Source organism: Tenrec ecaudatus, chromosome 4 (genome assembly GCF_050624435.1).
Source record: "Tenrec ecaudatus isolate mTenEca1 chromosome 4, mTenEca1.hap1, whole genome shotgun sequence".
Taxonomy (NCBI): domain Eukaryota; kingdom Metazoa; phylum Chordata; class Mammalia; order Afrosoricida; family Tenrecidae; genus Tenrec; species Tenrec ecaudatus.
The window spans coordinates 5,153,154-5,222,026 of record NC_134533.1 but is presented as its reverse complement, the minus strand read 5'-3'; the positions used below and the strand labels follow the sequence as shown (position 1 = coordinate 5,222,026).

The 68,873-nt window shown below is 57.4% G+C and overlaps 2 protein-coding genes across 2 annotated transcripts; one reads left to right on the top strand and one right to left on the bottom strand.

Annotated features, from left to right (window-relative positions):
• Window positions 1-10,394: 10,394 nt before the first annotated feature.
• Window positions 10,395-20,017, bottom strand: MRPL21 (mitochondrial ribosomal protein L21). Its single transcript, XM_075545245.1, has 7 exons — window positions 19,901-20,017; window positions 17,014-17,071; window positions 15,892-15,977; window positions 14,991-15,154; window positions 12,697-12,749; window positions 12,204-12,307; window positions 10,395-10,761 (listed from the first exon to the last, which is right to left on the bottom strand). Exons 1-7 carry the CDS (start codon window positions 20,001-20,003, stop codon window positions 10,697-10,699), a joined length of 633 nt encoding a protein of 210 aa, XP_075401360.1. The 5' UTR covers window positions 20,004-20,017; the 3' UTR covers window positions 10,395-10,696.
• Window positions 20,018-20,056: 39 nt separating this feature from the next.
• On the top strand, window positions 20,057-38,787 carry IGHMBP2 (immunoglobulin mu DNA binding protein 2). The gene is made up of 15 exons (XM_075545244.1): window positions 20,057-20,211; window positions 21,747-21,916; window positions 26,448-26,646; window positions 26,895-26,992; window positions 28,442-28,605; window positions 29,440-29,640; window positions 31,211-31,358; window positions 33,407-33,581; window positions 34,313-34,492; window positions 34,734-34,852; window positions 35,031-35,125; window positions 35,952-36,075; window positions 36,765-37,673; window positions 37,806-37,978; window positions 38,233-38,787. The coding sequence occupies exons 1-15, from the start codon at window positions 20,129-20,131 to the stop codon at window positions 38,428-38,430; spliced, it is 3,036 nt and encodes a 1,011-aa protein (XP_075401359.1). The 5' UTR covers window positions 20,057-20,128; the 3' UTR covers window positions 38,431-38,787.
• Window positions 38,788-68,873: the final 30,086 nt, after the last annotated feature.

Here is a 68,873-nt window from a genome sequence, read left to right as displayed (position 1 = left end):
TCGATCCTTCCTGCTAGCAGCTGGATGCATGAGTCCTTTGCCCAACCACGAGTGTCCACGTCTGTGTGGATGCACATGCCTCCTCCTGACAGGTCCGTGTGGAGGGGACTGTGCAGGCTGCCATCTTTATGCCGGTGGCATTTATTTTGCCCCCAGCACCTTCCTACTTTTGCTGAGCCAGCTTCCCATTCATGGATGCCGCCCTTGAGCTTCTCCATGCGTTGGCTGGTGGGCACTTGGGTTGCTTCCACTTCAGGGTGATTTGTAGCTCAGGCTGCGCACACAGACACACACTCTCTCCGTGTGGTCCACGCTCTCCGTGTGGCAGTTGGATGATTCTGTTGACTAGACTCCCTCCACCTGCAGGCAGACTCCAACCTGTCAATCGGGTGGTAGCTTGGTGACACCTCCTTGGGGGCGTGGCCTTTTTTAGGAGAGAGGGGGACTCTGGGAACTGGCTCCCCCTCTGCCCCTCTGCCTTCCTGCCTGCTGGGATTCTGCTGCCCCATGTGGGCCACCTGACCCTGAGGGCTGTCAGCCCCCTGCCATGTTTCCACCGGCCTTGGATCCAGGAGACTGCACCCACAGGCCTGTGGTCTTCCTGCTTCACTTTTCTGAGTGGCCAGCCTGCGGCTGTGAGAGTCTGAAGAGGCCTTTGAGGACTTGGGTCCGTCTGTCTATGGACTTGAGTTGGACTGGGCTGGGCTGCCTGCTTGACATATAATTACCTCTTGATATCCAGCTCTGTCATCTGCAAAGATGCGTGTCCCCGGGTGTGGCTCTCTAGACCACCGGCCTAACACACTGAGACCAGCACGCTGCTGCGTCGTCTGCCAACTCTGCGTCCTCTAAGAATGTGAGGAGCTGCCAGGCAGTGATTTCCTACCCTGCCTACGGGGTACAGGGGCCACTATCTTTATTGTCTTCCTGCTCAGACTCCCGCCCCCCTCCCCCAAACCCATGCCCATTGAGTCAGTTTCAACCCACAGCAACGCCCCCATAGACTTTCTGTGATGGTACAGCTTGGCGGGAGCAGACAGCCTCGGCTTTCTCCTGAGGATCAGCCGGTGGGTTGGAAACGCCGACCTTGAGGTTAGCAGTCCAACACTTACCGAACACACGACCAGGGCTTCTGTGGCCACCCTTGAGTGTGGGAAAGGAGCCTGGGGGTGTGCTGGTGACCTTAAGGCGCTCCCCACGATGCTACAGGTATTCTCCATTCTCCGAGTGTCCTGCGAGTACCTCTGGGTTCCCCGGGCCGATCCCTGTGGGCACGTGCCAAGCCCTGAAAGGAGAGATGCATTTGGTTTCTCCCAGAAGACAATGTGGTGCTCAGCGACCCCTGAGGAGGAGAGGTTCTGAAATAAGAGCTCATGGCGGCTTAGTGTAAGGGGGGTGGGGCTGCTCATCCACAGTCACTGCCCTTGAGTGTGTTCTTGTTCACAGCCACCCTCTAGGACAGAGTGGAGCTGCCTCTGAGGGTTCCAGACAGTGTGGGAGGCTGGGCTCTCTGCCGAGGCAGGACCAGGGCCTCTTGTATGAGTTGTGTATCCAAAGGGATTTCAAGAAATGGCTTACACAATTGCAGAAATGGGGAAGTCCTGTCTGGTTCCAGGCAGGCATCTCCTGACAGACAGTGGGCAGGATGAAGCAGTGGGGACAGCAGGGGGCACAGGCTGGTGAGTGGGCTGAATGAATCCACCCTTGGTAATCGGCTGACGGGCTCCTGGGGATAGGCAGGCAACGCAGTAGGAGATTGGGAGACCAGATGCAAGATCCAGCTCCAGCAGAAGGCAAAGGCCAAAGAGGAGTCAATTCTGCTTGGCTCTCTCCCTTATACAAAAGGGCTTACGGCACCACACTAGGCTGCAATCCAACTGACCCTCCCTGACCGTGTTCGTCTGGGTGGACTAGAGAAACAAATCCATACACACTCATATGAGTATAAGAAAGAGCTTTCTAGAAAGAGTAATTAATTGTATGTTGAGGAAACATCCCAGCCCAGTTCAGATCAAGTCCATAAGTCCAATATTAGCCCATATGTCCAATACCAGTCTATAAATTCATCTTCAGACTCACGGAACACATGCAATGACGTTGAATGCAGGAAGATCACAGGCCAGTGGGTGGGAAGTCTGGTGGATCCAGTGGTGGTGGAAGCATCTCAGCGCTGGCGTGGGTCTCCACGTGGCTCCTCCAGCTCCAGGGCTCTGGCCACCATCAGCGCAGCTCCATGTGGCTTGTCAGCAGGAACGTCTCCCAGAGAAATAGTGGAGGAAGACAGGAGGTCCCAGAATCCTCAGGAGAAAGCCATGCCCACAAAGAGGCCTCATTGGCCTGATTGACAGGTTAGGCTCTGCCCCAACTTTCACCCAAGGTGACAGGAATTATGTAACTGCCACACTTACCTAGGAGTGTCCAACTGACATAACCCCTCGCCCTTAACCATCACAGATACTGTCCTCATTCTGGGAGCAGAGCATCATCTTCCACCCACAGAGCAGCTCATGAGGTTGAACCACTGACTTTTGGGGTGGTTTCCCAGTACTTAACCCACTGCGTCACCAGGACTCCCGAGGAGGGACACCGTGTCGGCTGACTTTTGTGGTTCCCAGTTGCTTGGGCAGGTTTGGTCCGGTTGCATCCACTCCAGAGTATGGTCCAGGCTCTTGGGAGCCAAATACTGTCTGTTTGAGTGGAACCGCTGAGATCTACAGCATGGGGGTGGGGGGTGGGGGGTGTTCCATCACTTGTTTTTGGAAGTAAGGTCACTGGGCCTTTCTTTCTAGTCCATCTTAGTCTGGAAGTCTGCTGACATCTGTTCAGTCCCGTAGCAATGTGCAAGTCTCCACTGACAGCCTGAGTGGTGGCCGGGTGTGTTAGGTGAGACTCTCTGGAGAAGCAAAACTAAGCAATGTTTCCAGGAAGAGTTTTACATCAATGAAGTGGCTCCCAGTCTGGATCAAGCTAGTGGGTCAGAGTGTCAAACTGGGAACTTTTCCAGGCTGAGTCGCTGCTGGGGCCCAGGAAGCAGGAAGGCAGGTGGAGGCACACAGACTGAGGAGGCAGAGGCAGATGGATCCCAGGCCAGCAAGTCAGGCTGGTGGCTACAAAGTTGAATGAATCCAAGGTTGATGGGCAATATGGTAAGTCGATGCGCGTGAAACGAGCTCCAGACCAACAAGGAGGAGGAGGTGCAAGCCTTCCGCAGTGTCAGCTTAAGAAGGCGACTTCCTTCCCATTGCTTCGAGACTGTGACCATACCAAGGTGGCAGCACCCACCCGAGTCTTCCTACAACCGCCAGACTGGTGTCAACTTGAGACTAGTAAAGAGTGAAGGGGTGGAGTTTAGCCTGTCAATCAGGTCTCAACTTGATGACTTCATTTGGAGGCACGGTGGAGATAAGTAGCTCACTGGAGGCCAGACCCAGACTCTCTGTTTGGTCTTCCTGCTGAAAAGCCACATGGAGTTACACTGATGGAGCCAGAGCCCTGGAGCTGGAGGAGACCCACGTGGAGACCCACGCCGGTGCTGAGATGCTTCCACCGCCACTGGATCCACAAGACTTCCCATCCACTGGCCTGTGATCTTCCTGCATTTGACGTCATTCCATGTGTTGTGTGAGTTCGAAGAGGAATTTATAGATTGGTATCGGACATATGGGCTAATATTGGACATATGGACTTGATCTGGACTGGGCTGGGACGTTTTCTCAGTATACAATTATGAATTTGTTTCTCTAGTCAACCCGGACTAACACACTGCTCACGGAAGATCCCATCATGGAGTTGATCGTGCTGTTAGCTCACTTCATGGGAGAATGCCGGACCAGCAAGTTGACACAAAACCTAACTGTCACACTGAGCACGAGATGCATTGGCCCAGAACGGAGCCCAGGTCTTCTGCTAAGAAAGCAAGAATCTTCCTACAACTGTACTCCATGCCCCCCCACCCCACGCTTGTTGCAGAAATCCCTAGAATTCCATAGGGTAGAGTGTCACTGAAGGGGAGCTGTTGGTGTCATGCTGCCCACCCTGGGCTTTCAGAGTCAAGGCCAGGGGCAGCATGCTTTCCTCCCTGGGCACACAGGCACCTCCCAGATGCAGCTGAGCCCAGGGAGCTGCCGTTTGGCCATTTTTGTGTGTGTTAACAAGACTCCGCTCGTTGGAAAGAAAACCAAAGAGCGATTGGCTTTTGTTGTCATTTCCACCCACCACATGCTGTGTTCTTAAGACACAGGGGGCTTGATAACGCCTGTGGGGAGATTCCTGGAATCTTTTAGCTTCATTCTTTCCATGACCCTGGCGAAGCCTCGGGGCCCTTCTGCTTGTGGATCACAGCAGTGAGCGCTGCAGCTGGTGCGGGCGCAGGCCCGTGGTTCCTCAGCCCTGCATCCCTGGGCCTTCTTTGAGTCCCGGTCATGATTTTGACGGCACGCCCTCACGTCACCAGGCTTTGCTCCAGGTGGTGCCTTCCAGGTGGAGAGAAGCCTGCACAGCATCCTGGGAGCGACCAGGGACAGGTGATGGGCACATGTGGGCTAGGGAGGGCATCTGTGTCCCGTGGGCACTGCAAGTGGGCTGTCTGGCCTCAAGCCCCAGCCCTTCCACATCACACCAGCCGTGTGCCCCTGGGCCGCCCAACTCCTTTCTTTCCCGACGTCCTCTCGTATGGTACTATCCTCCCTTCCACCCAGGTGAGCACACCTGTCTGCACCCAGGTGAGCACACCTGCCTGCTCTCTGCCTAGTTTCTTTCCCTTGCCCCTCCCCCTTTGGCTCTGAAAACCATCCGAGTCTTTGGTCATGACGACCTTTCTCTTGATTTTATGATTTTTTTTTAAATTTCCACAGTGCCATAGCTGTCCTTTTGTGATTGACGTAGCTGTACCTGGCCTACTGACCTCCAGGTCAGGTGTTTCAGAGTGTCCTCAGGTTGGGTTCGAGTGGACGGAGGCACCAAGTGCCTTGATCTGTTCCTCCCGGGCGGGCACTCAGGCTGCCGTGTGAACAGTGCTGCGTGGGTGTGCCTGTGCCTGTGTCTCTGGGTCTGCTTGTGCCTGTCCCTTGTTTCTGCACAGCGGTGGGTGGGGCTTTCAATCTCCCTGCAGGTGCTCCCTACCACCACCCCCACATTTCTTGTTCTGTTGTTTAGGGCTGTGTTGTCAATGCCCTTGAGAGGTGGTGTCTCATTGTTGTCTTGATTTGTATCTCTGGTTGTGAGCACTTGTGTTTGTTGGCCACCTCTGTTCCTGTCCTCTACTGATGCAAATTACCATTCAAGTCTTTTTTTTTTAAATGCAAACACTTTATTCAAAGGAAAGTGCAATGTGACTTGTTGAAAGCTTAATGTAACTTGTTGTTACATTAAGTGCAATGAAACTTGTTGGAAATTGTTGAAAAGGAGGCACAAACTTAGACACCTCCTCTCAAGCGCAGGACCAGGTGCGGAGTCAATTCTTTCTGGATGTTGTTGTCAGACAGGGTGCGGCCATCTTCCAGCTACTTCCTGGCAAAGAACCGCCTCTGCTGGTCTGGAGGGATGCCTTCCTTGTCTTGGATCTTTTCCCTGACATTCTGGATGGTGTCCCTGGGCTCCACCTCAAGGGTGATGGTCTTAAGATCTGCATCCGCCTCTGAGAAGAAGGACCAGGTGCACGGTCGATTCTTTCTGGGTGCTGCAGTCCGGATGTAAAGTTTTCACAAAATCTGCACTGTCGAGTTGCGATGGCAGCGCAGTGAACACAAACCAGTAGGCCACGAACTCCAGCTGTGACGGGTCTCATCATTTAAATCTTAAAGAAAAAAAAAAGCAACGTGGGGAGGAGAGGAGCAGTTAGGGTGCAGTGTAGCCCCGATGAAACATACAATGTTCCGCTGGAAACAATGCCTGCCTTGAGCCCTGTGCCTGAAGAACTATGAAGGGCTCACTGGGCATCAACCTGGCAGCAGCCACTCTTTAGACTAGCTAGACCCCTGGGGCGGGCAAGAGCAGGGAGTGCATGTCCCTGGGGTGGGGGCTCACAGCTGGAAGGGCGCCCGGCTGGGGTCAGTGTCACAGAATTGGACCTGAAGAGACGGAAGTGGTGTGTCTACTGCGGTGCGGAGAGGGAAGTGCCACACGCTGCCACATGGCTGCCCTCGGGCACGTGACGCTGAGTGGGGTAAGTCAGACACAGGGGCACCGTCTGCCCGGCCCACCCGCTTCCAGGGGCACCTGGAACAGGTGACCGCTCAGGGATCGAAGCCGGTCTGTGGTGTCCTGGGGTGGGGAGTAGGGGAGGGGCGTGTAAATCAGGGGTGCTCCATATGTCGATTGCAAATGTAGTGTGGGCAGATGGCACGGCATTAAGATAAAGACGTCAGCCCATCTTTAATCCCGTCGCTTAACTGATACACAGCGCAGCCAATCAGAGGCAAGCTTAGGTGTCAGACGCATGCGCAAACAACTGACAAGCTAAGTCATCGCCAATTTTTAGACCTTGGTCTTTTTCTCTTAAATGTAAGAAAGGGCATTAGAATGAGAGGCGGAGCTGGACCAAGTAAGAAGACACAAACGTATCACTTTTGCACGGAACGGGAGATTTTGACACTACAAGCCGACATTCAGCTGAAGGCCAGAGGCACGGACAGACTGACTCGCAGAGGGAAAGCCCCCAAACACGGGAACACGTGCTCCCTCCTTGACCGCATTCTTCGGCTCATAGGTGAGGCAGCCTTTTCCCACATAAAGATCATGAAGTCCAAGTGCCGTTCCCCCGTGACGGATGATCATTTGGAAGTGGGCTTGAGGCTGGCTGTCAGCAGCTCCTGTCCGGTCTATGCAGCCCTGGCTCATTCCATTCAGGGAAAGTCATCAGAGTAAACTCAGGTAATGACAAAAAAATGTACATAGTTAATTATGTTGTGCAGTATGGCATGGACGCATGCGTTTATGCAAGGTACATAAACATGCATTGTACATATGAAGAATTCTCTATGCATTTATGAATAAATGTAATAAAATAAGCATGGTTTGCATTTTTGTTGGCAGGTCGTTTTATAAGCAGCTCACATGCTGGAAAAGGGCAAGCACCCTGGTGTAGATAAGCTATGGTCCGCAGTGAAAGGCCAGTCGCAGAAGAGGTGTGATGCTGGCCCTTTGACCGACAAGGCACAACATAGAAAACCATTGCCGGTGTGTGAACAAATCACACACCGCTCCCCTGAGCATCAGGAGCCCTGGTGGTGTGGTGGTTGTGGGCTGGCTCGTGATCCACGCCCGTCAAGACTGACAGGCTCGGAACCTCCCAAGGGCAGTTCTACCCTACCCTGTGGGGTCGCTGTGTCAGTGGCAGGGAGGCCCAAAGGGGAAGACAGAGAGAACCAGTCTGTCTGTCCATGTTCCTCCGGTGTTTTTTGTTCCTTCAGTGGAGGACTGGGAACCGAGTCAAGGGCAAGAGGTCCCCAGACTTGCCCACCCACCAGGCGGGCCATCCTCACTCAGGCAGGGACCCCTGGTCCTCCTCCGGCCGCCCCTGCCGCCCCCCCCCCCAGGACAGCAGTCCTCCTCCCTGGCAATGGGAACTCCAGGGCTCAAAACCGAGTGGGTGCACATGTGCTGGAGGGGCTGTGACGTGGGTCAGAGCAGCGTCTGTCCATGGAGCACACACTACATGCTAAGCACCGGGCACAGCATGTTCCACATGCGAGCTTGCTTGAGCTAACATCCTGTCACCTAGGGCACTGTGCTTGGCACTCAGAGACTGGGCTGCAGAGGTGAAGGTCCGGGCCCTAGGCTGCACACACCAACCAGTTACCAGGAGCTGCTTCCCGCTGTCTGCGGCGCGGGGCTGTGATGTTCTCGCAGGCCACAGGGCCGGTTCAGTGGCAGGATGGGACCCCACGCAGCCTTCAGGGTCCACTGTAGCTGTACCTTAGAATCATCTGGTCCCAGAACCAATTAGCCCCCAGGTGCCAGGGGGTTTTGTTGCTCATGAAAAGCAATTGGCGCACTCAAGGGCAGCTCTTGGGCCTCTCCCCCACCCCCGTGGAGAACAAAGGAAATTATAGAAAACTCCACACTCACTGAGGGCGAGTCCATGACTTAGAGCCTCCCCGTCGTCCTGGCCCAACCTCCAGCCAACACCAGACAGGTCCATAAGGCGGACAATAAGACCAGGGGGTGTGCGCCCCTTAGAGCCATGCTCCACATTGTGATTAAGGGCCCTTGTCGGTTCCCACCCACAGGGACCTGATGCACCGGCCAGCCTCGCGCCCATTGCTGCAGCCATGGTGTCTGTCCATCTTGAGAACCTGCCTCGCTTCCGCTGCCCCTCCTTTACCAAACATGCTGCCCTTTTCAGGGGACTGGTCTCTTCCGACGATCGATGATCGTCCCGAGACAGGAAAGGCAGTGCCTGCCCAGAGCAGAGCTCACTCAGGGGGCGGGTGGAAGAGCTGGGGTGGGGGGGGGGGCAGGGGTCACGTGGAGTGAGTGGGAAGAGCTGTTACATTGTGCCGTCTGCCCTCAAGGTCACCGGTCACGTGGCTGCTCTGTTGTGGAGGTGGGTGGAATGGGAGTTTGCTCTGTGAACTTTGGCCCAAATCACACACACACACAAAAAAAGTCAAGGAGGACGAGTCAGGGCTAGAACAAGGCCCATGGCAGGCTGGTGAGCAGGGCGAGTACAAGCCTGGAATGTGGGTATTCGGGCTAGAGTGGGGCAACTTCCCTTCTGGAAGGACACACTGGGGACTCCGCTCCACGTGCCAGCCTGGTGCTGCTCTCTGCCTCCCTGTGCCAGCTCACCCACCACCAGCACCCTTTCAGAGTCGGTGGGTGGAGGAGAGCAGCCAGAGGCTCTGGGGTTTGCCTGTGGGGCAGCTGACACCTAGAAGGAGACCTAACAGTGACCCTTTGCCACATTCCCGTTGGATGCCCTGTTCCTGCGGGCTCAGCTGGCAGGTCCTGGTGCCTGGTCCTCTGAATAGCGTGCAGCCAGGTGCTCCCTGATCTATTTGGGTCCCAGCACCCAAGCGTGGGTAGGAGTAGGGGCAGCGGCAGGCCAGGTGGTGGGGAGTGCTGGGCCAGAGGGAGCAGCTGTGTCCTTCCAGGAAGGGACGGAGAGGGTTCCAGGACAGTGAGGAGGCTGTCTGCTTCCCCCAAGGACAGTCTTGGGAAGCCCGCGGGCAGCTCCACCTTGTCCCGCTGAGTCATCAGCAGTCAGATTAAGGCACCTCCTGTGCGGGGAGAGGCAATGGATACAGAACACAGCCGGTGTCTCAACTGTGCCGGCGTTGGATGATGTGGCCGGAGAATGTGGGAAGTAGTACAGCCCCCCTGCCCACCCCCACCCCACCGCCAGAGAAGCACAGGCAGAGGCTCCTTAAACATTTCACCTTCACCTCGTAGATTAGGATGTGTCATTGGAGGCTGGCCCCAGGAGGACATCATCGGGAAGGGGAGAGATCCTCATGGGGAGGGCGGGACACTGGCAGAGGCTCACACGGCAGAGCCTGGAGGGCGGGACGTGGCGTGTTCTGGGGGTGGGGGGGGGTCTCTGAAGGCACCGCCACAGCACAGCCAAGGTCCCCTGTGGACTCAGACACCAGGACACTGGAGCCACGATGGCAGTCGCTCCCACCCTCTGAAATCACGGCTGCTTCCCAAAGCCAGCTCATTTGCTGGGTCGGACGTACACCCATAGTGAGGAGGCTGGAAGCCCTGCTCCCAGCCGTCCCAAATGGCTCTGTGGCTAGTGTGGGGCACCCATGGGTGCCACCTTGGCCCTTGGAGTCCTCTCCACCTGACAGAAGGCCATTGGGGAGGCTCAGCACGAGGAACCGGCTCCCATCCTCCAGGTTCCCAGGCTGGGGAGGCTAGCTCCAGGCAGAGGGTGGCTCAGCTGGCAGGGCTCCTGCCCCCTGCTGTCCACAGAAGTGATGGCAGGGGAGGAGCTGCTCAGGGCCATAAGGCAGAGGGGAGAATTGGACTAGAGGCTAAGGCAGGGGCGGCCACAGTGGTCTCAGCATGGTCCTGGGGGTTGGGTGGTGTGTCTTCTGTGTCTCTGCTCCTGATCATGGGGATCCCTGGGCCCTCCACCCCATGGGGATCTCCAAGGGCACGTGTAGGAACAGTGTCTGTCCTGAGCTGTGACTCAGTCACACACTGCCACTGCAGAGGGTTTGGGCATAGGACTGATGTGAAATAGGCGGGAAATGGGGTTTACCCTCCCAGCTCTGCCTCACACCGTGTTCTCAGCCTCTGGGTTCAGACCTGGATCCCTGCTTCTGAATGCTTCCCTCCCCACCCCCCGCCGAGGGACCTGGCCCACCGAACCCCAGGGCCACCTTGAAGCTCCATTGGAGGCCCTGGGTGTGTGCCCCAGCCCCACCCCCACCGCAACTCCAGAGCCGGGTGGAAGCTCAGCTTTAATAAAGGCGAGTCAGGCCGGGAGCTGGTCACTCCTGGAGGTGGGAGGCCTGTTTGCCTACACCCACCCCACCTGAACGGAGCCGTCTGAACAGCAGTCCCGGCTGCACTCCTAGGGGCCCCTCCCCACCCCACGCAGACAGGCCCTGGAGACACTTCCCAAGGGCCAGCTTCTTGGCCCAGTGCCCGCTGAGGTGGAGTGCCCTCGTGTGCCTGGCGTCTGGCCTCCACTGGGTCCCGCATCTGCGTCTCCAGGAGGGCTTTTATTCTGTCTATGCGTCCATCACCGCAGGCAGGGTGCAATCTCCACGCTGTTGATCCGGAGGACGGTCTGCGGCGTGACGATGACTGCAAGAGGGACATGGGACAGGTTGCTGGCAGGCGGCACCCAGGGCACCTGCACCGGGCATGTGCTCCTACACTACTCTACCCCACACACGTCCCGTGGGGGCTATGTGGCGAGCCCGTCTCCTGAGGTGTGTATGCTCGGAGGTGTACCTGTATTCTGTGTCCTGTGGTGTAGCCACGTGTTCCGTGGTATACCTGTTGTCACGCGTGCTCTATGGTATATCCCTGTTCTATGGTGTGTCCTTGTGTCATGTGTGCTCTATGGTATATCCCTGTTCTATGGTGTATCTGTGTCATGTGCGCTCTATGGTGTATTCACGTGTCATGTGTGTCCTATGGTATATCCATATGTGCCCTGTGGGCTCTATGGTATGTCCCTGTGTTCTATGGTGTGCCCATGCGTCTCATATGGTAGATCCATGTTCTGTGGTATATGTGTGTGTCATATGGTATATCCCTGTGTTCTGTGGTATATCTGTGTGTCATATGGTATATCCCTGGGTGTGCCCGTGTGTCATGTGTGCTCTACGGTATGTGCATATGTCCCATGCTGTGTCCCTGTCCTGAGATACATGTACCCTGTGTAAAGGGGCACTGAGCTCCCCGGCTCTGCTGGACGGGAGAGGCTGGGTCCTCATGGTCTCAGCACATAGCCCTCCCCCACTACTTTGCACCCTGGGTGGCTTCTGGGTTGTGTAGGGTAGGGCCGCCTCATGGCGCTGGACTGGCTTCGGAGAGGACTCTCAGCTGAGAAGTGAGGATGCAGAGAGACTTGGCCCACATATTTGGAGCAGGACAGACACCGTGGCTGCAGCGAGGGGAAGGACAGCGCAGGGCCAACTGAGCCGTGCTTCGCTCTTTCACTAAGAGCCCCACCCGATGCGCCTGCTGCTCGGGGTCTCAGCTCGCCTGCCTGGGGGCAGTGGTAACACTGGCCAGGACTCAGTGGGTCTTCTGGAGTGAGAGGGAGCAGGGCTGGTCCTGAGGCACGAGACATGCTCTAGGCTGGCCCGGGTCTCCTGCTGGGCGTGCGCCCCCAGGCAGCCCCTTCATGGACAACAGGGTGGACCCTCACACTGGTTCCTGACTGAACCCACTGCTGCCACCATGGGCTCAGTCCACTAAGGGAAGGCCTTCCTGTCACATCCCTCTGCTTCACCGAGCACTGTGTCCTTCTTGGGACCGGTCTCTGCTGACACCACGCCCAATGTCTGCGCCTGCCTCTCAGCAAACTCGCCCTGCCCTCAGGGGCCCAGGGTGACTGGAGAGAGGTTCCTGCAGGCCCCTCATGGTGGGGGTTCTCACGGGCGCTCCCCTGACGACAAGGGTCACCTCCATTACTGCCCTGGTGGCGGCAGAGCCTGCAGGGTCTCCAAGACACCCCGTCCACAGCCCAACCCCGAGGACCACGTGGGGGCGCCAGCGCCACCCTCACCACTCACTTCTCTTCCTCCTGTAGTTCTTCCTCTTCTTGAACTTCATGTTGACTTTCGGCCAAGATTCTGTCTTTTCGATGACAGTGGCTTCTACCCGGACGAGCTCCTTTCTAGGACAGAGAGGCAGAGGCAAGCTGAGTGGCCCCCACCCACCTCAGCTGTACTGGGGCCTCATGCGCTCCCGCCTACCCACGGACCACAGGAGGGACATGGTGACAAAGGCAGAGAGCGCTCGAGGATAAGGGGCCTTACTGCGAGGTTGGCAGGTCAAAGCCCCTGGGAGTTGTTTGCTCCCGAAGGACTGACAGTCCTGATAACCCTGGGTCTGGCTCTACTCTGCCCTCGCCGCAGTCGCTGTGAGCAGTGGACCTGGGCTGGATCAGCACTCCCGCCACCCGGTTTGGGGACACCCACTCCCCACCAGTACCCGGTGTTGAGCACCTTGGAGCTGGCATCCACCGAGCCCCCGTGCTCTGGCCTAGGTCTGCCCACTACCTACCCGAGGAGCGGCTTGCCCAGCAGCGTGAAGTCGTCTGACCCGACCAGCAGGACCTGGGGGAACCAGACAGAGGTCAGTGGGTCCGTGGCTTGTGGCCCCACAGGCAGTGGGGACAATGTGTCCTTTAAATGCACCAGGGGGAGAGAAGGGGGGCTGAACACTGGTGCGCTGGGCATGCTAGCCACCCAGGAGGAAGTCCTGCACCTGGACCCGCCCACAGAACCCCGGGGCATGCTTTAGGGGGGCTGTCCTGCAGGGAAGCCTTGAAGCCCAGGAGGGCTCTGTGCATCCCACATGGAGCCTATGGGAGGCGGGCAGGCAGCAGTCAAGGTCACGGCAAGGGAAGCATCAGGGCTTGGGCCGGGTGAGGGCTGAGGGGCAGTGCAGAACAGAGTGCGGCCTAGGAAGCCCTTCCCACCATCCCTGCGTCACCAGGAGGAGCCAACTGCTTCAGGTGCTGTCGGAGTCAGCTCAGAATAAAACCCTCTAAGAATCTTCCCACGCATGCCTGTGGTCTCCAGCCAACTCTGGCATGACGCCCCGCCTGGCCCCGCCCTCAGGAGCAGGGTCCCCAGGCACAGGGAGAACGCCGCAGCCCCAGGGAAAGGACACTCAGATCCGGGTGGTGGCTGTTGTGAGTGACACAAGTTGTGTCTTCCAAAGCATGCCAACAGGCACCTGGTGGTACACATTGGGGCGCCAACTGCCAGGTGTATAGTTCAAGCCCACAGGCAAGAGGAGAGGTTTTCTGCTCTTATGAAGAGGGGCAGCCTGGAAGACCCACGCGGGCAGTTCTGTCCTGCCCTACAGGGTGGTTGAGTGGCGCGGTTCCCAGTGCTGTACAAGCAGCCGCTGTGTGATCTTATGTGGCCATCCTGCAACTCTTCCCTCCAAGAAGTGCGGCCAGGCTGCCCCAGGAGGCAGGGAGGGCGAGACCTTGTCTCCGTACTTTGACTACATCGTCACAAGGGAGCAGTCCCTGAAGGAGGACTTGGTGCTGTGGAGGCTGCATCAATGGGCCCCAGCACAGGAACAACTGCGCAGTGGATGCCCGGGGCTGGTCAGTGGCCTAGGCTGTGCCTGGGGCTGGTCAGTGTCCTAGGCTGTGCCCGGAGCTGGTCAGTGTGTCCTAGGCTGTGCTCGGGGCTAGTCAGTGTCCTAGGCTGTGCCCGGGGCTGGTCAGTGTCCTAGGCTGTGCCCGGGGCTGGTCAGTGTCCTAGGCTGTGCCCGGGGCTGGTCAGTGTGTCCTAGGCTGTGCCCGGGGCTGGTCAGTGTCCTAGGCTGTGCCCGGGGCTGGTCAGTGTGTCCTAGGCTGTGCCCGGGGCTGGTCAGTGGCCTAGGCTGTGCCCGGGGCTGGTCAGTGTGTCCTAGGCTGTGCCCGGGGCTGGTCAGTGTGTCCTAGGCTGTGCCCGGGGCTGGTCAATGTGTCCTAGGCTGTGCCCGGGGCTGGTCAGTGTGTCCTAGGCTGTGCCCGGGGCTGGTCAGTGTGTCCTAGGCTGTGCCCGGGGCTGGTCAGTATGTCCTAGGCTGTGCCCGGGGTTATAGTTGACTCAATGGCACCAAACAATACAATGGTCACAGGCCTGATTCTTAGTTATGCTAATGAGGCAGAACATGAGTACTGGGGTGTCTCCTGAGTTCATCTCTTCTGAGCTGTGAAAGAGATTAAACAGCAAGCAGAGATCAGAGGGACCTTAGTGGGCCCTTTAGACCCAGGGTCCCTATGCTGGGAACCTCCTGGACTCAGAGGGAGACGGATGCCAAGACACACGGCGAACTCCAAGCAGCGCTGGCCCCCGACGCAGAGAGAGGCGTGGCTTTCCCTCAGCGCTGACAGAGAGTGCGCTGTGCCCTGAACTGTGAGAGAAGAGATGGCGGCTGGTCTGGTGCCCCAGCCTCAGACCACTGTGCTGGCACCTCTGTGACCGCAGCAGGGAGGAGGAAGAGACCGGTCCGTGCTGCCCTCAGCTCCAGCCTCGCAGAGGCGGCAGGGGGTCCTGGCAAACTCATAGTCCTAATGAGCTAGGCACCAGGAAGTCTGTCCATAGCAGAGGGCTCGAGGCACAGCACACAGCGGAGGAGGCGGGAGTCACAAGGACCCCAGCCACACGCAGTGCGCATGAGGCGGGCAGATCTAGTGGTGGTGGTCCGTTCCCCCGGCAGGCCAGTGCCCTGCAGGCTGACTGCAGCAGCAGCCCCAGCCACAAGCCGCCTGTGAGGGCGAGGGCATGACACGGGTGACGCAGTCCTCTCTGCGGGGGACTCCTTGTGCCCAGCTCCAAGCTGAGCCTCACCTTCTCCAGGCGGATCCTCTCCCCACAGGCGGCGTCCAGATCATTCTCAACCAGGATCAGGTCCTCACTGGTCACCTTCCACTGGTGGCCGGCCAGGTGCACCACGGCGAAGAGCCGGCCGTACTGGCCTGTGGCGATCAGCTCATTCACCGATGCCACAACCTCTGCGGAGCAGATGAGACACAGGGCTGTTGGCACCCGGGAGGGGTGCAGCCCCGTGGGAGGGGCACTACATAGCCCCTCGGTGGCCCCTTCCCCACAGCAACAGGGAGCCCATGGATGTGTCCCGGAGAGGCCATGGCAGCTGGGGACACAGACAGCAGCCAGAACCAGTCTGCCCATGCACTGGGCTCCCAGACACCCACGCGCCTGGGCTGTCTTTCTGGGGTGTGAAAACATCTGCCTTGCTGGGCGCTGGGTTGTTAACAGCAAGGTGGGCAGTGCTAACCTTTGGGAGAAAGAGGCAGCTGCCAGCCAGGACTGCCTCGGCGGCAGGGGGGTCTCTGGTCTGGCTCAATCATTGTTCACACTGAGGATAGAGTGTGACCCAGCAGATGGAGGGGAGAGGGGCCCCTGCACACGAGGGGCTTCTGCTCTGAACAGATGCTCGCTGGCCTGGTAGGGCTGCCCGCTCCTGGTCCCCTACAGCGTCCGAGGCTTCCTCATGGCACACGGGATTCCTGACCCCTGGCCACTGTGGCCAGGCTGTGTGCTTCTTTGCAACCCACAGGCCCTCCGAGCCCTCCCTCAGCCAGCAGCCTGGAGGGCATGTGCACCTAGCCCTGCAGGGCTCAGGGAGCACTGCGAGCACACTGTCACCTGGCAGCAAGGTGTGGCCACACACTGTAGCAGAGGACTTGCTGTGGGTGCGGGAGGTTGGGGGGCGGGACTTGACTGCTACCTGTGTGGTGCTTGGCCTCCTGGACGGGGTCGGGCAGCACAATCTCTGGCCAAGGTGGGGAGCTGAGGGATGTCTTGGGAACGTATCTGCAAGAGAATTTACAGATGTGTGCCACACACACACACACACACACACACACACACACACACGCAGGGAGGAGCACAGAATGCCTACTAGCGGGCAGTGTGCACACACATAGGCTGGGCACAGGACTAGCCCTGTCATGGGCCCTTTCTTGGGGCCCTACAGACGTCCACTCCAAGTCCTTGCTTTGGACACCCACAGACCCAGGGCTCTCTCCCCTGGGAGACCACCAGGCAGGCCTGAGAGAGCATAGGGGGGCCTGGCCCAGTTATAGTCCCCCCCTCAGGGGAGCCCCTTTCCTGGACCTGTGCCTGCCAGGTGGGCACCTCTTCCCAGTCCCGCCTCTCCATCACTGGGATAGTTTTCTCACAATACCCCCCAGACAGAGATGCTACCCATTTCCAGCCTGCAGCAGCAGGAGGACCGAGTAAGGGGCAGCCACGGCTCAGGTTCCCGGCGAGCCAGCCCTGAGCTGCCATCTCCTGAGAGGACTCCCGGCACACGTCGAAATGCCAGCAATGCTCCTGGGGGAGGTGGGGTGGGGGGCACTGCAATGGACCTGAGCCCAGAAGTGCTGCAGGAGGAAGGCCCGGCAACTCACTCTCTAAACACCTAAACACCAGCCATGTGGCCCGTGTGGGGCTGCCCCAAGACAGAATTGGGGTGTGGCGGCAACTGGTGCTGTTGCTACTTGTCATCCATCCCTCGCCCCCCACCACATCAAAGCTCCCCGCAAGGGCCTGTTCCCCAGGGGCCCATCTTACTGCACAATATGCATTACCACGTGACGCCAGCCACTCACTGAGCTGGACACAGCCTCTGACCTCCACACCACCCAGGTGGGAGTCTCGGGGAAGATGTGCCTGTTTCAGCACCGTTCTCACATGTAGTGGGGGGGGGCCTAAAGCCCTGGCTACCAGACCCCCGGGGAGGGATTAGCACCCCCAACCCCGGGCAATGGCCAGGCTTATGGATCTGGAAAGCCAGCCCGGACACCGGCAGGAGAGCTCACGGAGACCATCAGCACTGCGTCATTACCTTTCTGGAAGCAGCGTCCTCTGAGAACTGGTCCAGCGAGCAGGTGACCAGAAGGGGGCTGCGGGCACGAGAGAGACAAGGGGCGTTACTTACACACAACCACAGGGCTGTCTCGAGTACAGGTGAAACCAGTCTCCTGAGAACCTGGGGGACAGAACCGTGACCTGTCAGTTGCGCGCCCTGTGTGCTCCCTGCGCTGGACCTGTTCACCTGCCAAGTGCAGCTTCCCTGCCCATCCTGGGGAGCCCACCCCAGGCTTCATGTGGTCAATAGCGGGCCATTTGAGAGGTTAGGTTACGACAGTGTCTGTGGTCCCTGTCCTGGGTACCCACTCCCCCTTGTCCTCTGATCTCTGGCCAATTATCTCATGGCCAGTGGGAGGACACTTGGAAGTTGTCCTAGTGGAATCTCATTGGAAGTGAGGCCCAAGCTGGCAGGCTTGGCCTGCAGCCTGGAGATCCTGGGCTGGAACCCCGTCCTCCTGGAGTGAGATAATGCAGGCATGTGGTTGCGGGCGACATTTTGGGCAATCTGCTATAGCCATAGATAACAACTATACCACGGGGCAAAGGCATTCCGAGTCAGCTGGGAGAACCCAAAAAACAACGCGCTGTCAGCTGATTCTGACTCCCGGGAACCCCACCGAACAGAGCGGAACGGTTCCCCTCCGCTTCCGAGACTGTAGCTCTCCTGGAGTTGAAAGCCTGTCTTTCTCCGACTGGAGGAGGGCAGACAAAGACAACGCCTGGGCTCAGACGGTGAGGTGTTCCAGTCATGACTCTTTTTTTTTTTTTTTAAAGAAGTACAAGTGGAAGGCTCCTTGGAAGTGGGAATGGGGAGATTCCATCCGTCTGTCCATTCCTGTGCCTAGGGCATGCCATCCGAGGGGCCAGTTCCTGGAGAGGGACATCATGCTTGTAAAGGAGAGGGTCCACGAAGAAGAGGAAGACCCTCGATGAGATGGATGGACACAGTGGCCACCAGGACGGGCTCAGTCTTAGCAACAGCTGTGAGGGAGGTGCAGGCCGCGGTGCTTTGCTCTGTCGCCCACGAGTTCATGGTGCGCTGGGGCCCACCAGATGGCGGGGAGTTCTGACGGGGGTGGGGATGGGAATGATAGAATCCAGGTGAGCTGACAGGGGTTGATGTAATGCAGAACCGACTGGAAGTCACTCACTCACACACAATTTAACGTTGAAAGCGGTGGATGAACGAGGCGCCATTCTAACACTTGGTGGCGCAGTCATCGCCCCATCCAATTTCAAGAGATTTCCACCACCACCCTGGGACCCAGTACCTGGTACCCGGTAGCAGCAATGGCCTCGTTCCTCCCTCCCCAGACCCCACCCCACAAGCACATCGACTTTTCTGGGCAATTTTACCGCGAGGCCTGTCACAGGGTTAGACAAACCAAAGACACCTTTGAATAACCGGCCCTTTAAGATCAAAAGGGCAGCATTTACCCAGAGTTCAGAAGGCGGAGGAAACGGAAGGTAAGGCTTAACTGAGGGTACATTGAGAGGATTGCAATGGATGAGTTGAAAAAAAAAGTGTGTCCGAACAGTTGAATGGAAAACTGAGGATCCACTCTGCAAAACTCCCCCCAATTCACAGCACAAGCATTTTCAAAACCTAAACCAAGAAACAGAAGAACAACATACCCAGTGCGCGCCTCCCAGCTCTGAATGAAAACTTCATTCTGCCAGCTGCTCCGACTAAACAGTCCAGCCATTTGTTTGGCCTCGCCCCCTCAGGAGCAAATCTCTTTAAGAAATTCAGACTGAGCGCTTACATCGAGCCACTACCACCTCTTGCCTGGATCATCTAATAAAATGCTCCACTTCTACGCTTGACTCGCTTTTCCACAGTAGCCAGAAAGAGCTCGTTAAAACTTTGGTCAGATTGTGTTTGTCTTTTGCTCAAAACCTCCAGAAAAGGCGTGACAGGAGTAAAAAGCCTCAAGGAGTGGACAGTGGTTTCAAACTGATGCATAACCACTGCGCCACCAGGGCTCCTACACACACACACACACACACACACACACACAGGTATTGAACAGGTGTGATGTGGTGTGACTGGGTAAGCTGCTAACAGTCCCACTGCTGACGGCAAGGTGGGTGGTCCAACCCGCCCCCCTCCCCAGCCTGTTCCCAGGGAGAAAGCAGCAGCGGTCTGCTTCTGTAAAGCTACATGGCCTTCGAGTCCTATGGGGGCAGTTCTACTGTGCCTATGGGGTTGCTATGGGTTGGAATGGGCTCGGAGGCGGCGGGTTATGGCTCTGTCTTGGTCGCTAACGTTTCTGCGTCCCACGTGACTGTATGCAGGTGACCAGGCTCCCGGAGACACCTGCCACTTGCACGACAGAAGCTTAACATATCCTCATCCCACGACCCCAATAGTCCTAAAACCAAGGCTCTTGGGTCTTCCGCGAGGGTCTTAGTAAGCTTTCTTATTGTCTTTTAAATTAGGCGCACTCTTAAGAAAACCTGGGCATCCTTAACCCAACCAGTAGAGGCTTCCCGTACGAAGTTGTCGGGGCACTCATGCCCGCGGCCAAAGCCGTGACCTCCAAACGGGAACGCGGTCGAGGGCGCTTGCACGGCAACCGGTGAGTGGTGCGCGGCGGCCCTTACCGGTGTCCAGGGACCAGGCCCGCGCGGCGTCTGAAGCCTCCTCCCCGCCCTCCGCTCCCCGCTGGGCGCTGTGCGACCCTGGCCGGGTTCCGAAGCCGCCGCGCCCTCCCAGCCCGAAACTGCGAGGATCGCATCCCAACCCGCGACCACAGACGGCACCGAGGCCCGCAAGACCCGCGCGCCCTGCGGCGGGCGGCCGGGGTCCCTTCCCCGTCGGGCTCGGCTACACCCCCCAACCGCGGCCCGGGTCTCACCGGCTCCGGGCCCCGAGGCGCTCAGAACGCGGCGGCGGCACGCGGCGGACAGCAGCCGCCCGAAGGTGACCGGCAGCGCCGAGGCGGCCATGGCCGCCGCCATCTTTCCGCAGCCCCGACCGGAAGCGGAAGTGGCGCGGGCTCGTGCGTGACGCACCGGGTCCGGCGGGGCCGCGCGGGCGCCGCGGACGGTGGGGGCCGACCCGGCGCGGAAGCCCCGCGGCGGCGATGGCGACGACGGTGGACAGCTTCGTGACGAAGCAGCTGGACCTGCTGGAGCTCGAGAGGGACGCGGAGGTCGAGGAGCGCAGGTACGCCGGCCCGGCGCCGAGCTGCCGACCCCTCGGGCCGGCGGGGCCTCGGCCGCTGGACACCGCACCCTGGGGACCGCCCGCGGCAGCCTGTGTGCACTTCCGGACCCCCGGGAAGCCCCTTCTTTTCTGCACCTGAAATCCCCTCTCTGAACGTAACAGCCGAAGCATGGTGTAGCGGGTTACGCATTGAGCTGCCACTACAAGGTCAGCGGTTCGAACCCACCAGCAGTTAGTTCCAGCGAAAGACGAGGCTGCCTGCGCTGGTAAATGTTTCCAGCCTGGGAAAGCCCCACGGTGCGGTTCCCTTTCCTGCCCGATAGGGTCTTTATGAGCCAGAAGCCACCCGACCACCCTGCGTTTGAGCCAGTATACGGAGTTCTCCGAAGGCGGAGATAGTTCGCTCCTCAAGTTCTCCCTCTCCTGGTGGGAGACCTGCTTCAACTCCCAGCAGATGGCTCCCTGGAGCATCTACCTGTAGCAGGTTTCAATGGAGCTGCTCAGATGAGCACAAGGAGGAAAGGCCTGGCCTCCGAGTGGCGCAGCTGGTGAGGGAGGTGGCGGTGTGGTCAGTGCCGACTCACAGTGACCTTTGTGTGTACAACCGAATGGAACACGGCCTCGTCCTGCATGGGCCATCCCCACAGTAGTGTGATGGGTTGAGCCCACTGTCAGTCCGCCTTGTCGCTGCACCTTCGCTTTATCAACCGTGATGCCTTTTCCAGAGACTGGTCTCTCCTGACAAGCATGTCCAACGTACTGAGACCCAGTCTGCCCATCCTGGCCTCTAAGCATTCCGGCAGTGCATTTCCCAAGACAGATCTTTTGATACCCTCCCCACCCCTCAGTCTTCTTCCCCTGGCACCGTACTTGAAAAGCACCGGTATTACTTCCATCTTCCTTGTTCAGAAAGGTCATAGATGTGCATTTTTGGAAGACAGCAGGACATGGAGAGGCCAGTTACCAGTGATGGTTTCTATGGGATTGACTGACCTCTCTACGTGTGCCCAGATCAGAGCTGCACCCCATGGGGTCTTCAATAGCTGCCTTTGCAGAAGTGGTTTATCGCCAGGCCTGCCCCCCCAAGGCACCTTTGGGTGTACTTGAACCTTTGACCTTTCCTTTAGCTGCCGAGCCAGACAACTCTGGCAAGGCAATTAGGAGCCTGGTGAGTGATGCTGTGGCTTGAGTGGGCTGTATGTAGCTGTAAGGACCAGCAGCAGAGGTGGATTCAGGATGCATGAGGGGAAGGGGCCATAGGTCTCAGTGACACAGGAAGCTGGAGGTGGGCAGTGGGAATGGAGGTGGGCAGAGGTGACCAGGGGTTCTGTCTCGAGTTACTGGGAGGAGGGTCTGGGCATTCTGGGCCGGGGACTACAGGAGGGGAAGTTGGGGGCTGGGGCAGTGCTGACATTTTGTCAGGGAGCATTGAGTACCTCCCAGTGTGCCTTTCGCCTCCTTTTCCTGCCTACGGCACGTACGGGAATAAAGGCAGGCCCAGCAGAGTGCTCAGTATGCACGTCGATGTCTTCCAGGGCCTGGCAGGAGAACATCTCTCCCAAGGAGTTGCAGAGGCGAGGCGTCTGTCTGCTAAAGCTGTCCGTGTCCAGCCAGCGGACCGGGCTGTATGGCCGGCTCCTGGCCACCTTTGAGCCCAGGAAGTATGGGCCCGAAGCCTTCCTGCCCAGTAACAACTTCACGTCCGGTGAGTGGGAGAGTGCATTCCAGCTGCATCCAGATAGGACGTTGCGGGGTTGAGAAGTTCACTGGAAAGAGTGACGATTCCAGTCGGGAGACCCTGAGCTCTGTCGCTATCTTTCCCCTCCCACGGCTGTGCCCTGAACCCCCTGCCGACAAGCTGATGCCCACTCTTGAGGATCCTGCAGACAGAGCAGAGCTGCCCCAAAGGGTCTCTGAGGCTGTGTATTTTTCAGAGGCAGAATGCCTCTTCCTGCAGAGCAGCTGGTGGGTCCGAACCTCGACCTTCCTGTTAGCAGCCGAGGGCTTAAGCACTCTGCCACCAGAGCCTCCTCCCCTAAGCCCACTCCATCCCAACTCACCGCCATCCGGTCGGGGCCGACTCCTAGTGACCCTGCAGGATGGGGTGTAACTGCCCCTGAGTTCCTGAGGCAGTACCTTCTCATGGGAGTAGAAAGCCCCATCCATCTTTCTTCCGCAGAGCTGCTGGTGGTTTTTGAACCGCTGACCCTGTGGTTAGCAGCCCCACGGGTGACCCCTATGCCACCAGAGCTCACCAGCCCCAAGCCTTAGCTGACCACCGATCTAGTCTCTGTGTCTCTATCCATGCGCCTTCCCTGGACGCTTCCTCTCAGTGGGACCATGCTTGATACCACCTGGGTCGGCGTCTTTCACTCAGCAAAGTTCCAAGGCTCCTGCCTGTTGCCACACAGATCCGAACGTCACTGTTCTTTTTCTTCCCCAACCCTTGAAAAAAATCTTTATTGCTATCTATCTGAGTGACATATACAATACACAGTGGGCTAGTCTGGGTGGACTAGAGAAACAAATCCAGGGAGACTCGTGTGTGTAAGAAAGAGCTTTATATGCAAGAGCAATTGTACATTGAGAAAACACCCCAGCCCAGTCTGGATCAAGTCCATAAGTCCGATATTAGCCCATATACCCAATACCAGTCTGTAAATTCCTCTTCAGACTCACAACACATGAAATGACGCCGAGTGCAGGAAGATCACAGGCCAGTGGGTGGAAAGCTGTGGATCCAGTGGTGGTGGAAGCATCTCAGCGCTGTCAGGGTCTCCACGTGGCTCCTCCAGCTTCAAGGCTCAGGCTACCATCAGTCTAGTCCATGTGTCCTGTCAGCAGGAAGACAAAGCAGAGCCTGTCCTGCCATGACACTGACAGGCTGGACTCCACCCCTTTGCTCCAATTGGCAGGAGATGAGGTCACTGCCACACCCACTTAGAGTGTGTGCTTCAGCAGCTGTTGGTAAACTCACGTATTTCACGGCCATTCCCACAGTCAGTGGTAGGATGTGTTCGTGCCCTGTGACTTCCCTGCCCCTCCAACCCGCACCGCCATCCAGTCTGTTCTGACTCAGAGCACCTTCACGGGACGGGGTAGAACTGCTCCTGTGCCTTCCTGGGACTGTAATTTGTCACGGGCGTAGAAAGCCCCTCTTTGTCCCATGGAGCAGCTGGTGGTTTCGAACCGCTGACCTTGGAGTTAGCAGCCCAATGTGTAACCACTTCGCCACCAGGGCGCCTCCTCAGCACAGAAGCCCCTCGGTGGAGAAGGAGAGGTTTGTATGTTGCGGACTCCGACCGCAACAACTGGATGAGTATTGGCCCCGAGAGAGGAATCGCTTCCACCGTTATGGCCCACGGCTGCAGCGTGGGGAAACCCAAGGGTGGATTGTGCCTTTTCAGAGTGCACAAGAGCTAAGGTGTCACTGTGAGGCGCGCCTGACCCAAACCGTGATTTGTGCGTTTTTTGATCACTTCCTCTACCTGCGAACGCTGGACTGTGAATAGGGCGCTGCCTTTGCATGGTGCGGTGAGAGCACCGACCGCGGCACAGCCCCCCCGCCCCCCCGCCCCCCAGGAGAGTGAACACATGCGATCCGGAGGAAGCCCAGCCCGCGTGCTCCGCAGAAGCGAGGATGGCGAGGCTGTCCCTGTGCTTTGGACATGTCGGGAGAGACCGGCCCCTGGAGACAGCCATCCTGTTTGAGAAAGAGAAAGACCCTCGAGATGGAGGGACAGCAGTGGCTGCCACCAGGGGCTCACGCATAAGGCGACTCTGAGGCCGGGGCAGGAGCTGGCAAACGGCGTCGCTGGGGGTCGGCGTCGGCAGGACGGCACCTGCAACAGCAGCAAGCAGCCCTGCGTCTCTGCAGTCAGCGCAGCGGTGGCAGGGGTGATTGTCCGGGCAGGGCAGCGGTGCGGGATTCTAAGGAACACTGCGTTGACATGCACCCCTCCACGGGCACAGGGTGAGGGGAGGGGAGGAGGCAGGGGGGGGGCAGCACCTGTCCTCAGGCACAGCCCGCTCTGTGTCGGGGGGATTTCTTTGGGCTGTGGCCTTCATCGCTTTTTATCTTGAGAGAGAGAGAGAAAGTAAGTGGGGGATCTCAGTACCCCAAGAAAGAAGAGCTGGGAGCTGAGCACATGCTGTGGACTTGTGCTAAGCAGCTTCTAGAGCAGGGGCTCAGGTTGAAGGAGAACTGAGCAGGGAGTCTAGAGAGGCGCCGTGTGCCTCCTTGCCCCCGCGGTTTCCTCTCAGGACTTGACCTCAAGCTCCGGCTCAGGGTTTGAAGTCAATGGTGGGTCAGTGGGTCTGGGCCCCCCTACCCCCCATCTCAGTGGGTCCAACAAGGCTGGAATCTGTACAAAGTAAAGTGCTCTGTCCCACGGTTCCCTCCCTTTTGAGGAGCCTTTGTCTGTGAGGGCTGCTCTCAGGGCTCTGGAACAGGGTGGGGACCTTTTGTCCGTCAGGGCCATTTGGATATTTACGGCATCGTTTGAGGGTCACACTGGTTGGACATTTCCCTAACTCGCTCCCACTGTGACGGCTGGAACTGCTCCTCTCGGGGGAGATGTTGGGGGTAGGGGTGATGTTTGTGGGGCATATTCGGAACCTTGGTGGCATACTGGTTACCAGCTGGGCTGCGATCTGAAACCATCAGCCTTTCTACTCCCGTAAACAGTTACACTCTCAGAAACCCACAGAGACAGTTCTACCCTACCCTGCAGGGTCGCTCTGAGTCGGCATCAACTAGATGGCAGGCAGTAGCTTTATTTTAAATATAGCCTGTGAGCCAGATGTTCCCTGCCCCTGGGCTAGACCAAGGGAGGAGGGAGAGGTGAGCTGATCCCCAAGGAACCCGGGCTCCAGGTGCTGAAGGAGACACGCACCTTCCTCCTAAGCAGAGAATGTGTAGCACACTATACACCCCTCGGACCAGGCTCTGGCTCTAAACTTTGAGAAAAAAAGTTTCTGTTTGACAAAGCCACCCCCTTGTGGTATTTCCGTGACAGCAGCACTAGAGAACTGAGGCATGGCGTGGGCTGCAGATCCGAGTGTGGTCTTGGAGTTGGGTGAGGCCCATCAGAGCCACCTGGCAATGGTCAGGCCACCAAACAGTGGCCCCTGTGGGAAGGGTGGTCTCTCATGGGTGCCCCGTCAACAGCCACCCTCCTCTGTGGACCCTTGAATGCCATGCTCAGGGCCAGTGCACACCTCGGGGGGGGGCGGGGCCCTCCCCCTCCCCCTCCCGCCCTCCCCCTCAGCATCCCGCAGAGAGCCCTTTCGTTCACAAGCTTTCTGCAGTAGCCCCCGCCCTCCCTGTGCAGGAGGCACCGATGGCATCTCCTGAGTAGATTGAGCACAGGCTGCTGTGGCTGCAGCTCAGAGCCTGCACTGACACAGCGCAGGGTGGAGGCGGCTCTTCAGGTACCGTCAGTTCCTTTTAACCAGCCCGCGGCCATCAAGTGGACCCTGACTCATGGGGAGCCCGCGTCTTACAGGGCAGGCTGCTCCGGGAGGCCTCTGGTCATTTTTTTTAAAACTTGTATCGCACTTCCTCCAGATGTCACACAATTCATTAACTCAGCGTATCAAGAGGAGGTGTCAGTCGTCACCACAGTCTAGTCCAGCACATGTTCTTCTTGTTCTGCTGTCACTCATGGCATTATGTTATAACCGTCACCAGAATACGCACAGCCGGACAGTGTCCAGGTCCACCCCTCCCACGTGTGTGACTCGGGGCCACGGACGGCTCTCTTCCTGCTGAGCAGCCACTGTTGAGCCTTCTCCAGGTCACCCCACCACCGAGAACGGAGACTCAACGCCCCTAAGCAGCGACTCTTCCTCCTGCTCCCACGGGAACCCTGGGTCAAGTTCGGCTGCTTAGTTTGCTTGTGGTAGTGTCCACATATCGTACACTACCATGGCTAAATTGCTTTTAGAACGAGTTGTATAGACGTTATCTAATGCTTGCTTCCCCAAACCATCTTGGTGGTTTGTCCCCCAAGTCCCCCCGCTCTGCACCGCCCCCCCACCCCGATCTTTACACCGAGCAGTTCACCAGCCCTTTCTTCCCCATGCCAGCTCTGGGTTAGTGTGGTCCCCTCATCGTTCCCTCTTGTCCCCCAGGAGCACTCCTGTGTGCACAGTGTGGGGACGGAGCCTTGGCTGGCAGTGCAGCAGCTCGTGTTCCCGCGCACACGCATGATGCCCGCGTTTCTGTTTTGCAGGCGACATCGTGGGGCTGTATGACGCTGCTCACGAGGGCACTCAGCTGGCCACGGGCGTTCTGACCCGGGTCACCCAGCAGTCGGTCACAGTGGCCTTCGACCACCAGGAGTCCCAGGAGTCCCAGCTGAGCCTGGACCGCGACACTTCTTACAGGCTCCTCCAGCTGGCCAATGACGTCACGTACAAGCGACTGAAGAAGTGAGCGTGCGTGGGGACCTTCCTACTGGGCACTCAGGAGAGGGGCTGGCCGTGGGTGCACAGGCCTGGGGTTGCACAGAGCTGGGGTGGGCAGAGTGGCTGACTGTGGGTGCACGAGGCTGGGGGTGCACAGGGCTGGGGTAGGCAGAGTGCCTGGCCATGGGTGGACAGGGCTAGGGTGGCTCAGGTGGGGCCGGGCACCGAAGGGCCACCTCTGGTGGTGACTGACCGTCCCCTCCCCCTGGCAGAGCCCTGCTGACCCTGAAGAAGCACCACTCGGGACCTGCGTCCCCTGTCATCGACGTCCTCTTTGGCCACTCGGCCCCGAGTCCTGCTGGCGAAACACGTAAGAGCTTTAGCTGTCCCTCGCCCACTGGAATGGCATCAGAGGAAGCCAGTGGGGGGGGGGGGCATGTGTCATGTGACTCGGCCAGCAGTGTCAGCTCCTCAGGCTCGCCTGCGCACCAGTAGTGGGCAGCCTCATGGGGGCTCTAGCCCCTCAGAGGGCCACTGTTAGGACTACTGACCTCTGTCTCTCTGCCCCACCCACTACAGCCCCCGTGTAGACTTCCAGTCCCTGACCGGGCTGGCCACCCTCGGGGTCATGGCTGCTTACTGACCCGCAGTGAACAGTTTGACCACCCTGTGTGTCCACTCCCGAGTGCTAAGTAAGCCAGGTCAGAGCTACATGCCCTGCTCACAGTGTCATCCGTCCAGCCTGTGGCTAGAAGCCTGCCCTCGCCGTCCTGTCCTGGGTGTCCTGCCCTAGGGAGTGTACCTGTAGTGGACGCTCTGCTCGGTGGCAGGATTTTGCAAGTCCCAAGCTCACAAAGCCATTGTGCTCTGGGGCGCAGCTCAGCATTCTGGAATGTTCTGATCACGCTCCTAGCTGCGAGCACTGGCTCACGGCACACGTGCCAAGTAGCACTTGGTGTGCGTGTTTTCAAAAAGGGGGCCCTGGTCATGTAGTGGTTACATGTTGGGCTGCCAACCTCAGCGGCAGCCGTTCAGAGCCACCAGCCGCTCCGCAAGAGAATTGTGGGGCTTTCTGTACTGTGAAGAGCTCCAGCCTTGGGAACCCACAGGGCCGTTCTGCCCTGCAAGCCGGCGTCGCCTCCAAGGCAGGAGTGTTTTCAGTCTTGGGTTTGAACAAGCTTCGTGGGACCAGCACTGGTGCCTTTTTCCAGCTGCGTTCAATGTCCGGTCAATAGTTTTCTGGTTGCGCCAAAGGAGCCCTGGTGACGCAGCAGGTCAGGCAGGCATCAGGCTGCTAACCTTCCTGCTGCTCCGAGGGAGAAAGGAGGTTCCATCTCCAGACAGGCTCCCTGCCACTGGATCCACGCTGACTCAGAGCTCCCCCTGTGGATTTCCAAGCGCCCACTGTTGCCTGGAGTAGAAAGCCCAGTCTTTCCCCAAGGAGCTGCTGGTAGTTTTGAACTGCCGACTGGATCGCCGGGGCTCTCCCTAGAGGCTCACACATGTACAGCCTTGGGAACCCACAGGGCAGGTCTGCGCTGACCTGCAGGGTCCAGGGGCAGTGGGGTCTCCCGATCTGCTGGGTGTGGCATGGTGGGAGGTATAAATGGTGACCGTGCCAGCCGCTCACCTAGGCTGGGAACTGGAAGAAGGGCGGTGGGGCATGCTGCTCCTTGTCCTGGCCAGATTTACCTGGCACTGGTCAGCTGCCCTTGGGGTGGGGGTGGACACTGCTCCCTGGACGCCTTGTGCTGGTTCCCACAGGTGCACACTCCGAGAGGAGGGGGCCGGGCTCTGACCCGTGTCTCCTCCTCTGCAGCCCCGCTGACCTTCCAGAACCCCTGCCTGGACGCCTCCCAGAGAGAGGCAGTCTCTTTCGCGCTGGCCCAGCGGGAGCTGGCTATCATCCATGGGCCCCCCGGCACCGGAAAGACCACAACAGTGGTAGAGGTCATCCTGCAGGCCGTGCAGCAGGGCGCCAAGGTGGGCGGTTACTTGGGTGGGGGGGGGCTTCTGGAGGACGGGGTTTAGAGCAGTGTGGGTTTTTTTTGTGATGATTATGCGTTTCTAAAATAGGGTTGGAAACTGCTGGGGTGGTATGGGAAAGCACCAATCCGCCTGAGAGGTGGGCCCCGTGTGTCCTTGACCATGCAGAAACTAACATACCCACTGGGCTGACCAGTTGACCCACAGCATGGGGCACCATGTACCATAGGGAGCATGAGCTTTGAGCGGCACACTGGCAGTCGGTCACCCCAGATAGCCAGCCCCATGTGATGGAGCCTCGGTGCCGACCTCTGGCTGCACCCCCCTCCACCCCCCCTGGGAGGACTGCAGCCCCTCCCTCTCACCTTGAGCTGTTCAGTCAGATGGCACCTTCACTGGCTCTGCGATGTGACAGTTGCCGCCCCCCCCCGCCCCCGTTGTTTCAGAGCACACTTACACCCTCACCCCCGGCCCCCCTGTACCAAGGAGTCACTCAGCTGTGATGACTCACACCCACTGCCATCAAGTCGATTCCAACCCATCTCAACCCCAGTCAGGGGCTCTGAGGTCCTGCACCTTGATGGGAGCGGACAGCCTCATCTTTCTCCCGAGGAGCAGCTGGAGGGTTTGAACCGCCGGACTTGCGGTCAGTGAATGCCTAGCCAGCAGCACCCTGGGAGAAAGACGAGGCATCGGCACTCGTAAAGACGGATATCCGTGGAAGCCCGAGGGGGCAGTGGTGCCCTGCCCTCCTAGGTCGCCGAGGACTCGGAGGAGCCACTGGGGGCTGACTTTGACCGGCCCTGGTGTGAGCCGTGTGCCCTCCGCCAGGTGCTGTGCTGCGCGCCCTCCAACGTGGCGGTGGACAACCTGGTGGAGCGCCTGGCCCGCGGGGAGCGCAGGATCCTGCGCCTGGGGCACCCGGCCCGCCTGCTGGCGGCTGTGCAGCACCACTCCCTGGACGCCGTGCTGGCGCGGAGCGACGGCGCCCAGATCGTGGCCGACATCAGGAAGGACATCGACCAGGCTTGTGTAGGTGCCCCCCGGGCCCCGGAGGAGCGTGGGGGTCTGCTGTGATCATTTCATCCCTCCTCATGAGCTTCGTGACGCAGGGATGTTTCAGGGGGCTTCTCTCTGTCCTTGTTGACAGCGTGCCCAGCTAAGCGGGGGTCAGTTTGCAATCTCTGCACAAGCCCTCTCTCTGCCCTCCTCTGCGCTGCTCTTCCCCACGATCAGCCGCTCACTGGCCCCGAGCTGCCCGTCCACTCTCTCCGCTCTACTGGCGGCCCTTTGACCCCCTGTACCAAACTCAAGCCACTCCCATTGCCACCCCGAGTCCATGTCGACTCACGGGGACCCTGCAGGGCGGAGCAGCACTGTCGCTGTGGGTGTCCGAGGCAGACAGCCTCTGCTTTCTCACTTAGAGCTGCTGGGGGTTTCGTACTGCTGACCTTGCAGTTAGCAGCCCAACGCATAACCCACGGTGCCACCCGAGCTGCTTACGCACAGTGTCACAAAAGCACAAGGCAGGCATTGCGTGCAAGTTAAGCTGAGATGTCGCTTGATTTTAAAACCATGGGTCTTTGGGGTGGAAAGGTTACAGGTGGACCACAGGGCAGTAGTTCAGGGGCTTTCCCAGCCTCTTTGGCTCCAGAAAGCGAGTTCCATGAGTTGGAATTCTGGGGACTTGAGTGTGGGGTGTGTGTGTGTGTGTGAGTGTGTGTGGTGTGTGTGAGTGTGTGTGTGTGGTGTATGTGTGGTATGTGTATGTGTGTGTGGTGTGTGTGTGTGGTGTGTGTATGTGTGTGGTGTGTGTATGTGGTGTGTGTGTGTGTGGTGTGTGTGGTGTGTGTGGTGTGTGTGTGTGGTGTGTGTGTATGGTGTGTGTGTGTGGTGTGTGTATGTGTGTGGTGTGTATGTGTGTGGTGTGTGTGTGTGGTGTGTGGGTGGTGTGTGTGAGTGTGGTGTGTGTGAGTGGTGTGTGTGTGTGTGGTGTGTGTGAGTGGTGTGTGTGTGGGGTGTGTGTGGGGTGTGTGTATGTGGTGTGTCTGTGTGGTGTGTCTGTGTGGTGTCTGCGTGTGTGTGGTGTGTGTGAGTGTGGTGTGTGTGTGTTGTGTGTGTGTGGTGTGTGTGAGTGTGGTGTGTGTGTGTGTGTGTGTGGTGTGTGTGTTTGGCTCCTCTTGTGGTGTCTCGTTGACCTCAGCTGTTTTGTGCTGCCTGTTGGGGGTGGTGCCGGTGTGTGTGTGGTGTGTGTGTGTGTGGTGTGTGTGTGTGTGGTGTGTGTGAGTGTGGTGTGCGTGTGTGTGTGTGAGTGTGGTGTGTGTGTTTGGCTCCTCTTGTGGTGTCTCGTTGACCTCAGCTGCTTTGTGCTGCCTGTTGGGGGTGGTGCCGGTGGATGGGTGTGTGTGTGGGGGGGCCCAGGCGAGGTGCCCATGTGTGTCAGCTTTTTGTGAAAGAGAAGTGTGTGACACTTGAGAGCGAGTGTCTCCAGGGCTCCGCCAAGCTGGGGACGTGGAAAGCAAACCCCAGTCCTCCACGAGCAGCAATGAGCAGAAGGCGCGTGAAGCCAGTTCGGCGTGACTCTCTCTGCTGCCCTGTGCAGGCCAGAACCCAGAAGGCCCAGGAGAAGAGAGAGCGGGGTCGTGTCTGGGCTGAGGTCAAGCAGCTCCGGAAGGAGCTGAAGGCGAGGGAGGAAGCGGCCATGCTGGGGGTCCTGACCGCGGCCCGCGTGGTGCTGGCGACCAACACAGGTGAGCGCACCACCACCCCCACCACCCCCGGCTGCTCTTCACAGGGTCGGCCCCTCCGAGGGAGAAAGGTGAGGTTCTCTGCACTTGCAAAGATACCGCTTTGGAGCCCAGGGAGCGATCCAGCTGCCTGCCAGGGCCGCTCGGAGCTGGACTTGATCGGTGGCAGTGGGTTTGGCCCTGGGCTTGCCGGAGCTGCCCTTTGTGAGAAAGTGTGTGAGTTTGCCTTCCACTTCCCTGATGCGCAGAAGGAGAATGACAGTGTGTGAGACCGGGCGGACTAGAGGAACAAATCCAGCCACACTCACCTGTACGTGAGAGAGAGCTTTCTATGGAGAAGTAGCTATAGATCAGGAAAGCACGCCAGCCCAGTCCAGATCAAGACTGTAAGTCCAGTTAGCCCATATGTCCCAGACTAGTCCATAAGTTCCTCTTCAGACATGTAGCACCTGCAACGATCAATGCTGAATGCAGGCAGCTCACAGGACTGTGGGCGAAGCCTTGTGGATCCAGTGGCGGCGGAAGCACCACTACTCTGGCAGGTCCCTGCTGTGGCTCCACGTGGCTTGTCAGCAAGGTGAAGCAGAGAGAGCGTGTGACCCACTCTCAGGGAGAGAGAGGAAGTTCCCAGAATGCTCATGAGAAGGCCGTGCCCACAAGGAGGCATCATCAGGCTGTGACCTGACGCCCCTTCACGCTTCATATCCTCCAGTTGGCACCAGAGGCTGTCGCTCTCACAGACGGGTCTCCCTAGCCTGTAAAGAGCTGCAGTCCCAGAATCCCACAGGGGCAGGGCTTCTCCAGTCCTCTCTTCTTCCTCCTCGCGCTGTGTTCCTTAGGCAGCAAATCAGGTCCCCACTTAGCGATTCCCGCAGTGTTGGTGCAGCGCTCGGTCGCTGATGGTTCAGACCCATCCGCTGCTCCCAGGAGAAAGATGAGGCTGTGCTGTCCTGAAGACGACTGGCCCGGAGCCCCGCCTGGGGCAGCTCCGCTCTGTCCTACAGGGTCCCGGTGAGCCCAGCGCCTAGGCCACATGCCTCCCCACGGGCCACCCTCCACCTCTTTGTGCCCATTCGGACTGCCAGGGTCTCTCTCCTGGAGCAAACTGGTGTCTTTCCGAGATTTTGTCTTTTATCCCCTCAGTTGTCAGTTGGTGGCGTAGAGTTGTCCGTAACACTCCCTTGCTGTCCCTCTAACAAGGAGCCCTGGTGGCAGCGTGGGTCAGGCTGCTAACTGCGAGCTCGTCGTCATGAAACGACCGTCTTGCTCCCTGGTTCTTTTTCTTTCATTCAAAACAAAAAGTAACAGCAGCAGCAAACAAACAAACACAAACGCACATCAGGTGCCATCAGGTGGCTTCTGACTCACAGCGACTTCTAGGACAGGGTAGAAGGTGCCCCTGAGTTTCTGGGAATGACTGGGGAGTGGAGAGCCCAGCCTCCATCCTGCTGAGCAGCTGGTTCCCGAGTGCCCGCCACCAGGACTGGGCACACGGGGGCGCCAGACACAGGTCGTTCGGAGGAATGAATGAGCTCATTGCCCTTGCAGCCTGTGGGCGGGCGGGTTGGATGGCTCGGTCTCCGGGTGTACATTGATGTTCGGAACAGGGTGGAAGCCATGCTGCCGTGCCCCTGGAATTAGAGGCATAATGCCCTGATCCCATTCACATCTCGTAGTGACAAGGCCCTTCGGTCCCTGGATCCCTGTGGATGACTTCCAGGATCTGGGTACCAGAGATACCTGCTTCCTCCTGTTCAGAGGAGGCTTGGTCTGAAAGCTGGGACCGGTTTAGGTCTGCAGGGGCATTTTTAAGGATGTCCCTTCTGGTGGTGCTGCTGTCCTCTGGGACAGGCTGCTCTGATTCGACGATGACTGTGTGGGCACGGCCGACCTCATGCTGTTCTGAATGGGGTCCTTACCCTTGAAGTGGGCTCTGTCTTCTGTAGGCAGCCTCTGCCTTTTCACTGGGGGTGGTAGAGCGTTCACCTTTAGTGTGGTGCTTAGAAGCCAGAGCCTCCTGTGACCAGAACTCTGGCTCCCGTTTGGACCAGGCGCTTCCTCCGACGGCCCTTTAAAACTGCTGCCCGAGAGCTACTTTGACGTGGTGGTCATCGACGAGTGTGCCCAGGCCCTGGAAGCGAGCTGCTGGATCCCGCTGCTCAAGGCCAGGAAGTGCATCCTGGCAGGGGACCACAAGCAGCTGCCCCCCACCGTGGTCTCACATGAGTACGGCCTTCTCTTCTTGTACCCTCACCCTCCTCCGCCCGCTCCCCATTCCTCTCCTGCCCTGTTGTGGTACATTTATTTGTTGAGACTTCTCTGCTCCCTGGGGATGGAGGGAAGGGGTGGGGGCTGGGGGTGGAGGGGTTATATTGCATTCATCAGCCTCACAGGCGCTCGCTGGGGCCTGTCGACCTAAATTAAATCTCCCCAAAGACTCCAGTGTGGGGGCACGGGGCAGGCGTAAAAGACAGTACAGTGTTTTCTACCCAAAGGGGGCAGGTTAGAACCACTGAGAAGTGCCTTGGAAGGCAGGCCTGACAAACTGTCCTGAAAGGTCCCAGCTGTGAAAGCCCCGAGGGGTGGGGGGCCGTGCTGCTCAGAAGGTGTGGGGGGGTGCTGCTGGGAGTCGGGACCCCCTGGAGGGTGGCAGGTTAAGCCCAGCAGGCCTGGTGTGGGTGGCCGAGCATTCAAGCTGTTCTGTGGGTCACAACCCCTGGCCTCTTGAGTCCTGGGCAAAGAACCCCTCCCACGGGGGTTCTTCTGTAGGGGCTCGTAGATGCAGGGTCTCAGGCAGGAGAGGATGTGCCCCAGCTGCCCAGGCCGCCTCCCCAGCCCACTGAGGCTGGGGGTGAAGGTGGTGAAGGGCCCCCAGGTGGGGTCAGCTTGCCCCTCTCTGCCTGCTGAGCCCCGGGTCCGTGTGGCCCCTGCTCAGCTGCCCGTGGTTCTGGGCGCAGGGCCGCGGAGGCGGGGCTGTCGCTGAGCCTGATGGAGCGGCTGGCCGAGCGACACGCGGCACAGGTGCGGATGCTGACGGTGCAATACCGCATGCACGGGGCCATTGCACAGTGGGCCTCCGAGGCCCTGTACCATGGACAGCTCGTGGCCCACTCCTCCGTGGCTGAGCACCTGCTGAGGTGAGCAGTGTGCTTGGGTCCTGGGCCCCTGCCTTGCCCCCAGCCCTCACTGCCCGTCATACGCGACACGGCCCCAGAGGCTGTGCCAGAGGAATGGGGGTGGGAGCAGGGGAGAGCGGCATGTCGGTGCCGCTCTGGCTTGGGGACGCCAGGCCCTTTCCCTGCTGGGCCGCAGTGTGGGGGAGGCCTGGGGAGCGGGGGCTGGCGTCCTGGCACTCAGGGCTGGTCCCCGCTGTGGCAGGGACCTCCCGGGCGTGGCCGACACCGAGGAGACGGCGCAGCCCCTGCTGCTCATCGACACGGCGGGCTGCGGGCTGTCAGAGCTCGAGGGCGAAGAGGAGCAGTCGCGAGGCAACCCAGGTGCGCTTCTCTCCTCCCCAGAAGCCGGCGGAGGAAACGCGCAGCGTGCTTACCTTAGTCCCGCCCCTGCGTGTGTGCGTGCATCTATCTGCCCTTACCTGATTGAGGCCTGCCAGTGCTCAGCCAGGGGCTGCGGGGGTGGCTGTCAGCTGGACGCCTCCTGTGTGTCCCCCTCCAGGTGAGGTCCGCCTTGTCAGCTTGCATGTCCAGGCTCTGGTGGAGGCCGGTGTCCACGCCCGTGACATTGCTGTCATCACACCGTACAACCTACAGGTGGGCAGGGTTTCTCTTTCCTGGAGGGGACTCGGGTGGGCAATTACCACTGCAGCCCGGTGCAGGGACGTCTGTGCTTCCCACTCCTGGTAGCTTGTGTGTGTGTGTGTGTGTATCCATGTGTTCATGGTGCTGCTGGACGCCCATTGTGTTGATGGCGCTTCCCTTGGAGGTCTCATCCCTAACTGCCCGCCTGGTTGGGCTGTCCCTGCCTCCCCCAATGGCCGTGGCTGGGCTGGAGCCCTTAGGTCAGCTGCAGGGGCCCCCACATGCGCTGGTGGCAGGTTGGTGACTGGAGAGCAGATCCGAGTTTGATTCCTGGCCAGGACACCTCAGACACAACCCCGTCTGTCAGGGTAGGCTGTGTGTTGCCCTGACACTAAACAGGTTTCAGCTAAGCTTCCAGACTAAGACTAGGAAGAAAGGTCTGAAGATCTGCTTCTGAAAATCAGCCAGGGACAACCCTTGGCTCACACAGTCCCCTCTCCTTGTGCATGAGGTCACCATCAGTCGGGCAGGCTCTCTGGCAGCCAGCAGCACCCACTACCTGGAGCAGCAGATTGCGCTGGGTGGGCAGGAACCTAGCCCCAGTACCGCTGCCTCACGTGCTCCCTGGCTGTGAAGTCGCCACCCGCCCTGGTGTGTAGCCCCCGCAGGGAGAGGAGGCTCCAGCCCAGAGACCCCTGGGCTGAGAATGATAGGGTCCCATGCTCCGGGTTCCCTGTTGGAGCCTGTGAGGGGCAGTTTCCCAGGGTTTCCCGGTGGATCGACGCCTGGGGCGCACACACGCTGCTAAGCCACGCCTTCCCCTCACCTGGTCTGGCAGGTGGACCTGCTGCGGCAGAGTCTGGCCCACAGGTACCCCGAGCTGGAGGTGAAGTCGGTGGATGGCTTCCAGGGCCGAGAGAAGGAGGCCGTGATCCTGTCCTTCGTCCGGTCCAACCGGAAAGGTGCGTGGGCACGGGAAGTGCGGAGGGTGAAGCGCACGCTGCTTACCAGGAACCCTCAGTAGACACCTGGCCATCTGCGGAGCGCACTTCTGCCCCAAGACAACACGGGGGCGCTGGAGCGCTCGCCTCCGGGCCTGGCAGCTTCCAGGGGTCCAGGGTAGGGTGGGGGGCTCGGCCAGCTTGGGGGCGAGCGGGACAGTGAGGCAGGCCTTATGGCAGGGCTGCGTGGGAGTGGGCGTGCCAGGTGGAGGGGGACAGGCGACCTCCAGGAAGAGGAGCGAGGGCCCAGGCCCAGAAGAGTCTCAGCACCCAGCAGAGATGGGGATGCCCAGACTCGACTGGGCAGGGGTCTTAGCCTCCAAGGCTGGTGTCTAGGCCGCCTCAACAGGACTTCCCTGCCCCGCCATGCAGTCTGTGGGCCTGGCGGGAAGGGGACGGATGCTTTGTTCTGGGATGTCGCCTTCTCCCTTGGGTGTCAATGGGAGGTTGGGCTCCATAAGGTGGGCTGGCATGCTTGTGTGGTGTGGCAGCCGCAGAGGCCCTAGCCATGGCGCTCAGTGCGCAGCCGCGTGAGCAAAGGTGTGTGCAGACCTGCGTCTTTCCAGCCACCTGGGCCAGGGCTGGCCGAGGGGTCACCGTGGCCCGTGGCAGGACCCGTACTCCAGCCCCCAGTGCTCCGTCTGTTTCAGGCGAGGTTGGCTTCCTGGCAGAGGATCGGCGCATCAACGTGGCGGTGACCCGGGCACGGCGGCACGTGGCCGTGGTCTGTGACTCCCGCACGGTCAGCAGTCACGCCTTCCTGAAGGCTTTGGTGGACTACCTCTCGCAGCACGGGCAGGTGCGCTCGGCCTTTGAGTACCTCGATGACCTCGTGCCCGACAACTACGCCCACGAGGGCTCCCAGGGCCCGGCCCCCCGCCAGCCTCCAGACAGAGTGCCGCAGCAGGGCGCCCGGGCCACCCGACCCTCCAGACAGGACCGCAAGAAGCCGGGCGCCAAGCCTCTGGGCCCTGAGGCCCCTTTTCAGCCCAGCCTCAATGGTGGTGGCCTGGAGGCCGCGGAGGGACCAGAACACGAGCATCGCTTCCGAGCCATGATCCGGGAGTTTGTGGCCAGCGAGGAGATGCGGCTGGAGTTCCCCGCCTCCCTGAACTCCCACGACAGGCTGCGGGTTCATCAGATAGCTGAGGAGCTGGGCTTGAAGCACGGCAGTGCCGGGGAGGGCAGGGCGCGGCGCGTGACCGTCAGCAAGGCTGTCCAGCCTGCCCCACCAACAGAGCCCCGTCGGAGCTCCCCAGAGACTGAGCACCCCTGCACCCCCCTACAGGCTGATCGCCTCCCTAGCCCCCCACAGGGTGAGTGCCCCTCCAGTGCCCCCCAGTCTGAGCGTCCCTGCAGCCCCCCACAGGCCGAGCAGCCCCCCAGTCATCTGGGCAGCTGCGGAGCGCAGGCCAAGGACTTGCTGGACCTGAAGGCCTTGCACCAGGAGCGGCTGCAGAGGGAGGCCGGCCAGCGGGAGCTGCTGGCCAGGCCCAAGCAGGCGGTCACGGGGACACGGCAGCCGTCGGAGAAGAAGAAGAAGAAGAAGGAAGGAAAAGGTAAGAGCCCCCCTCGGGTCCAGCGGTGTGGGCCCGACCTGGGGTTTGCCCTTTGGAACCCAAAAACCCCGAGCCCCTCACCCTTGGAGTCCAGCTGTCCCTTGTTCCTGAGTGACCATGCCCTTCCCACAGGTCCAGTGGTTGCAGCTCTGCCCGAGGCCGAGGACTTTGATGCCCTGGTGTCCGCTGCGGTGAAGGCTGACAGCACCTGCGCCTTTGCCAAGTGTGTGGCCAGCGTGGTCACCCTGGGCCAGCTCTGCTCGCTCTGCGGCCGTCGGTACTGCCTGGGCCACCACCTGCCTGAGGTATGCTGGTGCCCACCTCTCACCCAAAGCTGTGGGGAAGCTGAAGGGCTTGTGCTGAGGGTGGAGGCCTGGACCTCCGGGCCTGAGCTCAGGGGTGGTGGTGGGGTGTGTGTGTGTGTGTGTGTGTGCACGCGCGCGCATGGGAAACCATCCAGCATCTTGGTGGGGCTCTGGGTCCGAGCTTGCCCGTCACCGGGCAGTGTGGAAGGCTCTGGTCCCCTGGGCCCTCCTCCTAATAGGGCCCGCCTTCCCAGGTCCATGGCTGTGGGGAACGCGCTCGCGCACAGGCCCGCCAGAGGATCAGCCGTGAGGGCGTGATCTACCCCGGCAGCGGGACCAAGCACCGAGAGCTGGACCCGGCCAAGAGGGCCCAGCTGCAGCGGCGGCTAGACAAGAAGCTGGACACCCTGACCAGCCAGCGGAGGAGCAAGAAGAGGGACCAGGAGAAGTGACAGTGGCCCTCGCTGCAGCCTCATCTCTGGCCCGCACCCCGTGGTCAGCTCTGCCTGAGGTGACAGCACAGGGAAAGTGCCTTGGGGACAGAGCGGTCCGTGCCAGTGACCCTGGTCTGCTTGACTGTGTAGCTGTGCTGCGGGTGACCCTTGCTGGTGCCTCCAAAGAACCCCAGAGTCCCTGCTCGGGCCGCCTGGATAGGAACATGCCAGGAGAGCTGCCTAGGTCCCTGCTGCTGATACCCCCAAGCCCGGGTGCCCTCGGCACTCTCCTCAGGGAAGTGCCCCACCCTCCAGAGTAATCTGTCCTTGGGGGCTCTGGGATACTTCAGGAGAAGTAAAGCCACATTCGCCTTCCGCGCGCGTTTGTCTGTGTGTCTGATGGAATCCTCGGCGCTCTTGCTCAGAGCCTCGCGCAGAAGGCAGAGGTGCGGGTGTGCGCTCGGGGTGCAGAGGGCCCTGTGGTGCTCAGGGTGGGGTCTTCTGGTTGGAGGGGACAAGGGTCAGCTGGAAAGCATTCCTGCGGCCGTAGCCCGAGTTCTGAGTTGTGGCAGAGCCAGGGTGAGAAGGGCCCTCCCGGCTCGCAGCCATAGCCTGACCTGCTGTGTGCTGTGCCCACGGTGTGCTCTGTGCCTGCTGCGTGCCCACTGTGTGCTCTGTGCCCGTTGTGCACTGTGCATACTGGGCGTGTTGGCAGAGCTGAGGGCTAGACTGGCCTGGCAGGGGCACGGATACCTGGGCTGTGGGCCGCCCCTGCCCCCCTGCTCACTGCTGACTGCCTCCCTCCTTGTCTGACCCCTGTGGACCACCATCTCCTCCAAGGTCCCCCATCCCCCACTCCTCACCATAGCCAGCCTCTTGCCAGCTCACCCTGGCCACTCTCTCGGCCGTGGTGACATCCAAGGCTTGGGACCAGACTTCAGGCTCCTGGGAGCCCCCTCTATGCCTCCATGTTGGACACGTGAGCTTGGCAAGCCCTGCTGAGGCCTCTGCATGGGGTACCCACCCGTCGCCCAGACCGGTACCCTGCTCAGATACTCCCGGGGTGCCTGTCCACCACATAGACCTGCACCCCACTCTTTCACTCCCTTAGAGCACCCTTCCACCGCCTAAGACTGGCACCCCACTCTAACCTTCTTGAGGTGTCCTCTTCCAGGCCCACACTCGCTCTCTGCCACCCTCCGGTGCCTGTCCACTGCTCAGACCTACACCCCACTATCACCCTCTTAGGGTGTTCTCTTAGCTCCCAGGCTCACACCCTGCTCTGTCACCTCAGGGTGTCCTCCTACCTCCCCGTTCTGCACCCATCCATTCAATCTTCAGGTCCCCCTCCCAAGCCTGCACCTTCTCTGCCACCATGTCCCCCTCCCCAGTGTCTGTGTCCTTGCTGCCCCCCTCTCCGCATGGTTTGGCCCCAGTTCAAGAAGGAGCAGGACCGGTGCCCTTTATTGGGTCAGGTGGGCACTGAGCAGTGGGCAGTGGGTCAGCCCAGCAGGAGGTTGCAGGGTGAAGAGCCAGGGGACAGTGGCCGCTGCTCAGCCTGCTGGGTCTAGGGCTCCCCCTCTGGTCGGCGGCCTTTGGCGCAGTCAGCGAGGCTCAGTGTCCTGGGCTGGACCGGTCAGCACTGCTGTCCCAAGGTGCACTGCCTAGGACGGGGCCAGACCGCAGGCAGGGCCGGAGGTTACCCTGGGGGCAGCACACAGGTGCTAAACAGGAGGTTCTCCTCCCGTGGAGGGTGGGGGGTCTGGCACCTTTCCCGCCTCGGTCTGTGAGGGAAGAGGGATCAACACAGAAACAGTGCCAAGAATGGGGCGGGGGGTGGACTGTGACATCACATCACAATGTTATGAGCACCTGGATCCAGCCACACCCGAATCCCACCCCATCCTTCCCAATGTCCCAAACCGGTGCCTTGCCTGCCTCTGAGTCATTTGTAGCATGAGCATCCTGTCCCTCCTCTGTGGCCCCCCACCCCTGTGCAGAGGTCACTGCATAGACCCAGGCCCCTCACTGGGAGAAACCCGACAGGAACATACCCTTTCCTGGGCAGTACATACGGCTTTAGGTGCAGGGAAGTCTCTGGAATGGAAGGACCTGAGTGTGTGTGTGTGTGTGTGTGTGTGCACTCATGAGACAGCATGTGCGTGTGAGAGTGCGTGTAAATGAGTCTGAGACTTGCGTGAGCATGTGTGTGTACGTGTGTGTGAGGCTGTTTGTGTGTGACTATAAATGTGAGTGTGTGGGAACTGAGTGCGAGTGTGTGTATGGACTGTGAATGTGTGACCCCAAGCCTGTTTCCCCGCCAGCACCGTGGGGGTGCGGATGACCCCTGCTCACGGGGACGAGGGTTGGTTACCACCACCCGACCAACCCTGACCAGGCTGGCACCATTGGGCTCCTGACCCTTACTCCCCTGCCCCCTCCACCCCACCGCCCTGAGAACCACCAGAGCTACAGGCAGCAGCTCGGTGAGAGGAAAATGTGAGGCTTGGACACCACTCGGCCGGCTGGTCCCAGGAGGAAGCCTTGCCCGTGCCAAATGTCCTCTGCCAGCATCAGGAGCCCAGAACCAGAGTCTACTTGGACAGCGGGAGGAGTCCTGGCGGCCTAGCGGTCCCATGTCGGGCTGGGAACCACCAGCAGGAGGAAGAGCAGCCTGTCTCCTGTACAGCCCAGCCTGGTGCCCACAGGCAGCTCCGCCCCGTCCCACAGGCTTGCCGTGAGTCTTAATCAGCTCAATGGCAGTGGGGTTTTTTGAGTTTTGAGTCAGGGGTGGGCTGGGGGGAAGGGGGCAGTGGGGGCAGGGAAGCAGGCCTGTTTCCTCTCTCCTCTGGGGTGGCGGTGGGCCTGGAAGTGGCCAACTTGGGGTAGTGCCACAGCATGGAGCCTGGGCTTGGGGTTTGTTGGGGCTCCCACTGCCAGCCTCAGTTTCCCCACCTGTAAAGTGGAGAAATGCCAGGACCCATAAGGAGGCAGCCGATCCTCGGGGAAAGACGAGGCTGTCTGCTCCAGCGATGATGGAGACTCACAGGGGCCGTTCCACCTGTCCCTTCGGCAGCCCCGACAGCCGTGAGCTTGGCTTTGAATTGCATCTTGCAGTGTGGAGCTGCAGAGCCCACGAGTGGACCCAGGACGTGGTTGCTGTCACTGTGTTCTTGCAGAGCCGGGTGAAGGTGAGATGGGGCGACAGGTGTGATGGGCTTGTGGCTCTTGCATTCCACATGCAGACCTGGGTTCGGCACCCGGCCAGTGCCCCTCACATGCGGCCATCACCCGTCCATCTGCGGAGGCCCACGTGTTGCTGTCAGGCCGAACAGGTCTCAGTGGAGCTTGCAGACTCGGGGACGAGGAAGAAGGCCTGGATAGAGAGCGACTTCTGAACACCAGCCCGCGAAGCCCTGCGGGTCGCAAGGCGGTGGGGTACAAGCCCGGGTGTTTTTTTTTTTCTTGTTGTGGGGCCCGATTGAAGGATAGCTCACCCCAGCGACAGGGTCAGCAAGGGATCGTTTCCTGTGTACGCATGTGCTCCTGGCTGGGGAGCGGGCAGCTACCTGCAGGAGTGGCTGCCCCAGAATCCTCCTCCTCAGCCCCCCTTTCCCGGGTGCTCTCCAGCAGGAAAGCTCATGGCTGCCCCCCCCCCCCCCGCTGGTGTCTGCGGGGCTGGGGGGTGGGCACGGGGTGGGCAGGCCTTCTCTGTTGACGGGTTTGTTTGGGAACGTCCCCTGAGAAACTGTAGGGCACGGAGCGGCCTTGGGGAGTCATAAGCTGGCATTGAAAAGGAACCGGGTCCCGTGCCAGAGACACTGCAGATGCCGCCGCCTTATTTGGTCTGGAAACTGCTCGGCTGAGAGGAAAATTGGACAAGAGAGCAGAGCTGTGAATGCGGCCGGGCAGCTGGGTGGCCGGTCCTGAATCACTCAGGGTGGAGTTATGCATGGGTCCCTCTTTGGCTAGCTGCCTTTCTCAACAGCGACTGCCCCTTCTCCCCAGGACCCACGGCTCAGCCATTCCGCCCCCCGCCCCCCCCGGGGCCTCAGATTGCGTGCCCAACAGAACCCCAAACTGCCGGTCTGCGCTGGCCTCACACGGTGCCTCTGCCCGAGCCCTTGGCTGCAGCCACCGTGTCCATCCATCGGTCTGTTTCACTGCCCTTCCATGTTACTAAGCATGATGCCCTTCCCCAGGGGCGGACCGGTCTCCTGACAACACGCCCAAAGTACGTGAGACCCAGACTTTGCATCTCAGGGGCCTCTGCCTGGGCTTCCTCCCAGACAGATGGGTTTGCCCCACTAGCAGTTCCCGGCGCTGCCCTTCGTTTGGGGCTTGTTTGAAGCTCGTTCGTGTATCACCAGCGGATTTATGGAAGTTAGTTTCAATTGCAATCTTCTTCCTTTTCAGAGTTTTATAAACTTTCCTAAGTTTATAAACTCAGACCAGTGTTGAGCGCCAATGAGTAAGGAATCGGAGGGGTTTTAAGGCTGGGACCTGGCCTTTAAAAAAAAGTTTTATTAAAAAATTTAATACTTACATATAGCTTATATACTCGAGAATAAGCCGACCTGAATATCAGCCGAGGCACCTAATTTTACCACAAAAACTGCATTAAAAATGTGCTGAAAATGGCTTATACACAAATATATACGATACATATTTGCCTTTTATTTGTAGAATATAACACACAAATAAAAACATATGCTATGTGTTTCTGCACAGCCGTGGCATTAAATGATGACAATCTCGCCCCCACTCCATGTATGTAGTTCTTTCTTCTGTTTTTTTTCTTTTCCCACCCATCCTCTCTCCTTCCCTCCCTGTCTCTCCTCTTATTAAAATGTTTTTATTTTTAAGTTTCCTTTTATTTATTTTTTTATAAATCATTTTATTGGGGGCTCTTACAGCTCTTATCACAATCCATCCATCCATCCATTATGTCAAGCACATTTGTACATCTGTTGCCATCATCTTTTTCAAAACATTTGCTTTCTACTTGAGCCCTTGGTATCAGCTCATTTTTCCCCCTCCTTCCCCACTCCCCCTTCCTCATGAACCTTTTATAAGTTATTATTTTGCCATATCTTGCCCTGTCCGACGTCTCCCTTTCCCCACTTTTCTGTTGTTCATCCCACCAGGAGGAGGTTATATGTGGATCCTTGTGATTGACTCGGCCGCCTCTTATTTTTCAAGGGTACATAATCCATTGTGTGTGTACTGGAGTTTATGTGTCCGTCCCTCTACAGCTGGGTTTTTATTGCCCCCATCTTTTTTGGCGTGATAGGAATTGCTGCGATAAACATGGTATGCATGCGTCTGTCTGCGTCATATTTTACTGTCTTTCTTCAGGGTAGATACCGGTAGAGCGACAGCCGGATCATGGCTTCCACAGTGGCTGTACAATACAGCACCTCCACCAGCAAGGTCTCAGCATTCCCACCTCTCCAACATTTGTTATGTTCTGTTTAAAAAGAATGTGCTGAGCCTGTCCGTGTGAGGCGGTGTCTCATCACTGTTTTAATTTGTATTTTTCTTCAAGCTAACTAGGTGTCCTGGGGGTGCCGTGGTTACGCGTTGGGCTGCGCCTCTGCGTGGCCGGCAGTTCAAAACCAGCAGCAGCTCCTCGGGCGGAAGAAAGACTGGGCTTTCTCCTCCCGTCAGCAGTGACGGTCTCGGAGACCCACGGGGGCGCCGTGAGTCAGAGCTGACTCGCTGGCAGTGAGTCTGGCCTGGTTTTATAGCTAATCATCGTGAGCGTTTCTCCACGTGGTTGTTGGCCGCCTCGATATCATCTTTAATAAATTCTCCATTCACGTCTCATGCCCATTTTTGATGGGGTTATTGTACTTACGAAGGTGTTGTAGTGCCTATCGATTTCTGAAATTAACCCTTTATCTGATATGTTTGCTTCTATCTTCCCATCGACGATCCCTGTAGCTCCGGGGTCTCTACAGAGGTCTTTAATCTGAGTTCATTTTGTCTTGTTTCATTCCTCTATAGGTGGACATCTGATTTTCCCCGCACCAGTTATTGAAAAGGCCGCCTCTTCCCCAGTGATGCGTTTCAGTCCTCTCTTGGAAATCAGGCATCTCGAGCTCGGAGCTTGTTGTATTTCTGGGTTTGCAGTTCTAATCTGTTGGTCTCCATCAGCAGTTCTCAATCTGTGGGCTGTGACCCCTTTTGGGGTCGAGCGACCCTTTCACGGGGGTCGCCTGATTCATCACAGTGGCAGAATGACAGTGATGAAGTAGCAGCGAGTTTAACTTTATGGCTGGGGGCTCCCCACCACATGAGGAGCTGTCTGAAAGGGCCATGGCATGAGGAAGGCGGAGGACCACTGGTCTACGTAGTTATGGTTGTACCAATACCACACTGTTTTGGTTACCACGGCTGTATGAAAACGGAATGAAAGGTCGTCTACAGTCCACAGCACCTTCAATATTCTGTGGTCTCCTGTATTCACTGTCCAGGTTTCCCGCGGCTGTGAAGTGGTTGAGAAGACCTGCTTGGGTCAGGCCAGCCTGAGTCCTGTGCCTCTCTGCCCTTCAGCGCTGTAAGAGGTCTTGAGTGGAGACGTGCCCAGTGCGGCACAGCCTTTGGTTCCTCGATGGCTGCGTCCGTGGCTGTTGCTGGTGGGTCAGTCGGGTGGAGCCCCACTGTCGGTCTGTGGTGGCTCTGAGGGTGTTCACCCCCTTGTTCAACCTTCACCATCGCCTCCACCAGCATGCACAGGGGTTCAAGTCCCCTGAACCACGCTCCCCTCCTGTGTTACAGGTTACACTTCTGGTCCAATGGTCGTAAAAGTGGGAAGACATCTGTGGGTCTTGTCTTTGGGGGAAAAAATCTTTCTACCTTTTATCATTAAGTATAATTTTAGCTGTCGGGTGTTTTTTTGTTCTTTGGTAAAAATAATTGTTATCAGGTGGGGGCAATTCCCTTCCAGTCTTACTTTCTTCAGAATTTATTATTACTTTTAAGAAGTCGTCGCCTGCCTTTTGTGAGTCTGTTGAGACGGCTGTGGTGTTTGTGTGTTTCTGCCCTGTGCTGTTTCAGTGGGACTTCTGGATGCTAAGCCAACCTTGACTTCCTGGATACAGCCCTCTTGGCCGTGGGATAGCTAATACTTTGTTTTGGGTAGATGAGGAATGGCATTTGAAAACTATTAGTTTGGGGTTCCCAAAGCAGAGGTGAGGCTCTTTATGAAGAAGCCACCTGTCAGTTCTTTACACGAGATGAGACGGAAATTTCTGGAACTGGGAAAAGGGCTTTCGTGCACCCTTCCCTTCCCTTCCCCATGAAAACCCACGTCCAGATGGCTCTTAGATCTTACTGCCACTTGTGTGAGTCTGGGTACTTTAGAGAAACTAATCCATAGAAACCCATATGTATAAGAGAGAGTTTTATAGAAAGGTTAAGTGCGCATCAAGAAAACATCCCAACCCAGTGCTGCCCAAGCCCACAGGTCCAACATTAACCCATTAATCCATATGTCCAACACCAATTCACAAAGTCCTCCTCCACTTCACAAAATAGACGCAATGATGCTGATGCAGGAGGAAAGCCGAGCCAGTGAGTGTGTAAGCATCTCAGCGCTGGCAGGGGTCTCCACCTGGCTGCTCCAGCACCCAGGGTTGCATCGGGGTAGGTCCATGCGGCTTCTCCTTGGGGATGTCTTGCAGGAAGTGAGCCTTGCCAGCTGAAGCAGGGAACTGGCTAAGGCAGCTGCACCCTGGTCCGACCATCAGAGCAAGAGAGCGGAGAGCTAGAAAGGCGAGGCTCACTGAGCCATTTATCCCTCTGCCCTTCAATTAACCCCACATGTGTTTATCAGCCAGGTTGGCACAATAAACTAACTACCTCACCCCTCATCGGTAGCTCTCGTCTAAACAGGGTGCACAGTCAGTGTTGTGACTGAGCCGTGTCTCTCAAAAAGACATGCTGAAAGGGGGCACTGGCCTGCCGCCAGCAACTGCTCTGAAAGGGATCCCGTCAGACGGCCCTGGGCAGAGTCAGAGAGCCTGCAAGAGAGCTCCACTCCCCAAACAGACCAGCCTTACTGGTCTGATAGAGACTGGGGGACTGTTAGCCACCCTTCAGGCCAGGAGCTGAACACATGCCCCTGGCTCAGTTTCTGGCCGAAGAGCAGACAGACCCTACTGTGAGGTCCAGCCTCACATCTGGATGGGCCCTCGGACCATTGAAGGGAGGAAATGAAACGGCGTCTGTAAAAGTTTTGGGGTGCTCACCTCCGCCATGGCTCAGGAACCAAGTCTGAGCAGAGAGAGAGATTGTATTCTCACATCCCCTGATCTGCTCTCGGGACGTGCAGCCCCCTCTCAGGACAGGTAACCACATAGGTAACAAAGTGGGCAGGACCCTAACCCTAGAGGCCCCTGAGTTCATCGGGAGTAAGCCAACCCTCCAGTGTTGTGGGCAGGGGGAGGGGAGCGACTGCCCCCTGAGCAGTGGCAACAAGTCTGCTCTTACAGATAAAGCCGCGGGCCACATAGCAGGCAGCCGTGCTTGTGAGAAGTAACTTTTAGGCAGTACTATGATGGGAGGCTATTATGAGGATTAATTTTAGTTACGAGCATGTGATTGGGACTCATCTCTAACCCACAAGTGTGACGGCCTCCCTCCACCCAGAACCCCGGCCTCCCAGGCTTCTTAAAATATGAGACGAACAAATTTGTCCGCATACGCTCTCTTCCCCCTCGCAATCTACAAGTTGGGTAATCCCGCCAGGCTGACATACACTCCCCAGACTCATCAGCCATTTGAGTTCAAAGCCAAATCAAACTCGCTGCCGTCGAGTCAATGCTGAAGCGTCTCGGTCCCCTGTGGGTTTTCTGAGACGCTAACTGCCGATGGAGTAGAAAGCTGTCTTTCTCCCTGGGAGCTGTTGGTGGGTTTGAACTGCCGACCACGTGATCACAGCCCAACACGTAATTGCTCTCCACCAGGGCTCCTCACTTGAGATCAAGGGGACAGTGTTTCCCCAGGATGGAATGTGTGGGGTGGGGGGCGGGTGTTAGGAGCGGGAGAGGAACGGAGGCGGGGATCGCAGGGAGGAAGTGGGATGGGTGGCGGTGCTGTGGGCAGCAGCCAGGAGTGAGATGGACCAAACTGTGGCCCAGCGCTCGGACATCGAATGGATGACCTGCCGTGTGAGTCCGGGTAGACTAGAGAAATAGATTCACAAACATGCATTGAGTGTTGAGAAAACACCCCAGCCCGGTCCAGATCAAGTCCATAAGTCCGATATTAGCCCATCTGTCCAATAGCAATCTATAAAGTCCTCTTCAGACTCACCCAACACCTGCAGTGATGCCGAGGGCAGGAGGGTCACGGGCCAGTGGGTGGGAAGTCTTGGATCCCGCGGCGATAGAAGCCTCTCTGTGCAGGCAGGCTCTCCATGTAGCTCTGCTGGTTCCCAGGGCACGGGGTCTAGGTATGTTAATGTGTTCACGGCTATTTCTGTGACTTGTTTGGGGGAGGAGGGTCTTTCTTTGCTGGGATGCAGGCTGGCGGCCTCCAGAGCAGTGGGGCAGGGCATCCATGTGAGGCTGGGTGGACCAGAGGAACAAATCCAATCTAGAGAGAGTTTTATATCAAACACTAATTGCATATTAAGGAAAGATCCTGGCCCAGTCCAGATCAAGTCCATAAGTCTGATATTAGCTCCTATGTCTGATACTAGTCTCTAAATTCCTCTTCAGACTCACACAACACATGCAATGATTCCGAATGCAGGAAGATCACAGTCCTGTGGGTGGAAAGTCCTGTGGATCCAATGGCAGTAGAAGCATCTCAGCACTGGTGTGGATCTCCATGTGGCTTCTCCAAGTCCAGGACTCTGGCTCCATCAGTGTAGCTCCATGTGGCTTGTCAACAGGAATGTCTCCCAGGGAAAGTGTGTGTCCTGCCTCCAGGGAGGAAGACAGACATTCCCAGAATCCTCAGGAGAAGGCCATGCCCATACAGAGGCCTCATTGACAGGCTAGACTCCACCCCTTCGCTCAAGTTGACAGGAAGATGATGGAACTGCTGCAGCACGCTTGTTCAGTAAAACCCTCTTGGTGCACGGCGTTTGGTGAGGGTACCTGCAGGACACGAGGACACAGAGGGATGCTGGCTGTGAGCCAGCGCTGCTAACATCTGCTGGGTGCAGACAGGCCCCTGTGCAGGTTGGGTGGTGGCTGGAATCCCCCTGTGTCCCGCTGTCCTGCTCAGACATGCAGGCTGAGGCCACTGGTAAGAAAGAGGCTGGCTGGGACAGGTATTCAGATGTCCTAGGCCGCAGATGGAGTGGGGGTGGGGGGACCCCAATCGAGGAGCCAGCGGTCCTCTTCGGAGTCCTTTCTTGGAATTGAGAGGACAGTCTCTGTGACTGGCTGGGGACACCTGTTTCTCGCCTCCGAGGATGTGCATGAAGGAGGTCTGATGGTGCAGTGGGTTAGGCTTGTAACCATGAAGCTGGCGGTTCTAGCCCACCAGCTGCTCCAGGGGAGGAAGAGGAGGCAGTCTGTGTCAGCTCAGACGCCCCGGGGCGCTAGGTTTGTGCCTTTCCTATCAGAGAGTAAGGAGCCTGCGTGGCCATGGGGTTAGTCATGAAGTTGCTAACTGCAGGGTGGGAAGTTCAGAGCCACTAGCGGCTCGGGCAGGTGTGGGGGAGAAAGTTAAGGCTCCTGTAAAGATTGACAGTCTCATCGTTGTTATTTTATCCTTACCGTTTCATTTTCTTTCTTTTTTTTTTTAATTGTTTCTGTTGGGCTTTCCTGTTTGTGGTGCGCACAGGTCTGGGAGCTGACACCAGGGTTTATGGGGTGGGGGTCAAAGAGAGGGAGGGCTGGGGGCTGGGGGAGCAAACTATGTATGCAGGATGGGGGAGGGAGCACCAGATGGATGGATTACACAACTCATTTTAAAAAGTGAATGAACCATTAAAATTTTTAAAAAGAGAGAAAATGTTCTGAAATTGGGGTAATGATTTGTACAATTCTTCTTGATATGATCGAACTATTGAATTGTATGATATATGGACTATGCGCCAATAAAACTGTAAAAATCAAAAAACGAAAAGACCGGCAATGTCAGGAGCCCTATCCAGGGTCACAGTGGGTCGGAACCGACTTGGCGGCAGTGGGCTGGGTTTGGGATTCGTGCAGAACTTGCAGGGCACGGCTCTCAGCAAATCCCTCACAGAGCTCCACCCTGCCTCGACTTGTCCTGGGGAGGCACCTTTGAGGGGAAGGGCCAGCAGGGAGCTCCCTCCGTGCAGCCAGGCAGGGGCACCCAGGCATGGGTGGGAGGAGCTGTGACCGTGCCACGCCTGCCCTCTCCCCCTGCATGGCGAGGAGGGGAAGCTCCCGTCCCCGGAGGGCCCCCCTCCCTGCTTCACAGAGGGCAGCTATGCCACAGAGGCAAGACTTGTGACCACAATCGCATTATGTCTTAGAGATGCAGCTCCCCACCCCCAACCGGACGCAACTCCGAGCAGTGGTCCAGAATGCAGAGGAAAGGGTTTAAGGAACAGGAAGCCGTGTTCAAGAAACGGCTGTTGGCCATGTCAGTTGGCCCCGGCCACGGTGACTTGACAACAACACGTGACCCGGCCCCGAGCCCCCTCCACATGTTGGCCATGCTTGAGCCCATTGCAGTGGCCGCTGCAGGTTTCTCACCGTGAGTCGTGCATGTCCCACCGGCAAGTGTCGGTCCCCAGGCCCTGTTCCACCCACCCCATCAGGTCGGCTCTGCTCTGAGGGTCACGAGCCTTTGGAAGTTGGACCAGGAATCAACAAGCCCTCAGAAGAATCGACGCCTCTGATCCAGGTCTGGAGAAGGATGTTCAGCAGAGCAGCCGAATCCGCTCGGAGGAAGTGCAGCCTGCATCCTCTTTAGACGCCAGGATGGTGAGGCTTAGCCATCGACTTTGGACTTGCTATCGGGAGAGCCCAGGAGCCCGGGGGCGTGAGTGGTTACGCACTGGGCTGCTAGCCACAAGCTCAGCAGTTTGAAACCAGCAGCCGCTCTGGGGAGAAGGGCGGGGCTGAGGCCTCTGCTCCCAGCAAAGTTACAGCCTGGGAAACCCACAGGGGCAGTTCTTTGCATTGGCACCGCCTCGAGGCCCGCGAGTGTGAGTTTGACCCGTCCCTAGAGAAGGGCCTCATGCTTGTGTAGGGGGTCAGCAGAAACGAGCAAGGTCCTTGGTGAGGTGGATCGACATGGCGGCTGCGACAGCGGGCTCACACACGATTGAGAGGGTGGTGCGGGACCAGGCAGTGTCGTGTGTGCTGGACCTGGGGTTGCTGGGGGTCAGAGTCACCAACAACAACTCAGCTCTTCCACATCCTGTTTTGAGTGGCTTAGTGGTTACGTATTGGGCTGCTAACTGCAAGGTCTGCAGTTCGAAACCACCAGCCGCTCCGGGGAGAAGAACGGGGCTTTCTACTCCCATGAAGAGTGACAGTCTGGGAACCCCCCAGGGGCAGTTCTACCCTGTCTTGAAGGGTCGTGACAAGTCAGCAGTGACTTGATGGCAGGGAGGTGTTGTCCCTTTAACCTGCGGGGCTCAGCTTCCGACTGTGTATCAATGATCCGCTGCTATCCAAAAGGGGGTTCTGGCTGACTTCAGAGCGCCCCTGAATTCCAGAGGACAGAGAGAGTGCAGACAGAGAAAGGATTGTCATGGCAGCCATTGCCTGCGGTTCTTGCCCTACGGGGCTCAGAGCCAGCTCGTGTTGTGAACTCAGATTCCGGCCAGGGATTTCTGACTCACCAAGGGGAACAAGCTACCCCCGTTTCTATGACTGCAGCACAAATCTGCCCAAAACTGAGCGGGAGGAAACAGCCGTTGAGAGGCTGTGGAACCCGTGGGTTGGGAACTTGGATGACGCACAGTGGGGCTGGAGGATCCCCAGGGCTGGTCCTGCCCTGGCAGGGACACTGAGCTCTGTGCTGGAATTCATGTCCCGGGCCTCCAGTGAAGTCCGGCCCAGGCCTGTCACCAGCTGCGACCCCAGTTCTGCTTGCCCTCCGCCCATGGGCATCGTCTCTCAACAAATGCCGCCGCCGCGCACCTTCAGCTCCTCTCAGGCTCTGTGTTCACACCCCCCCGCCCACATACACACACCAGAGCCGTGGGTGCTGGTGACTCCCCGGAGCCTGGTGGCTGGGATCCCTGAGCCTCGGAATGCTGCACCCATCTCTCCTCGGATATCGAAGATCGTTGTTATCACCGTGGGAGGAAGAGGAGGTTTTCTGCTCCCGTCAAGCGTTGTCTTGGAAACTCACAGGGCCGGTTCTACCCTGCTCTGCTGAGCGGGAGGAAACGGCCATTGGGGAGGCTTGTGGATCCCGTGGGCGATCCCTGTGGGTTGGAATCCACTCGAAGGCAGCGAGTCTGTTGGGTTTTGGAGTTGTCACTCTCCTGAGGTGCCACCAGTCGGTCCCAGACATGGTGACGTCACGCAATACTGCCTGGGGGTGTCCGGTTCCCCATGCGCCCTGACAGAGCGCCTGATCTCTTCCCTGGAGTGGGGCGAAGGGTGGCCCCCAGCAAGGCATGTCCACATCCTCCTCCCGCCGGGAACCTGTGACTGCAGGATCTTTGTGGACACGAGGACGCCAAGGGTCTGAGGTTATCACGGAGTGTCTGTGGAGCCTGCTCCCACCCACAGCACCCGACACCCCACGGAACGAACTGTCACCTGGGCCAGCACCAGCCTCAGCCTGACTGCTACGTGTGAGCTCACTGTTGCGAACGCTGGGTCCATCCTGCTCGTCGAGGGCTGTGTCCATGCGGGTGGATAGGGAAACAAATCCAGAGACACTCACAGGTGTATAAGAAAGAGCTTTCCGTACAAGAGCAATTGAATAGCGAGAATACAGCCTGGCCCAGTCCAGATTGAATCTGTAAGTCTGATATTAGCCCATACGTCCCAGATCAATCTATAAATTCCTCTTCAGACTCACGAAACACATGCAATGACGCCAGATGCTGGAAGATCACAAGCCAGTGGGTGGAAAGTCTTGTGGATCCAGTGGTGGTGGAAGCATCTCAGCGCTGCGTGGGTCTCCACGTGGCTCCTCCAGGTCCAGGGCTCTGGCTCCATCAGTGCAGCTCCATGTGGCTTGTCAGCAGGAATGTCTCCCAGGGAGAGTGTGGGTCCTGCCTCCAGGGAGGAAGACAGGAGAAGGCCACGCCCACACTGAGTCACCATTGGCTAAGCTATCACCTGATTGACAGGCTAGACTCCACCTCTTCACTCAAGTTGACCGGAGATGATGTCACTGCCCCAAGGGCCTTCCCCCCTTTTGCTGCCCCTGCACTTTACCAAGTGTGATGTCCTTCTCTGGGGACTGGTCTCTCCCGATCACGTGTCCACACCATCTGTGACCCAGGTGAACCCTCAGTGTAATGAATGGTCCCCAACCTGGACAGGAGAGGCATAGAAAGGGGCGCAGGGGAGCTGGCCACCTGACGATGGAGGCTGAGAGCAGAGTGCTGCGGCCACAAGCCAAGGGGTGCCTGGGGCCACCAGGAGCTGATGGAGGCCCGCCCCTAGAGCCACGTGGGGGGGGCGATTTCTGGCCTTCCATTGCCCTCTTTCATCCCTCACTGCCCCCTTGTTGTAAGCCTTGACGTTTGGATTCTTTGTACCAACGGTCCCAGGGAGCCCCACCTCTGCACCCTCACTCCAGCCTGCAGGCTGCAGGTCCCTAGGACAGTGACGTCACCCCAGACAAGGTCACTTCTGTTACACCCCAGCCCCAACCTGCCAGCCAAGGGCCAAGGGAGGTCATCCTCAGAGGTCTGTGAGAGAGACCCACAGGGGAGGTGGGGGGGGGCAGTGTGTGACGATGAGACAGGAGCATCCAGACACGCCCCGTGTGTGGGAAGGTGACAGGGGTGGATGGGGGTGGGTGGGTGGGGGATGTCTCCCTTGAGGATCTAGAGTTGCTATCATGAGCTCCAGGAGAGCGGGTGGGGCCAAATGGAGGGCAGGGCCATCTGGTTGGAGGGACCCCCTCCTCTGCCTAACGTACACGTGGTGACCGCAGGAACTGGCCGGCTGACCGACTGAGCCTGCCGTGTCTGGCTGGGGTGGCCGAGTGACTTCATGGCTCAGGAAGTGCCGCCCAGATGGTCTCAATAACCCTCGCAGCCCCTCCACTTTCACTCACACGCTCCCCAGGACTCCGCGGCTTCCTGGAAATGCCTCGGAGGGAGAACTCCGGGTTCCCCAGCCGTGTCGTGTTAGGTCCCCAGACAGCTGCCAGCCACGTGGTCTGTGGGGCTCGCTGGAGTCCAGGGCAGCAGAAGCCCCACCCCACGGGCAAGTGAGAGGGAGGGCCCTGATGGCTTAGGGGGCTTTGATGGACGGCTCACCTCCCGGTTCAAACCCACCAGCCACTCCACGGGTGAGAGAGGAGGCTGCCTGCTCCCGTCAGGACTGACAGCCTCAGAGCCCAGAAGGCAGTTCCCCTCTGTCCTGCGGGAGCTGGCGCCGGCCCTGGCAGTGAGTGTGGCTTGACCTGGGTGGGGTGGCAAAGCTGCTCACATCAAGCATCAAGGTCGGGGGTGCGGGGCCATGCACCCGTCTGCCTCTGTGAAGAGCGGCAGCCGTGGGGACCTGGGAGCAATCTGCTCATCCTGCAGGGTCGCCCTGAGGCAGGATCCATTCTGCAGTCACAGGCTTCTGTAATTTGTGAGCTAAGACTGGGCTTTCTTTTTAAATGGTTTGAAGAGGGGGGGGGGACGGACAACAACAAGGGAGGACTTGTTTTGTGACCTATGGCCTGCAAGCGGAAAGAAAGAAAGGAAAGGTCAACAGTTCCAGTCCGCCTGCCGCTCTGCTGAAGAAAGAGGAGGCTCTTGGTTCCCATCACGAGTTTACAGCCTTGGAAGCCCAGGGGGCTGTACCACACTGCCTGCTGAGCTCGCTGTGAGCGGGAAGCCACAGTGAATTTGAGCTTTTGTGACCTGTGACAGCGGCGTGAAATGAAGACGGCTTGTCATTAATAATGTTGTTGGAACGCGGCCACGTCCAAGGTGGGTTTGGATCCATCACACGGCAGAGGGAAACCCGCCCGGTCGGCGCCGGCCCCCCATGTGGTTGTGCTCCAGCCCGTGCAGCAGCCACGGTGTCTGTCCGTCCATCCATCCATGCAGCTCACCGAGGGCCTTCTCTCTTTCTGTGGTCCCTCCACTTGACTGAGCATGGCGTCCTTCTCCAGGGACTGGATCTCCTGACAACGTGTCCAAAGGACGTGAGACAAAGTCTGGCCACCCTGGGCTCTGCGGGGCGTTCTGCACTTTGCTTGCACGATGGAGCTTTTGTTCTTTTGGCAGTCGGTGGCACCGTGGCACGTTCAAGTTCTGGGCCAGCGCCATAGTTCCAACGCCTGTCCTTCTCCGGCCTCCCTTACTCGCTGTCCAGCACCGTCACATCGACAAAGACGCCACATGAGGGGCCACTAACCTTAGCTCCAAGTGCGTCTAGCCTTCCCCTGCACGGCTGAGAGGCAGAGCAGAGCTGTCAGGGCTTGGGCCTCCGATGCCTTCCTCTGACTCCAGGGAGAAGGCTAGCCACACTGGCTATGCTGGACCATCTGTGTCCAAGGCTGGAAAGGCATCCTGAGCCCTGAAGGGGGTGATGGGGCACAAAGGCCAACTGGACCCTGCATTCAGCTCCCAAGGTCACCTGACAAGGTTCCTGGATGGGCGGGCAGGTTGCCCTGAGAACTGGCATCTCCATGGCCGCAGGCTCTGCTTCCTGCTTGCTCTGTTCATACGGCAGGACACACATCGCTCTGAGGCCGGCTGGGTGGACGAGTCTGTGGGCCCTACGCCGGCCGCCTCCCCCTTCCTGGCCTGGTCCCAGACTCAGGTCCCCACTGTGTGTGCAGCTTGTCTCCACGCTGCTGGTCCCTGGTCACCTTCTGGACACTTGGCTCAGAGCCGGCGCTCACCACCCAGGAAACCCAGAGCTGAGGATATGTGAGGGGGGGGGGGTTGTCTGTGCCGGGAATCTGCCTTCTCCGAAGCCATGTTGTCTGGTGACTCCGTTTCCCCAGCTCCCCCTGGGGTGCAGCGGAGGGAGGCCACCCAGTTGGGATGCTCCCAGAGACCCCTTAGAGGTCGGTGATCAGAGGGAAAAGGCTGAGATCTGAAGACCCAGGGGTACCTGACCCCAACCAGGGTATTTTTATTGGCCTCCTGGGCACATGGACTAAGGACGTCGGAAGACACATGGATGCCTTGGTGGGATGGTGCTGGCGGGGAGTTCTGCAAGGACCCCAGGCTGCACTAGGAGCAGACAAACCTGGCTGGGAGGAAACACACCCAGACTGCTGCGTCGGCACGAGGACGGCGGGTGTGTTCATCTGGGTTGACTAGAGAAACAAATCCAGAGACACCCATCGTGTGTAAGAAAGAGCAAGAAAGAGCTTTAGTTAAAGAGCCATTGTATATGAAGAAAACATCCCAGCAAAGTCCAGATCAAGTCCATAAATCAGATATTAGCCCATAAGTTCAATGTTGGTCTATGAATTCCTCTTCAGACTCATGTAGCACAAGCAATTATGCCGATTGCAGGAAGATCACAGGCCGGTGGGTGAAAAGTCTTGTGGATCCAGTGTTGGTGGAAGCCTCTCAGTGCTGGGGTGTGGCTCTTCCACAGCAGGAAAGTGAAGGAGAGAGAGAGAGAGAGAGAGAGAGAGAATCCCAGAGTCCTCATGAGAAGGCCATGCCCACAAGAAGGCATCACCTGATTGACAGCCTAGACTCTACCCCTCCACTCTTAATACCCTCAAGTTGACATGAGATTCGGCAGCTGCCACAGTGGGGTTTGGGTTCACCCAGTTGGGCATGTCATCAGGAGAGACCCGTCCCTGGAGAAGGACATCATGCTTGGTAATGGAGAGGGTTGGTGAGAACAGGAAGGCCCTCTAGGACTCATGCAATGACCACAGTGGGCGCCCACTCGCCACGGTGGTGAGGGCGCTGCTTCATCCCGTTGCACAGGGGCTCGCTGTGGGACACAACAGCTCAGAGCCCACTCGGGACTCGAGGGGCTGTCACCCCCCCACCCTCCAGCTTCCTCCAGCACTGCAAGGGTGGCGGTCTTCCCCTGCTGAGGGTGAATCACAGTGGGGACTTCTTCCCATGACTGGGTCTTAACCCGAATGCCTTTTGTTTATTGAAAAATGGGCATCAGACAGCAATTTTAGGCACTGAGTTTTTTTTTTTTTTTTTTGCATCCCTGGGTGGTGCCAATGGGCAATTGCTCTTTGACAACCCAGAAGGTTGGCAGTGTGAAACCACTCAGAGGTGCCTCAGAAGACAGGCCTGGTGAGCTGCTTCTCAAAGGCCACCGGACCCCTGTGGAGTAATTCTCCTGCAGCGCCTGCTTCAACTGGCTCCCCCAACCATCCCTCTCGGCACTATAGCCCTACCACGTGCCAGGAATTTTAGGGTCCTCCGGAGAAACAGGGTTGCTCCCTGGAAGTGGTGAACTCCGACACAGGTGAGAAGGTGAGCCGGGTGAGGGGAAGCTGGCGCTGGACCTGAAGATCAGTGTCCGGGAACGCCCCAGGCGCCCCCTCCTCATTGTTGGCCAGTGTCTAACCCTCCCTGCTCTGTTCACTTGTGTCGTTAGAGGGTGGGCAGGACAGCCGACAGATATTTGCCGAATTAAAAAAAAAATCACTGCCATTGAGTCATTTCTGACGCCTAGTGACCCTAGTTAGGACCCACAGCCCACCAGCTCCGAAGCACTGCCTCCTTCCGAAAATGAAACACATCTTTGGTACTGTCACCACTTCCTCTCAGGACTGTCCAATGGGACAACATCCCCAGAGATGCTGACTAGAACATCCACTGTGAACTTTCTCTGTAGAGAAACCTTGCTGTTCTTGGGGGGCCATCCAGGGGGTTCTGATGCCCAGTGAGCAGCCCGATGTCCAGCAGCACAGAACACCACCTGACCCGGCCCGGCCTCACAGTGGTTCTGATGCCCGAGCCCATGGCTGCAGCCGCTGTGTCCTTCCATCTCATCGAGCATGATGCCCTTCTCCGGGGACTCATTTCTCCCGAGTCTCTGTCTAAAGTACACGAAACGACATCTCACCATCCTGGCCTCTGAGGTGCATTCTGGCTGTACTTCTCCCAAGACGAGAGTTGCTGGGTCCCCGGCAGTCCGTAGAACTTTCAGGATTCTTTGCCAGCACCGCAATCTGGCGGCATAGGCATCCCGTTTATAGAAGGATGGGCAAGACACCATGTTCCAACGGGGGTTTGACACCAGCCTCTCAAAGGGATGGACCAGCCGAATGGAAAACGGGTTTGCTCTGCAAACTGTCGCCCAAACCACCATGAAAAGCAGCTCTAATAAATTAAGGAGCCAGAGGGCATTTGTCCAGGTGGGTGTGTGTGGAAACCTGATGTTGGGCAGGAGAAGCAAACCGCTGAAGGGTACATGCAGGGTGGCATCCTGTGGCGGTGAGAAGATGCAAAGCAATCCCCCATGTGATTTATGAACACCGTGATGCGGTGGCGGCTGGGACGTGAGCGGGGATGGGTGGTGTGTGTGTGTGTGTGTGTGTGTGTGTGTGTGTGTGTGTGTGTGACAAGCAACAGATGAGAGGTAGCGGTACGCTGGGTGGGGCAGGAAAGGGGAGGTCCAGATGTCCTAATGGAATCGGCTGTGTTTCCTTTCTTTAAAAACAACCCCGGTGGAATAAGCTGGTTGTCAAACAGAATGCATTGGAGAGATGACGTTAGGTGATCATTTTGACTCGAACGGGTTTCTAAACCCTGTTGGTTCACGCCCCCCCACTGCCACCTGCACGTTGGGTCTGATCTGGTTTTCGACATTCTCTCTGCTTCACATTGGGGCTTATCTCAGATACATTTTGTCATTGTGGGTAACCGTCTTGTATTTTTGTTCCATATGCTCTTCTGTTTTCCAGTACATGAAAACCAAGATCGATGACCCTATAGAGACAGCAAGTCGAATGCGGGTTCCTGGGGGAGGGGGCGGCAGTGATGGAAGGGGGGCAAAGGCAGGTGACGTCAAGGAATTCGAGATGAAAGAGGCTGGTCTGCAATGGCTTGTGGTCACAATTACACGCTACTGCTTGATGTGACTGAACTATGGAAAGACGGGACATCTGTATTCGCTCCCAAATGTTTTCTGGGGAGAAAATTCTGGAAGTGTCAAGGTTTGATCGAGCCCGTTCACTTCCTGCGACCCAGCAGGTTAATGGACGGAACCCATGGCTCATCTGCAGCCCCCAAAACGGAGCCCCGTGTGTGGACATCGCTTCCTTGGGCTGCCCTGACAAGGACCCCGAAAGAGTGGCTTGTGAGAGCAGAAAAGTGCCTCTCAGAGCTCTGGAGGCCAGATGGCCACATTCCGGGCATTTCCGGGACCGCCCTCACTCAGAGGCCTCTAGGAGGAGAGCTCTTCCTTGTCCCTTCCAATGTCCGGTGGCCCCAGATGTTCTGTGGCTTCCAGATGTTTCCTCCCGGGGCTGTCTTCTCTCTGCCTGTCTTGCTGGGGCTGTTCTTCTTAACCAGGCAGAGCAGCTAACTGGACTGCCTGCCCACCTGAAGGAAAAACAAAACTCCAAACAACTTGTCTTGAGCATTGGCGTCCTGGGGTTGCCGTGACAAAGGATCACAAAGCGGTGACTTATAAAATTTGTCTCTCACAGTTCAGGAGGCCACGTGTCAAAACCCATGTGCTGGCCAACATGTGCGCTCTCTGTGTGTCCACTCTAAGCTAAACATCTTCCTCATCTCTTCCAGCTCGGGCGGCCGGAAGCATTCCTTGGACTGTAGGCCCTTGTTCACATGGCTGTCCCCTCTCTCGGTCTCTCTGTGTCTGCCCTTCTCTCCCATTACTACACCACTCACATTGGATTAGGACCCACCTCACCCCAGTAGTGAGCTCTGGTGGCATCTGGTTAAGTATGGGGCTGCGATCTGCCGAGTCAGAGGTTCAAAACCACCAGCCTCTGAGGGAGAAATATGGGGCTTTCTACTCCTGTTGTCAGCGACCGTCTCACAAACTTACAGGGGCAGTTCTATCCTGTCCTGTCGGTTCGCCAAGAGTTGGCATCAATTCGATGGCAGTGAGACTATTCTGGTATGATAAGATGTTGGCTTCATTGACAATACCGTCAAAGACCTTCTCTTCAAAACAAGGTCATTGTGTTAGTCCGGATAGACTAGAGAAACAAATTCATAGATACTCATATGTGTGTAAGAGAGAACTTTATATCAAAAGGCAATTTTACATTAAGAAAACATTCCTCCCTAGTCCAGGTCAAATCCATTAGTTGGATATTACCCCATCTGTCCATATTAGTCCATATATTCCTCTTTAGACTCACGCAGCCATGCAATGACCGCTGAATGCAGGAAGATCACGCGCCAGTGGGTGGAAAGTCAGTGGCGGTGGAAGCCTCTCAGTGCTGGCATGGGTCTCCACGCGTCTCCTCCAGCTCCAGGCCTCTGGCTGCATCAGCGTAGCTCCATGTGGCTTGTCTGCGGGAAGACAGCAGAGAGAGTCTCCTGCCGCCAGGGAGGAATGCAGGAGTTCCCAGAATCCTCAGGAGAAGGTCACGCCCATACAGAGGCCTCATTGGCTGTGGACTGATTGACAGGCTAGACTCCACCCCTTCGCAAGTTGACAGGAGATGATGTCACTGCCACAGTCATGTTCACAAATGCACGTTTAGGATTTCCATGTGCCTTTGGAAGGGGCAACATTCAAGCCTTCACAACATGAGGTAAAACACATGAAAGTTCATCGGGGACCACCTACATTTATGAGCAGGCCAGGAAGCACAAGGTCTTCTGGCCAGGTATGGGATGAAGATGGGGACCAAAGAGAGACACTGAGCCCTGGAGATTGCTCCAAGGGGAGCTCATTCTGAATTCTCGTGGTCTCAGGGGATTACAGGACTCTCTCTCTCTCTCTCTCTCTCTCTCTCTCTCTCTCTCTCTCTCTCTCTCTCTCGCTACACAAGGAGGGGGTTGGTAGTGGGTAATAGGAGATCAATGGCCTTAGCATCGGTGTGAAATGAGCTAGAAAGAATGTCCTTTCCAGCATGTATGCACAGAAGAGAGAAAGGAACTGGGTCATCTGGAACTCTGGGGGTGAGTGGTAGGAAAAAGGGCTCTCAGAATGTATCCCCCTCGTACCCAGCCTGATTCCACAACTCCCAGAGTGCTTCGAGAAGCCTCAGAGCCAAGAATTCAGTGCAAAGTAAACTTGGGATAGCTCCACCTCCTGACATTTGGTGGATACAAATGAGTCATGGCTCAAGGAATTTTCCACAGATAAGGATTAAGTAAAATAAGCGGTTTATAGCGATAGATCACAAACACTCAAGGGAGCAAGGAATCAAAAGGCAAGCTATAAATCAAGTCCATGAAACATTCCATCTTGGACTGTCCCTGAGTCTTACCTCCTAAGTCTTACCACACCGTGGAAGCTGATGCTTGGGTTGACCAGGCTCATGGAATGAGCGGCCACCGAACACAAAGAGTCTGTCATGCACATCTCAAGAATAAAGGAGACGTTTGAAAATGTCTGCAAAGGGGAAGGCGCCTCTGTTTTCTTTTTTAAAGGAAGTAAATAGAACTTGTAGAAATTAAAACCACACACCTAAGAATCGACATAAAACTCCTAGTAGACGGGCTCCCACAGAGATTAGACACAGCTGAAGAGCAAGTTAGGAATGCGAAATGTTGAACAGAAGACGCTATTGGGAACATAGCCCAGGGATGGAGACAATTAATGGTGTGTGTGTGGGGGGGGGGTGTTAAGAGACCTGGAAAACAGAAAGAAAGGTCTTATACAATCTGGACGAACTGTCGGATGGAGAGAAGACGTGCATTGTGAACAAGATTCCAGCCATGTTGATTTGAGTTGATCATGTTCCTGCAGAGACAGTTTGTTATGCATTTATTGCTGTATGCCTTGATTGTGTCCCAGGGTGCAACAACAGCTTAGAGTATTAATTGCCATTTGCTCCCTGCTGGGAGTCAATGGGACCTCTCCAGGGGTCTCGGCCATGGCTTAAGGTGGGCAAGGAGCACTCAGTTTGAAAATAGATGGCAAGATAGTGAAGTAAAGGATTCTGTGTTTTATATGTGCACTATGTTTTATGGTTTCTTGTGGCCTGCCATGTCAAGAATTACAGCCCACCTGCTTATAATTTGTGACGAATCTTGGTAGAAGAAATGAGTGTAAGTATCCTTTGGAAATGTGGAAATAACTTGAGCATCACGAAGAGGCTTGCCCTGTTGGCTGCACCATCGGTTAGCCTATGAGTATGCAGTTTCTCACCTTCTCTTTTCCACTCGGAGAGGTTATTTGAAAGCAACTCACCAGCATCAAGTTCATTCATCCATGGTGACCCTATAGGACAGGCGGAATTGCCCCTGGAGGTTTCTGAGCTTGTCACTCTGCAGCGTTAGAAACGCCTCATCTTTCTCCCACAGAGCGGCTGGTGTTTTCAAACTGCTGACCTCTCAGTTAGCAGCCCAACACTGCCACTAGGCTTAATTGATCCAAGACATGGGCCTGATATTTGGGGTAGCAAAGAGGAAAGAATGGGACCGGGACAACATTTGAAAAGATACTGGTTGAAAACTACTCAGTAGGATGGAAAGCCTTCGTTTATGGGTTCAAGAAACACATGGCAAATAAAAGCAAATCCTTTCCTAGTTACACCAGAATGGAAATAGAGGACACCACAGAGAAAGGACAGGCCTTAGGTGCTGCAGAGAGAATAAAGTAGCTCCCTTTAACTGGAGCAGTTAGCCCGACCGCCGAGGCCTCCGTAGTCACCATGGTAACAAGAAAGCGATGGAATCCCATCTTCAATAAGATGAGATAAGATAGACGCCACCTCGCACGTCTATTTAAAACATAAACGTTGATCGAGGTAACTGTACTTCAGGTGCGTGGGCTGGGAGTCCAGCTGGGTCCTTGGTGCTCACGCCGTGTGCACCATCCTGAAACTCTCGAAGGCTCTGTCTTGAACTTGCGTTCCAAGTATGGCGCCACAGTGCAATGTGCCCCAGACACAGGCGTGGGGGTCTCCGCTGCTGCACAGCCTGCCTCCTGACCACCTCACCCCCCTTTTCAGCTTTCTGCTATATCCTCCCCACTGCCTCCCAGCACCCACCACCACCCTCTGGCCCCAGAGCGATGCACCACGCATGCTACAGTGCAGAGATCTCAGTCCTGTGGGGGCGATCTGTCCATTTCGGTTGGGGCAGAAGCTCATGCGGAGTCTTCCCTGGTCTCTCGCCCTCTCCTGGGCACAGGTGATCTCATCAGCTGGTGGGGGAGGAGCAGAGGAGCAGGTGGGCCGTGGGTGAGGTCCACAGGTGCCTGGGAGGGCCTGCATTTGGCCAGCAGGTAGCCTTGCATCCAAGGGCGCTTGCCATCAAATTGCAAACAAAATGCTAAACCTGCCCTTGTTTAGTTACCATGACAACTGTACCCATGACCATCACAGCAACCACAACCACCATCATGACAACCACAGCCACCATGACAAACACCACAACTACCATGACCATCACCAAGACTCCCACCACAGCCATAGCAACCACCAACACATCAACCGCAACCACCACCACCATGACCAAGACCAAGGTCGTCACAGCCACACAGACCCTTCTGAGGGGAACCCTGAGAACTTCCCTGATCGCCGCCCGTGAGGCTGCCCCCCAGTTCCTGACAAGTATCGTCTCAACAGTCTCGTGCTCACCTGCTTGGTCTACGTGTCAGATTTGGCAGTTCCAGTCCCACAGCAAGCAGTTGTCCAGAGGAAATGCACCCAAGAACCTCCCACCACCCATGGCCCTCGAAGACGAGGGAGATTAGAGAGGGCACTTGGCAAGAGATGTGTGTGTGTGTGTGTGTGTGTGTGTGTGTGTAGCAGTGGAGAGGCCAGAAGAAGCTGCTAGCATGGCCTCCTTTGGGGGGAGAGGGAAGCGGGGAAGGGGCTGAGCTTGTTTCCCCAGGGGGTGAGGGGCCTGGGCACAGTTAGAAGCTTTGGACTGCCTCTGGCAGTGAGTCAGGGACTCCCAGGGAGCCCAGCATGTGACTCAGACCCCAGGAATCCAGAGGCAGAGAAGCTGGCGATGGGAGGAGGGGCCTTCGAAGCTGCCCATCCTCCCCACCAGACCCCCACCAACAGCAACTGCTGGGGCGGGATGTCCAGAGTGGGCCCTGGAGGGCTGGACAGCATGATTTAATATGGGCCCTGCCCACTGGGGTCCCGTCAGGGGAGAAAGCTGTGGTGAGGGCCGCCTGAGTGTAACATGACCCTAGGGGAACCCCCAGGAACAGGCCTGTGTGTGAGGCCCAGAGCAGTCTTGAGGGATGAGAGTTTGCAGGCTGAGGCCTGGGGCACCCCAGTCACACCCCACTCCCTCCCCTGGGGTCTCTTCTCCCTGCTTCCTCCCGTTGCTCCCTCCCCCAGATTGGATGTTTCAGTGTGGGAAGCAGGGTGTTTTTGGAGCCTCCAGGAAGGAGGGGACTTGAGATCTGGGCATCCCCTCCCACCTGCACCCCCTCAGCCCCCAGGGGAGCCAGCCGGGAGTGTGGGTGCACAGGATAGTGAGCAGGTACCCTGGGAGGAGGTTCCTGTTCATGGTCACGGTCGGTCCCCTCCCGGCCCGGCTTTGCAGGAAGACAGATGAGGAGATAGGCTCTGGCTGCCATCCCGACTCAGAGACCCTGACACCCCTGCCCCTCTGGCATTGCCATCCCCCTTGGGTGCACCCCACCCAAACGGCCCGTGCAGAGCCCCATCTGATTCAAAATAAGCCTCTCTCCCCTCTCCCTGGACCCGCCCTTCCCTGTTCCAGCTTCGTTTCGCCTCAATTCCAGGAGATTCTGCAGCTGAGCCACCAAGGCGTGAATGAGAGCATCTTCCTCTCTTTCCACCAGCTTAGCGGGAGGCCTGGTTCCCGAGGAGGCCAGGTGGCTCAGCCGGAGAGCGAGGCACCATCGCCTCGGAAGCTCAGAGGACGAACTTGGGACCAGGAGGCAGATTCTGGGCAGGGGTTCCTGCAGCAAGCAGGGACCTTCAAACCCACTGCTGTCTGGGAGACTCAGAACGACCCGAGGACAGGGGCAGGGCTGGCCTCAGGGCTTCAGAATGTGGTTACATTCTGGGCTGTGACCCACGAGGGCTGCGGTTCAAAACCACCAGCTGCTCCGAGGGAGAAAGATGAAGCTTTCTACTCCCGCCAAGAGTGACAGCTCCAGAAACCCACAGGGGCGGCTCGACCCTGTCCCCGAGGGTCGCCATGAGTCGGTGTCGACTCGGGCGCGGCAGCGAGTTAGGTTGAGATCTTTAAGGAAGCAGAGCAGACTCGTGTTTCTCCCGCGAAGTGGCTGATGGGTTTGAACCGAGGGCTGACCTTTCAGAGAGCAGCTAAGTGGCTCCCTGGTGCAACCTGACCCCCCAAACCAGACTTGTCATGCCAAGCGGACTCGTCCCACAGAGCTGAGCTGCACTCGCAGGGCCTCCGAGGCCGTCAGAACCAGGTCCCACCCTGCCACTGACCGGATTCATGATTGGGGCCCCTGGGCTCCCTGCCCTTGCTCTGCTCTGACTACAGCCATGGTGGGTGCCAGTGGAGGGGCCGTGTCTGGCTGACCTCTGAGTCAGCCCAGAGCCGTGCAGAAGGACAGAAGGATACCGATACTGGGTCACCTGCCAGGAGAGGCCCTGCCCACCCCTGTGCCTGTGGAAGGTATCCAGCGAATGTTCTAGGGCCCCCACCCTTGAGGGGATTCCAGAAGTTGAGCTTCTCACCTTCGAGTTCTTGCCAAGTGTGTTAGTCTGGGTGGATTAGAGAAACACATTCATAGAGACACTCACATGTGTATAAGAAAGAGCTTTCTATACAAGAGCAACTAAATATTGAGAAAACATTTCGGCCCAGTCCAGATCAAGTCCATAAGTCTGATATTGGCCCATATGTCCGATACCAATCTATAAATTCTTCTCCAGACTCACACAACACATGCAATGATGCTGGAAGACCACAGGCCTGTGGGTGGAAAGTCCTGTGGATCCAGTGGCTGTGGAAGCATCTCAGTGCTGGCGTGGGTCTCCACGTGGCTCCTCCAGCTCCAGGGCTCTAGCTTAGCTCCATGTGTCTTCTCAACAGGAACGTCTCCAGGGAGTATGTGTGTGTCCCGTCTCCAGTGAGGTGTTTATCTCCGTTGCACCTCCTTTGGGGGCCATCAAGCTGAGACCTGATTGACAGGCCAGACTCCACCCCTTCGCAAGTTGTCAGGAGGTTATGTAACAAGATAAACCGGCAGCCAAGGACAGCCCCTGGGGTGGAAAGAAGTTTATGTCCATGGTTGGAAATGACAACACATGCGCCGGCTCTTTGTCACCTCTTTCATTTTCCCATAAATTAAAAAAAACTACTTTTATTAAAAGATGAGAGTAAAATGTTCCCCTCTTAAAAAAGAACTCGAGGTAGAGAATGCATAACACACCCTCCATGCTAACATTTCTTCTTTGCATTGTGCAGGCTATGGGGCCCTGGTGGAGCAGAGAGTTCAGGTGTTGGACTGACACATTTGCGGTTCGAACCCACCAGCTGCTCTGTGGGAGAAAGATGAGGCTTCCTGCTTCCAGGAAGACTTTTAGCCTCACAAATCCCCAGGGGCTGCTCATTCCTCTCTGTCCGCTGGTCTCCATGCGCCGGAGTTGACACCATGGCTGTGACTGGCATGTCGATTTGGATTCTGTTTGTCCTGTTGTGCTCAGGGAGGGCTCTCTAATGACTGATGGCAAGCGGGTTGTATGACAACTGTTCTTTTGTGCATGCCCCACCCACAACTCACTCTGCTAAAATTGTACCATGAGCTGACCACGATGTGAATGAGCGCATAAGGAAGCAGGGGCTGTCTGAGGGTGGACACAGGAGGGCCTGTGCCTGCACTAGGCTAAGACAGTCCTCTGTGGTTCCTTCCAGGTAGGCTGTCGGGACCACCAGTCTCCCGGTATGCCCGCTCTTGGTTCTCATTGGAGGGTGGTTTGGGTGGGAGCTCTCTAACCACGTCTTCTCTCTTATCAGAGGTGTAGGAACCTGGGGGCCTCATGCTAGGTTGCTAACTGCAAGGTTATGGGAAACAGAACGATTTCTCCCAAGTTGTCTCCCCCCAATATATCCCAAACTTGGCTGCTTGCTGCACATGGCCAATGACTACACACTTAGAGGTCAACAGAAGTAGGTCAGGGGTCATTCTCCCTAAGGGTTATCAGCCATCCAGAGCAAGCAGTCACCACTGTTGATCCCACAACAAGTTGGGCCCACTCCCTTCTGATAAGGATAGTAGTTGACTGTTTCCTTGTAGGAGACCCCAGAGAGGTCAAGCCCACCCAAGGGTGACCAAGGTTAGGCTGCCACCATGATCTAGGGGCTGCCCTTCTTGTCACATGTACACCCCTAGTCCTCCCCCTTCCTATGTACACACCCCTAGCTCATCCCTTCCTGTCACGCTCATGTCTATTGTACATCCCCTTCCTATGATGCGTATGCCTATTGTACTGCCCCTTCCTGTGACAGGTGTGGTGACCTGTAATCACGCCCCCTAAGTAGAGATAAGCCTGGGTTAGCAATAAACTGCTCTCTCTCCACCTGTCTCCAGGTAGAACACCACGCTACTATGAAATGCGTCTGACCCCATGACTTCAATCTCTCTTCTATCCGCATGCTCTCTGTGACTTTTCTATACTCTTTACTTATTATCGCCGTACAATTGCACCCACCAGATCTGTGATGGTTTGTTAGGGGCTCTCTGCCCCCACACAAGGTGAGCAGTTCGAAACCGAAAGCTACTCCGAGGGAGAAAGATGAGGCTTTCTACTCCCGCGACGTGTCCCCGTCTTGGAGACTCACAGGGGCCGTCTACCCTGTCCTACAGGGTTGCTGTGAGTTGGCACAGACTCAATGGCAGAGAGTCGTGGGGTTTTTGGTTTTGTTTTTAAAGTCAAGAAATAGCTTGCACGGAAGCGCCCCATCCTGTTCTACCTTGCTTCCTGCCAAGCTTAAACTTCTTTTTAATCTATTCCTCTTTTATTCTTTATTGGTGAGCATCAGAGACTGTGAACAGAACTCCATTGCTTGTTATAATTACACTTTTTGTTGCTGCTGCTTTGTATGAGTTGTAAGCATATTCAAGTAGATAAAGTTCTTGGCTAAAGACACCCTGCAGGATCCTGACACACGCTTTTCTGAGTTAGGGACAAAGGAGAGCTTATGCACCTTTCTTGGTGAGACCACTGTCACCACACAGCAAGTCAAAGTTACACATGCCGCTTTTAAAGGGACATCTGTCGCATCTAAAGACTTCAGTCGTATGTATATGCAGACAGTCTTCTGGAGATAGTATATTGTTCACGGGAGGGTTTAGGAGACACCAGAAGCCAGCATATACATTTCATATGGGTCATTTCAATTGGAAAATAACTTTTAAAAATGTGCCCAGCGTCCACGTGTACATTAGCTGGTTGAAAGGACCACGGCTTCCTTAGACCTCACCCTTGTCCTCAACGTGACAGACGTCTTTGCTCCTAAACACTTTATTTTATTTTTTTAAAGCATTTTTGGGGGGCTCTTACAGCTCTTAGAGCAACCCGCGCGTGGCATCGAGCACATCTGTACGTATGTTGCCATCTTTATATTCTAGACACTCACTTTCTATCGAGCCCTTGGGTCAGCTCCCCCCCTCCCCGCAACCTCAACACTTTAAAGAGGTCGCTTGTAGCGAGGTTGTTGGCGTTCTTGACCGCTGCTTCCCTGGTTTCACGGTAACGGGCAACCTCCGAAGCCCCTCGAGTGCCTGATTTGTTCACCATGATGTGGTTGCTTGTCCAGCTTGAGGATTACTGTTTCCTGCCGAGGTGCCATCTGTCCTAGAGGCTGTAGTCTCTGATCGTCCTCAGCAAGACCTTCCAATCCCCTTGGCTTTCAGTCGGCAACATCGTGCCGTCTGCACAGCGCAGGTCCTCGGTGATCCTTTCTCCAACCCTGCGGCCAGGCTTGTCTTCAGCTCAGTTGCTGGGATTCTGTGCTCAGCGTGTGGGGGGATACAGCCCGAGGCTCACCTTTCCAGATCGCAAACCAGGCAGTGATCCCTTGCTCTGTTCCGAGGACTGTCCGTGTACAGTCACAGGTGAGCGCGATGGCGTGTCCCGGAACCCCAATGTCTTTATTCTAGGCCTGCTCAGTCCAACACACTCAAAATCCCTCCCCACAAGAGCACCTGGATCCTTCCCAATCCTCCTGTGGAATCCCCATACTGCTCCCCACCCCCATGCCTTTCCCACCATCCCTGGGTCAAGTGGAATCTGAGCACCACCGGGGAGGTAGGAACGGGGAG

Bases quoted from the DNA above. Each gene is read 5' to 3' on its own strand.
- MRPL21 (XM_075545245.1), bottom strand. From the start codon at position 20,003: ATGGCGGCGGCCATGGCCGCCTCGGCGCTGCCGGTCACCTTCGGGCGG. The intron at 15,155-15,891 runs GTAGCAGTCAAG...TCTGCTCCGCAG, and splicing joins GGAGGCCAAGCACCACACAG to AGGTTGTGGCATCGGTGAAT. The intron at 10,762-12,203 runs GTGAGTGGTGAG...TCCCTCTTGCAG, and splicing joins GAACTACAGGAGGAAGAGAA to TCATCGTCACGCCGCAGACC.
- IGHMBP2 (XM_075545244.1), top strand. From the start codon at position 20,129: ATGGCGACGACGGTGGACAGCTTCGTGACGAAGCAGCTGGACCTGCTG. The intron at 20,212-21,746 runs GTACGCCGGCCC...GATGTCTTCCAG, and splicing joins GCGGAGGTCGAGGAGCGCAG to GGCCTGGCAGGAGAACATCT. The intron at 34,853-35,030 runs GTGCGCTTCTCT...GTCCCCCTCCAG, and splicing joins GCAGTCGCGAGGCAACCCAG to GTGAGGTCCGCCTTGTCAGC.